Raw genomic sequence first — 72,089 nt, 5'->3', positions numbered from 1 at the left:
TACTTTGCAAATGATCTGCAACTTAAAAATAACAGATTCTGGTTTACAGAGCTTAAGTATACATAAATGGAAATGTCTAGATGTTACTTTGCATAGATCAATAAATGTACAAAATCCAAAACATTTCTCATTCCAGTAAGCAAGCAATGCATTCTTTCAAGTATGGAACTACATAAACATTTTACTTACAATTTTCACAATGTTGTTTTGTTTTTTTTAAGCGTATACTGAGCACTTGCTCCTGGTGTTTTTATCAAATAGGAACAAAATTTTGGTTTGAAACGGGGATTAGTATGTCTGATTTATGTTGGGGAATATAAATTAAGTTACACTTTCTATCTGCAAAGAACAAAGAAATAAAACTTGTGAAAGTGTTCCATTTTTTTCTTAAAGCTTTCCTTAAATACCTAAGTGGGTAATTTATTTAAGTTCATAAATGAGTAAGTAATATAATAGTCCCCAGTTATTTAACCCTCTTCATTCAGCATACCTTAACAAGTTTCATGAGGTGGTAAAGGTCTTCAACTTCATCTTCCTGACATGCGGTATACACTCTTCCAGTATTTATACTGGTACCCTTTATGAAACCACGATAGAGTGGCAAATCTAACGCATCAGCATACAAGTCAATGGCATGGTGTCCTACTGTTTGGTACATATAGCTGTCCAATTCATCAGTCTGCCCTGCAACAGTTAAGAAGCAATCATACTGTGTCCAATATTTCAGCAATTACAGATAATCACAATACTACAAAGCACTGAGAAAACTTAAATGTTCTTATTTTCCAGTTCACAAACAGATATTTGGTTACAATACCTTCATAAACATGGAAAAGAAAATAAAAAAAAAATTCTCCACCCAACAGATGTATGGACAAGAAGACATACGTCACAAATACGTTATCTATTTGGAAATTGTGGTGTCTATTTCGTCTTTAGTATTCATCCCTGTTTCATCCAAAAATCTCAGAATGGTCCAATCCTGCTCCTATTTATATGGTAATTTTAACAGGAACGCAGCTCAGAGCACAAACCCAGATGCATTTCAACATACTTAGAGCAAGAAAGTTGGAATGCACTGCAAAACTGAGAATAAACAATAGGTTGTCAAAATTTACAATAACTTTACTGTTTATCTGGTCTTCAAGAAGAAATTATTTCTGCTTAAGTAGAATAGAAGTAAAATGCTATAATGTTTTGACAGTGCTTAATACACAAAAAGAAAAGGAAATCTGTCATAATATCCAGGTCCTTTCTACCTTCACTCCTTTTAAAAATTAAACTTGAAATTAAATCAACTGTTTGCCATTATTTTCTTAACCAGGAGAAAAATTTAACTGGATTTTCTTACACGCAGTTTGTAGCTAGCAGATAAGAAAAAAAAAAGCTAAAATGCAGACATCACAGAATAGAATTAAATCTCCAACGATATGATAAACTGTTTGCATATAAAATATTTCAAATAATTTTTCAAACATATTGCTAATGCAATACATTATTATTAGTGAAATCACCACTATTCACTATTTTAATGCTAATTTGTAATACTGGAACTTCTCTTAACTTACACAGACACATCAAGCATCTGTCCTGTATACCTATGTCGCACATTTTGCAAAGAAAATGGTCTGCAGCATTAATCAAGATAACTAATTCTTGAAGCAACAATTAGGTCATGTCACATTTGGAGCCATACAACAGATACGCTTTTGCTCAAAAAAGGCAAATCCAAACCCATAATCACAGCTAACAAAAGTAAACCAAAAGAGTTGATTTAAAACAAAACTCAGTAGTTTTCAACATAAATATGACGAGGTCTTTAAAATGATACTCAGTTCAAAATACAGTTTCTTTATTAACTGAGACTCTCCAGGCAACAGTGGTACAAGATAAAATAAAATGAATGGCATAGAATCCGCTATTGCCTGAAGCACCTCAATTAACTTTCCAAAAAATTTCCAACTACATACTTAAAAGAAGCATTTTATTTTAATGACAATATTCTACATTTCTGATGTGGATGTATTAGTTTAAAGATAACATATTTCAACATGATTAGAAATGACTATGTCTTAGCTACCCAGAAAATAAATTGTTCTTGTAGTCCCTAGCATTTGCCAGTTCCACCCATGACTCATTTATGACATTAGTTCCCTTTTTTTTCACTTTCTGTGTATCTTCCTAACATACATACGTGTGTCTATGTGGCAGGAAGTTATATATGGTCATATACATAACTATACAGTTACTAGGTACTGTACTTAATTGTTTAACATATGTTAAACAGTTAACCTATGTTAACACACATTAACGTTCACCCCTAGCAACCAGGAAACAACTCACTTCCTTTTCAAGTCTCACTTCAAGTTCAATTTATGCTCTAGTCAAACACAGAAGTACTCAGCTCACCTTCCCACCTCCCCACTGATAGACTTCCTTTTTTTTTCCACCCATTCTCTTTCATAGAAAGAAGTCTAGGTACAGCCTGTGAAGTGCTATCAGAAAACTGGACCAAACTAAATGGAAGGGAAAACACAGGAAAAAGCACATCAAGGTCCAATCCAACCCAGATCAGTTCCTCTACGCAATCCACAAATGCTGGTTAGAATAACAGAGGAAGAAACATAAGGCTAAAATGCATAAGCAACATCAAAACAGCCTGTTTTGGGCAACTGGAATGGTTTACGCCATTTTAAAGCATTTGTAGAAATAGTTTTTGTTTTGTTTGATGATATCCTCTACCACCTTTTACTATGTGTGCTACTGAATTCACACAATCCCTTTGTCTAGCACCAGGAACAGTATTCTCCCCTTTTCAAATTGTGCAAGCCTTTCTTTGCTGATCTTCATTTTCTTGCATTTTTCCTCCCACCCTGGAGGAAAAAAAAGTTCAACACATTTCCACAGCATTTTATTTTTGATACCTGTTTTAAGATTTCTAGATTGCCCTTTAATATGCAAAACTATATACCATCACATCAGAAAAAAAAACAAACAACAAAACACCACACTTAATTCAGGCACAGCTCTGCCTCCATTGTTTCTAATATATATAAAAAAGTAAAATCTTCTATAAGAAATGTGGCTTCATACCTGTGTTTTCAGCAGGTCTTAAATTGGCCAGAGCAACAATCTGATGCCCAGCAGCAGCACACTGCATCATATTATAACAGCTGTCTTTCCCACCACTGTAGGAAAAGGAAGATAGTAGCAATTAGAAGTACAGATAAAGCTTTGGCTTGAAAATTAAACATCAGAGCTGGTTACAAAGTTTAGGGAAAAAAAAAATGAAAAGTTGCAAACCATTAGGAAAAGGATGACTTTACCATATATTTACTGAATATATTTAGTATATAGTTCCTACACAGAGTATCCATAAAACACACATCCAGTTCAGTATCTCATTACTAATCTGCGTAATTTTGGAACTGAGAGGTTCCATGAAGAACAGTCACATACACTGGAATCCGTTCACAACAAGGACTATCTTCTACTCCAAAGATGAATGACTTTGTACTCATTACTAGATAACTTGGATTAAGAAATAACAATATCTGCTCCAGAGAGTTGCCAGCATTAGCAATCTTTTTAAATGAAAACTTTCATGTTAGGAATTACATTTATCCTTCCTGGGATAGATACCTTGTTTAAGTTTTGACATTTTAAATGTACTTCCCATTTTCAAAAGCTGTAATTATTACAGGCAGTAAGTTCAATTGACACTGCATTGAACATGCAGATTTTTTACTGCATATAACTGCAAATAAAACAACTACTGCTGATTAAAAAAAAAATAGAAAAACAGAACGATATTCTTTTCTGAGGCCAAAAGATAATACTGTAACACAGAAAACATAACTAATTTTGACATTCATGCAAGATCTACTAGAACCTTTCCACTATCAGTGAGGAAAGAATCCTGCTCTCCTGGTGTGACTGAAATACAGTATATTTCATGAATCTTAATCACTATCAAATGTCACAGTCCAACAATAAAACCAAGAGTGCTCTAGAATACACATTGCTTACAAAATCCACATTCAGCCTCACAGCCTTCAAACGACAACTGAAGGTGGAGATTCTGCACAGTTTAAAAACTTGGGTATAAAACCCAAGGCACGGGCTGGCACTAGAACAAAGATCTAGACCATGTCTATAGAAATGCATGCAGCCTTAGAGTCACTGAGACATGGAAAGGAGAACAGATAGTATAATCAATCATGCTACATTAGACCATTGGTTTTCTTGAAACCACACTATTACTAACAAACTTCTTCAGTATTTCCAATGTAAAGTTCCCACTTTTATCTGGCCCACTAGGCAAGAGCTTCAAAGCATGGTACAGGAATGTAACCATATAGCTATTCACCTCAATTTCTGCTTTTATTCATGCTAAAATTCTGTATGCTGACCTTAATTTGCTGTATAACTCAAACCAAAAGTAAAAACAGTATAAATAATATGGTATCCTTTCATACCTAACAGATTTTCATAAAGTAGTTGCTTATGTTTCAGTGCTATAAAAGTAAATATAAATATGACAAGACTTCTAATTCAAGGTTCCATCCCTAGCTGACTTCATCCTCATGCATACCTACAACTTTCTTCTAACCTATATATGAACAAAAAGTAATAATAGAAAAAAAAGTCAGATGTTCATTAATTCTGGATACTGTGCTTGACAGCTTGAAAACCTACTCACTTCATAATATGAAATTTCAGGCTTAACAGAATCATGAGACAAAGGCTCTTTTCTTTCTGAATGACTTCATTTGAAAAATAAAAGCTTCCCACTAGTTCCGGTTTCAACTCCAAACACAACTTCAGACAAATAACTGTATGATAGTAATAAATGCCTATGCTGTTTGCAGCATTTCAATATTATTTTAAAATAAAAAACTAAAAGGACACTAGAATAAATCTCTTTGTTTTATTTACTTGAAAAGATTAATAAAGACCTGTTAAGATGAGGCTATATTCAAATTTCCCACATTGACCACCAATTACTCCATTTAAATTGCTCACTGGATCACATGCTACTGTACTGTTATTTATTTTCTGTGTTAGTGTTACCATGGCCCTAAAAACTGAACATACCAAGAAACAAACTAAAATGGTGCCTGCCTACAAGGCCTCCTAACTTCACTGTAAAACACATGATGGCTAAGACAAATGGAAGCCAGACAGCCCATGCTGTGGAAGGAAGGTGGACTCGGCACAGCCCCTCTTTGGCTGTTATCTAATAGATTGTAACAAAACAAAACAAAAAAAATAGAAGAGAGAAAACGCTCTAAGGAGACGAAACAGGTACTGAGGTAGCTTGGGGACGTGTCTTAATTCTCATCACAGAAAAAAAATCAACAAAGCATTTTTTGTAGAAAACTGTATAAACTCTAGCCACAGTCAAGGTTAGTCTTGACAATGTTGCATGTTAATAGGTAGACATATAAACAAAATACCAGAAGAAAAAAAAAGTACGGTAAACATAAAGATACGGGTCTAAAAAAGACTTCTGAGCAACAGTCCTTTCTATTGACAAGTGTAACCATTTACAGTTAAGAAAATTCTAGAAGAATTAAAGAGTTGAAAACCATGATATTTCAGGTTGAAGACTGGCTTTATAATGGCTGTGATTCAGCACAAAACACAATACAGGGCTTACCTCATAAATACCACCTTAAGGCAAGACAATCAACTTTAAGTGTGGACAACATTTTAGAAGAAAAAGAAACAAGGTAGCTTTTTTCTATAATCCTAACCTTTCCAAAAGTAAGGAGCACTTTTCAACTACTTTTTTTCCCCTCTGATCTTTAAGGCTAGCTCTGTTACAAAGATTTCAGACACTTTTATGTCTCTTTAAAACTTCTTAAAACTACTACTGAAACTAAATCCATCCTTGTAAAATTGCCCATTAAAATAGCAATCGTGTTAGAAACCTGTTTGTAGGATTTTATTTCATCCTGCCTTTTAACACATTCCTCTGCTTAAAGAATATTACAATAAATCTGCATGGCAAAAAATCGTATCTATAAAACAAGAAAAAGCACCAAATCCGATTTTCTTACTCCTCATTTAAGCAAATCTTAAAAAACAGAGATAACATTTGTTGCGTTTTTTCCTGTTTGGATGTTGTTTGGAATGATTTGCAATTGTTGCGGCCAAATCCCCATTTCAACAGGGTTTCATGTTAGACACTGCCTGACAGAATTTAATACATTAAATGGTAAGACTTCAGCAGATAGTTACTGAACCCAAAACTGAAAACATGCTGCTCATGTCCACATAATCCTTTTTACATTTACAAGTTTCCTAGCTTGTTGGAGTTTAAAATATTATTTCAGAAGAAAAGAACACACCTGTCCTAGTGTTGCCCTCTGTCTAAAAAAAAAAAACAACAAATAAACAAAATCCACAGTAGAAAAACTGCAGAAACTGACAAAAAGTGGGGGGGTTGGAGAGGAACAAATACAGCAGCCCCTCACAGATAGGACTATGTCCAACCTCAACAAGGAGCTAAAACAAAAGACACACTAGAAAAATCTTATCGGTAAGAGTTCAAGAGATTTCGCTTATAAACCGGCCCACAGCCCAGTTTCCCTGCGCTACACACGGGAAAGCTCGGAAATCGGGATAACAGGGATCAATAATTCTGCGTGGTGTTTGTTTGTCTGAACAGGGCCTAGTTGCTCCTGAGTGTCCCGGGCACATGGGGAACAGCAGAGGAGAACCTGCGGCAGCGTCACCGTGCGCGCAAGCAGAGGACGCGTCCCCTCGGCACTCACACGCAGCCAACCCTCAGGCAGCAGGCATCGCGGGCAGCCAGCTCAGAGCGAGGCACCGCCAGAGCTCCGCGACCCCGCGCAGCAACGGGCGACGGCAGGAAGCGCACAGGCGGGATGCCCAGAGAGGGGAAGTGTCCCTGCTGGCGTTGGGTGCAGCGCGACCCCTGGGCGGCTCCCCACAGGGGAGGGCTCTCAGCCTCCCCCCGCGCCTTTTGCCGCCGCAGCCTCCGCCTGCGAAACGCCCCTCGCTCACCCACACGGGAGCTCTCTCAGTCCGTTACCTGATTAAAGCCACTACTCTCATGCTGCTCAGGGGCCTCGGGGGCGGTAACGCTACTAGGGAGGTGCGTGAGAGTTGAGGAAGGCGGCGAGGGAACCCTGTCGTCCCGGGCCGAGCACTCCGCCGGCTCCTCTGTTGCTGCCGCTGGCCGCCTCCACTCAATAGGTCCTTCTCCCGGGGCAGGCCAGCGACTGCCTGAGCAACCGGGAGGCACAGCCTGCCACTACCTCTCAGTGCCGAAGGAGGCATGCAGCCGTTACAGTGGCCCTATGAGCCAGCTGAGGCGGCGAAGGCCAGACGCAGCGCCAATAAAAGCAGGGTGGGGGCACAACCGCGGAGGCAGCGTGGAAGACGTCTATGGAGGGCAGGGCGACTGTACTAGGAGGGCCCGGGCTGGTCGCGCGTTGCTGGGGCTGCGGTCCGAAGCAGGCACGGGAGCGGGCTGGCTCGAAGTTCATGCTGTGTCTCCCTGCCCGCCTTTTTCTTTTTTTGCTTGCTGCGACCAGCAACGGACCTGTTCTAAACGATTGCTTTGATTTGTGTGAGGAATGGAGCCGACTGAGTAAGGTGGCCGGCTCGTTCCTTTTCCTTCGGGCTGGCGGGACCGTGGGGTGTTGTCGCAGCCCGGCTTCACCGCGGCCCGGTGGGGGTAGACCGGGGAGAGCCCGCTGTGAGTGGAGGAAGGGCTGCGGGTCTTCAGAAATCGCTATGGGCCGGTCGGAATAGCGTGGAGCCTGGTGTGGGCACTTCTTTAGCCCCTGCCCTCGGCCCTCCTGGGAACTGATGGACCCCTCCCCAGCCGCTGCAGTGTACCTCCACTGTCCGTGTCGATAGGCTGGAGCGGGAGCCGAGCAGGGAGGAAGGAGAGAGCAGACCTGGCTGTCTCGCTGTTTACCTGCAAGCACTAAGCATCCACTTGCACACTTGGGCAGACCAAAAATCTGGTTTTGTTATGTGATCGCTGTATTGGGCCAGCTTTCTGAGCATTCTTGCTGTTACGCGTACAACAGACAGCACTGTGGAGTAGGCTGAACGCTGAAAAACTTGCCCAGGTGCCCAGTCTCTGAATACAGACACAATTTCTCTCATGTCGCAGAAGAACCCTGTGGGTTTGTTCTGCCAGTGAAACTGTATCATGAGACTATATGCCACCAGATAAAGCTGTTTCTAGGGGTGTCATGGTAGTGTTTTGAGCAGAAGTCAGAGCGCCCATCACTTTCCAAACAGGAAAACCGTGTTTCCAAAACACGGTCCCAAACAAGTACAAGAAAACCGGTGTGCTGCTGGTTCTTACCCTCGCTGGAGCCTGATGTGTAGGGTCAGCGGGGACAAGCGCAGTGCCTCAGGGTGAGCCTCCATGCTGCCCTACTCAGTGTCTTCACCTCCAGTGCCACCACTGGTGTCGATCATCCAACCTATAAATTGGCTGTGACTAAGAATGCTGATTCGTGGTTCCCATTGAATTTAGTTGTAGCAAACGGTGCAGCTAACAAAAAAGGCTTTGTTCCTCAGGGCTGGGATGAAGGGTATGCTTTATTCATTGCAAGTGTTGACTTATCAGTCCCCTGTAACATGATATTATACAATGCCATATAACAACCTGTACCAGCTGGGATTTGTCAAGCCTCTGAAAAACAAGTTTCTTGAACACAAATTGTTGGGTCTGAGGTTCCCTGAAAATGAAAAGGAGAAAAGATGAAAGAAAATACAGAAGAAAATATTCTAAGAAAAAACATTTATTCATAGCATTAAATGTGTCAAAATAAATGCCTATTGAGAGAAATATATACGATTTTTTTTATGCATGAAAGTTTGGAAAACCATTTTTTTTTTTTTTTTTTGGAAGATTATTTGAGTCTGCACTGGACCTGTACAGTAGGTCACTGGAAATTGTAAAATAGGTGTGGATAATTATGGGCAGATACAAAGGCGATGCCTTCCTAAATACACTTCGGAAAAGCTAAGAAGTGACAATCAAGTAGTTGTGAAGAGGTAGTAAACACAACATGGATTTTTTCTGCATAGGAATAATTACAAAGAACGCGTGGTTTAAAATATAAATCCTCAGTTCATGCTTTGGCCATCATAGTCCAGCAGTTATGAGGTAAAATATTTGACTTGCATTGGAATTACTTGCAAGACAGTTGGATTTCCTTCTAGTTTAGTGATGATGACATAATACATAATTCTTAGCTTTTTCTGCTCTTCAGAGCATCTTAGATGATCTCAAAAAGGGTTACTTAGATGTGAAATTCTGATTTTAGTAGCAGGGATTTTAGTAGGCGGTTGGGGCACCTTTTTTGGCTCAGAAAGGTGATGGAGGCCTGTTCTGAATTCAAACTGTAAATTCAGTGTACTCAGAGATTTTAGCAGAGTACTAGATTGAATTAAACAGTACCACATAGTACACGAATTAGTAGAAAATAACCACACCTCTGAGGAACTGTAAAAAAGGCAAAAGAAAGGTATTTGATTTGTTGCAAAAAAAAAGGGGGAGGGGGGGATGGGACATCACCTCTATCTTTTCTGGATTTAGATGAAATTATTTTTTATTATCACAAGAAAGAATAATTCATCTAGTAGTTGTGAATACTTAAAAGATGGTCTTTTAAAATAATTAGCAATGATATGTGGGAAGTCCAAAAATCAGGTACATAAGTTATTCTGCTGTTTTGGAAAATAGAGAGGCCATAAAATCAGTAGCTTTAATCACACAGCTTTATAAAAAAATATTCAAAGACTTGTAAAGTGCTCTTCTAAGTAGCATTATTACAAGATCTGGAAAAGAGAGTAATTCTGAACTCCCCTATTTTTTCAAGGATCTATTATTATTAATCTCTTTTGATACAGTGTTGCTGTGTTTTCAGCAGATGGTTCTGTTGCGTTCAGTTTTACAGCTTTTGAAAAACAAATTTCCACTTACAAGTCAGACTCGTTTGAAGTAGAAGTTACATATGACACTGCAGGACCAAAGTCTGCTTCATTCGCTGCTGAGACTGGAATTCTTGCTTCCATTTGATGAAGACATCAGTAGTTTTTTGCACAAATAAAAAAAAAGTGGGATTTGGCTCCCAAAATTTGTGAAATATGTCAAAATTGAATTAGTAGAGTGGGGTTTCAAAACAAATCTGTATTTTACCCAAAAAGATACCCTTTTCAAATTATTTGGAATATATTCAGTGAGAAAATCTGTTCTCTCTCACTCACCTGATGAAATAGCTCTGGTGTAGTATCACTGCTCTTAAAAGGTTTTGCTATATGACACTGGACAAAAGACTACACCATTTCTCGAGCTGATTGCCTCAAGACATTCTGCTATGCTGCTGCAGCAGCTGAAACAATACAATTCACCAAAGCTGCCTTTCTTCTTGGGGAAGTACTGGCTAGTTTGTACAGAAAGCCAGCAATGTCTCAGTGCTTCTTTCTCACCCTTTTCTGCCTAGAAAGTTGAAAATAATTATAATGAATTAATATAACTGGAGGAACCTGTCAGAGGATTAAAAAAATGCAATGCAGTATCCCTAACGATCTGGAATAGTTAATTAAGTTCTCTTATAAATGAGTTCCAAAAATAACTTACTTTCAGTAAGTTATTCTGAGAAACAATCACGTTAGCATACCTGAGCTGCAGTGCCTGTTAGAAAAGGGCCAATTATCCAGTGATTGGCAGTTAAAGGTGAACTAATGACGTTCTTAATTAAAAGATTTCCTATTATAACCACCAGTAAGTAACGACTGCTGCATATATAAATCAAATATAACATTAGAAGAATATTTCGAGTTTGAAACAGAGTTTAAAGATCGTCTCCTGCTTTGCTTAGTCCAGACTTTGCCAAGTCCGAACAGGAATGTTGCGGTTTCTACGGGTTTAGCTGGCAATGTGCCACAATTGCCCCTCACTAGGGCATTCTGCTCTGACTCTCCTGCTGTCAGAGGTGTTTCCCTTGTCTAACAGGTGGCAGAATTTCTGCTACTTTAATACCCAGAGCTCTTTATGTAATACAGAAAAATGATTTTAGATTCTACAGGAGGATGTTTTGGTCTTTTTAAATAAGAAACTGGCTGCAGAGTTCCTTTAGCTGCCTGTCATTTACAACTTCCCTGAATTTTCTTTTACTTCACAGTAAACAGGATATTGTCAACTCTTCCGTGAGATATACTGGAACTAAATTTTTGGAAAAAACTTCTGGTTTGGAAGCATTGAGATGTATTGACATAGTACTGAAATCTGAATGAAAGGAATTTCTCAGGAGGCATATCTCTCCATCCGGGTGTGGAAGGATTCAAGGTCATCCTGTGTACATTTTAAGCTCACCAGATACAAGAAGCATCACTCTGCTGTGAAACCTTGCTAACAGTGCACTATGCCCAAGATATAAGAGCCAACTAAGATTAGCATGAACACCTTGTCATGCTGTTCACCTCTTTTTAAATAGAAATAGGCATACAGTGACTTCAGGTCCATCTCTAGCCACTCCCAGATATGGCTCCGGTGATCAGTGCTGTATGTGAAGGACGACTTACTAGGCCAATGGGCTTCTTGCTTTTAAGTGTTCCATATAAACCCTACTAAATATATATGCAGCTCATCCTATAGTTTCTAGTTCAGATAAGACAAGGTTTTCCATTTTCATAGGTGATTAGACTTGTTGCTGCAGAACTGTGAAATCCAGCAACTTTGCTTTGTCCTCTATATAGCATTGAAGAAGACTCTCAAACCTGTGTTTATTAACTACAGCAACAGAAACAAAATTTTGCCTAAGATAGCATTATATATGTTCTTGACTAAAAGTCAAGTTTTTCTAACCTTTTGATGAACTTAATTTTCATTAATGTACCAATCTTCAATGAGTCAAAAGTCCAAAATTAACCTTATAAGGTTACATCTCTGTCAAAATGTCCATTCTTTTTCCATTTCCAGTAGTCACTAGTGCAAGCTGAACAAATTTTTGACTCTACTAGCTCTATTTTCAGTGCTTGAAATTTTTATTTGTAAAACCACTAACATCAATTACCTCCAAAGGAAACTGTCATGTATGATTGGCAAATTCTTTCATTTAACATTTTTCTCTTCAGCTTAATCCATGGGATTGTAATGTATTTTTCTTCATTTGAAGTCCTTCAGTACTTTCAAGGGGAAAAAGATATATGTGAGCACCACCAGACCAGCAGAAAAGCCTGTAGTACCAAAGGAGTTTCTATGCCACATTGAAATGTAGAGTAGAATTGATTGCACTGGAAATTGATTGCAATTTCCATTGATTGCAATGGAAAAGTTGAGCATGGATGTTGTATTTAGGGGTTAAAGAACTTCTGTATCCTCCTGGTTTTGATTTTGGTTTTGGGTTTTCCTGACTTTCAAAGAGAAAAAAAAATGGATTTTTTGAAACAAATGTTTTGATTTTAAAATTTACATAAGTTTTAAATACAAAACAAATGTGAGAACTATTCTAGTGTTACATTGAAACAAATGTAGATCAGGGGTGAGTTTGTGGTAAAGAAGGACATATAAAAGATTCAAAACCAAGTCCCTATTATCTAACATGGCATGCTTCCTGTGAAGCTATATTAACTGCCAATGAAGCATCTGAAGATGGAAATTTTGGAGATTTTCTATGTTGACCCTGACATATGCTATTCACTCTACCCCTTGACTTTGGACATATAATTCCTGTCATGGTCAATTAATAGGTAATAGAGCCTGCAACCATGCTGACCATTGCTTAAAATCATCCTGCACAGTAAGCCCTGAAGTGACCAAATTCAAATCTAACTGAAGGGGAAGAGGGGATTTAGGCTTTGATAAAACTAATATTCTTTTTACTTCTATATAGAAAAATGTCAGTTTCCATCATGCTATGTATTACTGAGACAAATGGTGATAGTGCTATTTCTGAAACAGGTTAAAGAAAAGTACAAAAGACTTTACCAAACTCGACATACTCTGAAATGGGGAAATTGTCTGTACAAGCATACAGTATGCATAAAAATTAGATTACACTACATTTGAAAGGCAGATGAGAGTTTAAGAGTGACAAGTGGGCAAGCGCTAAAAATAAGGGCATGTTACTTACTTTCCAACAGTGCTTTGTCTCTATGCTTTCTTTGATGTTGTTTAAGCTTTGGAGTAAAAAAATACTTTGCAAGAGTCTGAAAGATACTTCTGATTACTGTATTGCTAAGAACTGGTTTTGAACAAAAATCTCTTCTAGTTGCCCATTGCTTCTATAATGCCTGAGAAATTGGGCAAAGACAAAAACAGGACCCCTGCTTTCTGCTCTTAGTGTAAGCATTATGATTTTCAAAACCAGAGTTTTGCAGTCATTGGGTTACTGCAATAACATTACAGAATTGTTACAACTTCAGGAATAAGGGCTGAGACAAGAGACAAATTTACCATCCATCTGCAGAGATTTCCTTGAAAGGCCAGGTTGTGAACCATGGGTTCATTTTGCAGATTGGCTGGCTGTAGTCATCTGTGCCATTAACCCAGTGGATCAGCTATCCCTGGGATTTTGCTGTGTGGATGTTAATTTTAAGTTGCTAGTTGCCGTTGCCTGGTTTGTGTTGCTTATTTGTTTTCTTGGTATGGTGTTGGTTTGGATTTTTTTTTTGTAAAAGCTGAAGAGAATTTTAATAATCTCTCATCTCTCTTCGGTCACAAATTATTACCTACAGGGATCTTCTACTGATTTGTTTCACCTTTGACAACTTGCATAATTCTCTTATACCTAAGCAACCCAGCTCAGAAATAAGCATTAAAAGACCCTTGCAAATTTGCTGAGTTTTACAGGTAATACAAGATATAATAATCTGAAAAATGTGATTTGGTGATACCATTGTTACATATCTTAGCCTGAATAGACAAAGCCCTAATTAACATTCATACAATTATCTAAGTCTTTTAAAGTCCATCTGTACAGCTAGTCTTAATGATATATACATAGCATAGCAATCCCAATAAATACTAAGCACATACAATGCAAGTGTTTTTAATTTAAACCATGCAATTGATTAAGGATGGAGTGTTCTGAAACCATTGTACATGTCTGTATTTCAGTGTATGGTTATCTTAAGACTTGAACACCTTCCTGCTGAACTAGAGTCCTGCACATGTCCGGGAGCTGTTACTCCAGCAACAGCAGTATCCAAACAAGTCAGCTTTGGAAATGACTAATTTAGCCTGATATGGGTGACTTTACTGGAATATATAACCCAGCTCAGGTGTTGCAGTTACTCAACCTATTAATAAATATAAATACCAAATTTACACATTTTCAGAATTAAAAAAAAAAAGTGCTGCTCCTAACGTGCATAGCATGCATGCTTTTTATCTACCCTGCACAGAAGAGTTAATTCGGCTTTCGGCAGTCTGTAGCCTGTGAAGCAGGGAGAGTAACTCCTGGCTGGTTTATGGTTTAAAGCATGATTGAATATACTAACAGGGCTCCATGAAGTACTCATTTCAATATATGTAATGTATTTTTAAAATATTTCACCTCTATACATGTCTCATCCTCTAAATAAGTGGAGCATCTCTATTGCGCTTAAGCAGAAGCAGTAAAGCCCAAAAATACTGAGACAGCACCAGTGATCTGAATCTTGGAATTTTATTCTCTGGTCAATAACTTGTTGATCGTTGTGTGATCGTTCATGTGACTTCTGTTGCTCTTTGTTTCTGTTTCTGTCAAGTGGGGGTAGCTATTCGTTGCAGAGTAATTTGAGGTTTACAGGGGTTTACAAATGTCTAAGTTACAAAACATCATTGTGATAAGTATAAAAAAAAGTCTTTCCAGGAACATTTTAACTCAGTTGTTCCAATGATCAGTTCCTAACATTTAGATTATGGCAATTAAGGTAAATGCTTTTTGTCTGATCAAGAAGATTATTTATAATCTTAGAAATTTCTAAGACTAGGTTATTTTTGGTGTTTGTATGCAGGTTCTTCTGGGGAAGTATGCAGGGACATCACAAACAGTGTTTAAACCTCACCACGGCAACTGATTTTTCTGTGCTTTATCAATAACATATTTGCAGAACTGCCAGATGGGGAGAGAAGCTGCAGTGAGAAAATAATGGTCAGGTTTGTAGTACAACAAGAAAAAAGTATCAGACATTAGATACATGATTTTAAAAGCATGTTTTGACTAACTTGAAGCATTTCACAAACTTCTTAAATAGAAGCTTTGCATTGATCTCTCTGCAAGAATGACAAAAGGAAAAGGAAGAAAAAAATTATATAGCTAAAGCTGAAACAAAGCCTAACCAAATACAATTAATATGGAATACAAATATAGTAAATATTTGGATAGTAAATCTTGTGGTAGTATTGGAGTCAGAAGGTCACTATGAGCTTCGCAGTAAAGATTTCTAATAGGGTATACACAGTCTCTCCTTCCTCCATTATGGAGAAGATTGGTAAAAAAGCAGAGCTTTGAAAAATGTGATTCTCCCAGGCTCTTCTGTATACAACAGCATTAAAAACAAACATTTAAAGACAGCAAACTTGCAAAACCTCAGCGCATTTTTTAACCCATTTTCAGGCAGCATTAGATCAACAACAGAAATAATTGCTGTCAGTTTGTACTTTTTGACCACTAATTCTCTGTATTTCCTGCAAGAAACTTGAGTGATGCAAATGACCTTATTTTTACAGCATGCTTTTATTAAATAGTTTATTATTTTGGCAGACTAATAAAGATTTTGGTATTTGCTTTTATTTGCAATAATATTACCACCACATAAAAAAGGATTTTATGTTCTTTTTGAGGAACAAGGAGGATAAAAGTGTTGATGGATAGTGCAACTAAGGCATCAGCAATGAGCTGGAAATGAGACACATAAATATGAAAGCAGAGCTAAGAAAATAGAACTGCACCCTTGGCCTTTCTTAAAAGAACACGCACATACCATGGTTCATTCATATAGTTACAGAAACTCCTTTTGTTTTCAGTGAGTCACTGAAAATATGCAAAGACTAAAATATTACCAAGATTCTCAGTTATTTGGGATATTTCTGTAGTTAATGTGGTCATGAAATGTGTCTAAACATGTAGATAAATGTGTGGTGATGATGCTGATTTCTTCGTGGTATATTTTATTTGCAGTATAAATTTGTCCCTCTTTCTAGCTGTATCTTATCCAAAGGTGGTGAAACAATACTGGTTTTAAGTTTTCCCTTTTTTGCCCCTAGACAGAGCTAATTCTTCAAAGATCAAACAGCTGAGACCTAGTAGCCAGGTTAGACAATGACACACAAAATTTAAAAATGAAATTTATCAGTCCTCTAATCAAAAAAGCCAACATAGCATGTAATAGCATTAAACTTACAGTATCTTGAATGACGGGGTCGTTTCAGATTGAAAAAATTGTGACTAATGTATTCAATCTGCAATAATCTGAGCTCCTTGACAACTGGTGTGGTTGGATGCCAGGGGTATTCGATAGGGGTATTCGACAGTGCATAAGAGTTGCTCAGCACCTATTGTAATCTGAACCTCAATTCCTTAAGGTAAGGAACATATTCAAACAAATAGTTGGATATGCTTTAGAAATAATTATGTTCCATTGATCAAAGCTACTTAAGATCTGAATTCTATACCTCCAAAAGACATCTGATACAGAAAAATATGAACAGAGCAAATTCTACACGAAAAAAGGTGAACAGGCAAACAAAACTTCGCCTCACGGAAAATTTTTATGTTCCATTTGCCTTTTCTAAAAGGCAGTAAGTAGGAATCCTAAAGTATGAGTTTCATAGAAGAATAAATCTAACAATTAATTATATGTCAAGGCTTAAGAATCAAAAAACTGCTTATGCCCATTGCCAGTCATTCACTCCCTGTCAGTAGTAGTTCACATCTTTCCTGGGATAGCATCCAACCACAGTGGCATCTAAAATATAGCAGGCTATATTGTTACAGTTGGAGGTGAAATCGAAAGTTGCACCAAACAGAAGTGACAAATTCACATTGCTCTGTGTTGCCTAGCAATAGGAGATGAGTTTATTATGAACACTGGCTCTATCCATTGCAAAGGGGCTTTGTATTCACACCAAAATGCCACTACTTGTACAGGCAAAAGGGGCAAAAATAAAGTGGGCAGAAGGAGGAAACAGCCGTAGTAGTTGTAAACACTTTCTGTATTTCAAGATTCCTCTCTGTCTCTTAGGAACAGCTCAGGAAGGAAAAAGCAGAGCCTACCTCTAGCTGAACTCTTGAGATTGGCCAGGTAGCTTGTTACTGATCTTAATCGTTCTTTCGAATGCCCTTAGTAGTGTCAGAATATTCAAATACATAAAATCTTTAATGAGTATTCTTAAAAGCTACACAGTAGCATTGTTTTAATTGTGCAGAGCTTTCAATTTGCTTCAGCTTCCACCCCCTCCCCCCTTCTTTTTTTAATTATTTTTTTTTTTTTTAAATTTAAGGAAAAGGACAAGACTTCAGGGAGCTTTTACCCCCTCAGACACCTTGCTGTTTTCCTTTTTAACCACTGCTTATATGGGAAAACATTTATTTCTATCTTGGACATTGGACTATGTCTCTCAACATATTAAGTACCTAACTGTTCAAATAAAAAGGATTTTCAAGAAGTATTTAGGTATCATAGAAAACCTTACCTGGGTACCCACGCACATTTTTAGGCATCTAATAAATTTTAACACTCCACTCAATAGCTCTTATTAGAAAAAAAATCTCAAACGACTGATCTGTTTCTGTGCTTTTATGCCATCTGCATTTTTGACAACTGAATATTTTTGACAGCATGGTCCATTGTGCCCAAGTTCACATCATTTTCTTCCCCTTTCTCTTTTTTAAACATCACATGACTACATATATGATAAGAAAATGGTTTATATCACACATTTTGCTTTACAGACTTGGGTTCACAGCAGATTTTTTGAAGTGACAAAAGTATACAAGAAGTGTTTCTTTTATCAGGATGCACATTTATATTATAAAAACAATAGATTCATAAAATGCTGTGTAAGTCAAGTACATTGAAGTTACAAAACAGTTGTGATTTTAAGAGGCTTTTCAAACAAATACAAAAATTCAGGATGAAGTTTAGAGATGATATAATTTAGGTAAAATAGGATGAAGTCTAGATAAAAAAATTATCTCTTATATTTATGAAATAATTAACTAAAAATGCTAAGTAGAAGTCTCTCCTTAGCTTACGTGTTCACCTAGACCAATTAACTGAACCTGTGAAAGAATGAGAATTTAATTTTTATATTTTCTGTGCAAAATGCAGCTATTGTCTCAGATTCTCATTTATGCAGTAAGCTTTGCAGGTACAAAACTGAGGTACTTAACAATTTGTAAATGTTTTTGTAACTTTGGTCCTTTCTTTATTTCAGATTCAACGTGTTACAAACAAACATATTCCACCTGTTACAACAATCTGGCATATTACTTTCTTGATACGTGATGATACAATACCTCTCAGGTTTGCTGAGTAGCAAAGAGAAATGTAAGCAAATGAAAAGGTTTTCCACTTTCACAGTTTTTTTTTCTGCTTGGGGTTCTGTTTGTCTGAGAACTGTATGAATAGAAGCCATATTTTATAGTATTTCTTTAACCTCTGCCATCTGGTGTAGGTTAGTTTTTCCACTGCCAACATATCCTAGAGGCCCCAGTACCAAAATGTTTAATTTCTAAGTAAACATTTGGACTTTATAAATCCAGCTTAAAAAAATAGAGCATTATTTTTTAAAACTATATATTGTATTTGCCACTACGGATGACATTAATAACACATAGACAAATGTGTGGGTTTAAGTGCTTCTGGCCGTGACTGTTTTCTGTAGCAGAGCTCCAGAGATGTCAGGTCACCCAACATCTTTAATCACTGAGTCATGCTCAGTTATCATGAAGAAACTTGAATATACCCTATTGACATACAGTCTGAAGTTGTGTCAAGGGATTTGCACCACCATAGCCAAAACCTTCCAAATCAAGCATGGTTTCACACAGATACTACTTACCCATGCCAAAGCTTTAGCTGTTCTATTTTTCTCAATATAAACTGGCGTTACTTCACTGCAACAAGCAAGGATTGTTACTACAAAGCAATTTGGGAAAGCAGGCAACCACTTAAAAAACCAAGGAATACAATAGCAGTATCTCCAGCAACTTCCTTATGTTTGAGGGGGAAAAGAGCACCACAAAAACCAACAAAAAAAACCAAAAAACTGTGTGTCAGAATTGTACTATCAAGAAGACAAAGTCCTTTCTAAATTTACAAAAGCATAATGTTGGATTTTGGACTAGCCAGTAAATTCCCTGATCTCAATTTGAAAGCATGCAGTAGCATTGATTGTCCCAAGCTGATTTTTAGTTGGAGAGAAAAACTGAAAAAAAAAAAACCAAAACAACCAACCTTGCTTCTGCTGAGAATGGGCAGGCATTCAGAGTTCATCTTAATCAGTATTCTTCAGAAGCAGACAGTCACTGGGGAAGAAAATAAATAGATAATAAAGATGCATAAGTAATAAAGGAGAACATTTAAAGCTGTGTATAAGCAAGATCTGAAGGGTAAACAAAAGGAAAATAACTATCTTGTTACTTAATTCTGATTTAGAAAAAGGTCTGGAAAAAAACTCAGAAACTCCCACTTCTTTCCATCTCCACCTGGTCAATTTTTTTTTTTTATTTTATTTTTTTATCTCTAAATTCCAAAATAACAGTGATAGCTTGGTTTGCCACCTTCTCCTGAAGATTTTCCTACTCCTGAAGAGTATTCAGAAACATGTTTTTGGCACACAGTGATTCCTTCAATGAAAATTTACAAAAGGTCCTTACTTCTTACTGTTTATTCATTTTCTAATTAAACAAGTGTTAAAAACAAAGAACAGTAAATAATCTAATTAACAAGTGGCTCTTTTCTGAGGACTGAGCTGTAGTACAAAAGTTACGCCCATTTAATTGAATTAATTTAGAATCTGACTAGTTTAATCAGTGCAATCTGGTAATGAAGATTCATGATATTTGTTGAATTTAAATGATAATTCTCTTGAGGCATCTGCTGAACAGTAGGGATGAGGAGGTGACGTATCAATTTTCAGCCAATCTGGGATGTGAAATTCTACATTACTTTGCAAGACCACTAATTGCATTTGTTTTAAAATGCTTAATTATAAACAGCAGCATCAGGGGAATGAAGGTCCTGTTCCTACCATGGGAATAGTGACTTCTCCTACCTGGATGGACACTTGGTTAAATTGTCTCAGAACGAGTCATCAGAATTTACAAATCAGAGCCCACACTGCAGTTGTCTTAGTCATCAGTGAAACTGATCACTGGTTTAATTTAGTCATTTTCTTATACTAGCTTACTTGGAGGCCATACATGTTTTCACTGTGCTCATTAAGCCTTCTTGTTGTGCTACTCTAGTGGCATAATAGAGTAGGTTTAGCCTTAAGAAATCAGACATGTACCACCAGTCCCTCTTTTTACCTGCCCTCTTCTACAGTTTTTCCTGCAAACATTTGGTCAGTGTATCTGAGTTTTTTTAAGGACTGATGATGCTAACATTCCTGAAGGTTGCATGAACATAACACCTCTGTGAGAAGAAAAATAAAAATCAGTCAGAGCTTCAGCAAAGACTAGAGTCAGTAGTTACGTATTTGGCCATTCATTAAATATGCCTGCCACAACGCTGTCCTGCTGTTTGCCACATTAATAGTGAAAGAATATAGAAAGAATCTGGGAATGTTTTTCATGAAATTACAGGATTTGCCATTACTATCTTAAATCTGGCTGCTAACTCACAACCTCCCCCAGAAGAGACTCTAAGGAGGAGCCTCAGACTTAACTCTAGCATACAAACTGAACTGATAGACCTAACTCCTTCTGAGGGACAGGTTCTGGGCTCTGAATTTCTTCTCTGTATTTCCTACTTAATTACAACCTTCTCAGTTTTTCAGTATAATCCTATTCAGATTTGTCTGCAACCAGTCTGCCTGCCAAGTATGGGCTAAGGGTTTCACTTGGCAGCAGAGTGCCACGTTAGGTACTGAAGTGCTTGGCTTTGTGATGCCATTGTGAGGCCTTAGGTGTTTTCAAAAGCATGGTAGTGGTTCACATATACACCATAATTGGCCCCATTAAGACCAAAACTCTACCTTTAAATTCTATATAGAAATTAATTTACCTACCAATGCCAAGTGGTGTTGAAGTAACCAGATTTATATCAGGAGTGAATTGGTTCCATGATTTAGATTGTTATATTTGCTGAGTACCGAAATCTTACCTAACAATTACAGTTATTTTATAAATGTGATAAGCATACAGGGGACACATGATCATATATCATGTATATGTTTCTTATTTTTATTAAGTGACATACATGGAGAACAAGAACAGCTACTCTAAAGATCATATATAACATATAACTATCCAGGGACAGTGAATATTAAACAATATGTGGATCTTGATAGAATTTTCATTCACAGAACATTATGGACTTCACATAGGTTTGTTTATTGTACAGTGAGTAGTCAAGTAAATTTTCAGACATTGAAAGTGTATTTTTCTATAATAGAAAATTTTAAGCAGGTTTCTTGGCATGCATTTTGTTTGTACTGTGCTTGAGGTTTTTTATGGCATTAGTGGTTTGTGTGTTTGTGCATGTTTGCATTCTGTCTGTTTATGAAGTGTTTCACTGGTACCCTTACACAGCATGTGGTTGGTCGAAGATTATTTTTCATAGCATGTGTAGTCATCACGCATTTTGCTGAAAGGCTTTTAAACTAAAGTGGGTTAAACACTGCTTATCTGGACTTGCATAAAGACACACATGTAGGTTGTACTCCTCTTCACAAATTTGATACAAAATATACCTGCACCACTTCAGAGTTGAGAGTGTGAGTTGGTTCCAGTTTTTCCAACAATCATGGCAGTTTGGTATATTTGAGGTTCGTAATTCAATAGAATAACAATTCTAATAATAACTGGAACATTTGTATGTTTTCTTATCCTAGATGTTAAAAATAATTAACAGATTATACATTATATTATAATAATACCATGCATGTAAATATTTTTAAGTGAACTACAGAAACAAAAACAAACCTTTGACAAGGATAATTTAAATCACTTCAGTCTGTATTTGACAGATAAATATAGGCAATATTTTCAGGACCCACAGGCAGGTTTGTGAAATTAATCAGTGAATTACACTGGGTTTAGGGTGTTAGTTGATACTTTCCCTCGTGTTTTGAAAGTATAGATTGGTCAGCATGTGTCTAACAAGACATTACAGGAATACTATTTGTAAAAAAAATAGATACTAAGTAGCTCTAGACACATACATCAGTTCAGTAAGGATTTTATGAATGCTACAGAATAAAATACTGTTGCTTTGTTTAGATGCCTCACTGCTACTTCAAGAACATAATTCTCCCCACCAATCTTGTCCTACAGTTCAAGAAACTCTGCAGAAATTACTGAGAATGTGCATGAAACTTAAAAGAAACAGAGCTGACCAATAATAAATATTTATGAAAATTGCACTTGTATGTACAATTTCATTGCTATTTTTACTAAGGTTCTTCACAGCTAATAAACTCCATGTATCAGTTCCGATTTTTTTTTGAGAATAATTTTATACATGTATACCTCTCCTCTTCCTACCAGAATAATATTAAATACTTTAATATTTCTTTTACATTGCTCAAGTATTCATTCATGAGAGCTTAAAATACATTTCATTATCTGTCTTTGAATATGTGAATAAATTCAGTTAATGTCAGTGAAAACATTTCATTTATGCTGTGCACCTTTTTTATCTACTTTCTGAATGTAAAATATTGTACTGCTGTATCATGTATAAGACCATGCTGTGCTGCACAGCTATAGTTGCTTTTTATGTATCCTGCTATAGGATACAGTGAGATAGTTGCTTTTTATGTATACTGCTATAGGATACAGTGAGACCTTTGCTTAAGAATAATTATTTAAGAGACTTTAAGTGAATTAGAAAGAAGATAGCTAGAGGTAGAATTCAGACCCTCCAGCTAATCTTTCTGCTTGTAACATGCCATACCTACGCTATTCCTGAGAAACCTAAATTCAATCCATAGAAAATAACATTTCTATGCCTCAAGACATAGGAGCCATTCATACAAAATGAGAAGTAAAATGTGTACAGAAACTTTACATCTTACGACAGTAGCAGCAGGTTCATAGTGTCAGGAAGAAAAAAAAATGATGAAAGGAAGCCAAGCCTGACAAACTGAATTGTGGCTCATCTGAGTGTTGTTGAACTTTGTTTCACTAACAAATCAGTGGTATTTTTTCCTTCTAATGAAATAATAATTTATAGTTAAATAAAGGGAAAATCATTAAAGTCCATTCCTATCACCGTAATATACTGAAGTAAATGTCTACGCACTATATAAATTCCTAGATCTTGGAAACTGTATAGGTATTCCTTAATATTTTAAATTCAGAGTAGAGAAGGGATTTTAGTAAAAGCAAAAGTTGATACAGTGGACTGAATTTTGCAATAATTTGTATGGAAATATGTATCCATGCAGAATTGATGTAAAAATCCAAATAATGACTATATAAGAAGTACCATATTTCTATGTAATAATATACAATATTTTATAGAATGGAGAACATGTATTCTATATTATTAAGTAGAGAGAGTATACATAGCATATCCATTGTATATAGTACATTCATAATAACATAATGAATATAATAACATAATGAACATAATAACAAGAGATAAGCCAAGACAGAACTATTCATCTGGGGCTTTGTTCAAATACTGGCTCATATGCTAACTGTTTACGTGTATCATATTTTGATAATATTCTTAAAAGAATATTTTTATACTGTAAAGAAGATCTATGTAATCTGGGTGTTCTTGAAAATAAAACTTAACTTTTATGTTTGTTATGGTTTAAGCCCAGCCAGTAACTCAGAACCATGCAGCCACTCACTCACTCCTCCCCTTCTTTCCCCCCCGGCTCCTGGAGGAATAGGGATGAGAATCGAAAGAATGTAAATCCCATGGGTTAAGAACAGTCCAGTAACTAAGGTATAACACAAAACTACTATTGCTACCAGCAGTAATAATAATGATAAGGAAAATAACAAGGGGCAATTTAAGTGTTTTCAATATTTTAGACTGGATATCTTTCATTCTGTGCAGTGAGAGTACTACTGGAACAACAATTTAACTTCCAGGAAAAGTTCAGCAGATCTTTTGGGGCTTAAAGCATGTAAGAAGCCAGGCACTATCCAAGTGAGCATGATGTTTACAACTCTCCAGAAAGCATTTTTAAACCCTGAGATAGTGTTTTTGATTTTGCAAACAATATTACAATTACTGTCTAAAATTTTGCTTTTAATATATGAAAACATCCAAGGGATTGAAAATGTGTTCTGCTTCATTATGTGTATTGTCTTCAGACATCATTAACCACTAAAAGTTACTTCAGTTTCAGGTGTGACTATATGCTATATAAGGAATCAAGCAGCTAGTTAATTATTCACTAAAAAAAAAACCCAAACCAACCGAATCACCCAAACAAACAAACAATTCAAAACCCACCAAAAACTGTCCTTCACACAAGAGGACACTTTTCATGATATTTCAAATGAACTGGAATTTCTGGCTTCAAATGATAATCCAAAACCTTGCGTTTTCTCTTGGAACTGGGTCAGTTTTTCTAGCCTTGATAGACTTGGCATCCTTTCTCCAAACTGAAATATGCCAGCCATAGTGCTTTTTCAGCAATATAGTTATACAGAAAATCTTTGATAAGGCCACATATGCAACATTTGCGTTAGACATCCATTAACCTGCAAGGTTATGTGGCTGTGAGTAACCCCTTCTGCCATTTGATGTTACTGAGACTTTGAAAATCTTGACCGTGAGACAGACTTCTTTTTCCCCCAGAGGCTCAACATTCTTTTTGTGCTACATTTTTCAGAAGAACTCTTTGTTTGAAGAAGCTGGGCAGGGTAAAGCTGGCAGACTGGAACACTGCCCTGATGTGTTGTGACAGACATGTAATCTGCCATTTGACCACTGGTTCACACATCAGTGTTAATGTGAATGTGACACCTCTCAGCATACTGTTAATCAGGCATTACTCTTCTGTCTAAAATGTGGAGATGTGGAGTAGACTTTTATTCTTTTTAGAAGACTATGCAAAAAAAATCTAGTGAAATGAAAATTTACAGCCATAAAGGCAAACTGATTGACAGCTGCAAATCATAGTCACAGCAACATAGATATATACATATTTATAGATCCCTAGATTTCAAAACTAAAAAGGATCATTAGAACATTCTGCTTAATCTAACACATTCTTATGCAAAACGTGCAAGGAGTCAAACATACAGTCCCATGTCAAGTGTAAGGAAACCTAGAAGATGGTCTTCCATATTCCAGAAATTAGATCAATTCAGCTTCTTTTCCTCACTAACACTTTTTTTGTCTTCTGGGTTTTGTTTTCTTTTCTCCTGGTGTTTCATCACCAAAGTGCCCAGGAGTTCATCTGCTTTCATTCAACTGAAATGCATGTACCAGATGGTGCAAATAGCCCAGTATATTTCAATCCTGTATCCATGTCAAAAAAACAGGCAGACAGCTGCAATTCTTGGTTGCTGTACCTCATGGTATCAAAGGCTGGCTAAGAAGAGTGACACTACTTGACAATGAATAAGATTTTTCAGGTCTGGCAGGGAAGTTGCTTTGGAAGCTAAAATCCCTCTTCTTCTCTGTAGGAGTTGCTTTTCATGATTAATTAATTGTGTTTACGCTAACCTACAAAGGATGTAAAGATATAAAAATAGAGTTACAGAAATGAGTCTTGTTAGGATAATTTATAGTAACCATTTCATCACCTGTCTTCAGAGTATATTACATACTTGCTTGTTAGAATTATAATAGAAATTGACCTACATTATAAAGTTCTATACAACACTCTTCAGCATACTTTTACAAGAGAACTGTTGCAATCTATTTTTGCTGTGTGAACAGACTAGACCACTGGTCTTATGTCCTGAAATTTGAATGTATCTTAAGTACTAGGGAGTGCAGTGAAGGTAACTAGCTGCTTTCATCTGGTAACAGCTGCTTAGAATTTGACCACAAGACTTTCAAAATATCTCTGTAATATAGCCTTACACCTCAAAAACCATAGCTCTAGAAAAATGATTATATGAGGTTTAGAAGAGTGGAGGGTTACATTTGTCTTGGAAAACAGAAACTGGAGTTAGTAGTTGAAAGCTGTTTGCGGCAAGGGTTAATATTCACTCTGTTGGTTTTCTTACTCCTAGGTGCTATAACTAGCACAGAGTACAAGAAGAGTTATATCTTTGTATTCATTCTTCTGTCATGTTACTGAAATAACAGAAAACTCGTGTGATACCTTTGGACAGCAATGCAGTGCTTTCTCACCCTGTCCTCTGTCATATCTACAAGAACATGTGTCCTTTCAAGACCTAGGCAAAATATTCTCCTGCTTGCTTCAGAGTTACCTGTGCATTTTTTATCTTCCCCTTGTTTACAAGCTGGGATATAAGAATTTTAAAACCTACTGGAACATTCTGGTTTCACTAATGTTAGTGTTCTGTGGGGCGATTTATAAGTGGTCCAGGAAGGGACATATAGAACTCATTTACCTGTTTAACCTCCCCATCAAGGTTTAAAGCTTTTCTCTGTATTTTTTATTTTATTGAAAATTTGTCATTGTTCATCCCCAAACAATTTAATTTTTTTTTTTTTTTTTTACCACTGAAGAGACAGAGACCTGATTTGGAAAGCTATCTTCCTTCCTGATCAAAGAATTGCAGGGCAGAACAGAGTACCACAGAAACATTCGCATAGCTGAAAGGGCTGTCTTATAAAGAATGATAACAGTTAGTCGCACATTCATTTTGCATAGGTGTAAGTGTATCACATATATGAATATTCTTGTTGACAAATCTATTTATGTGTATGTGTATATGTATTCAGAAGCTCTGGTTTGCCTCCAGTCATTGTAGGTGACTCTTCTCATGTGCATTATAGTTACAAAAGTATAATTTTAAGCAGAGATAATACTGAAAACAATTGTTTGTTTAGCTAAAGGCAAGTAATAGGTTAGGTAAGAATCATTAAACAGGCCATAACAGCAATTTATATTCACTAGAAAGGTGTAAAAAATAGGGCAGGTGATAAATGTTATTTAATGTGATAGAAAGGAGTGATATTAAGACTAGTTGAATAAAAGTAGTGAAAGAAAGTTTAGGCTGTCTACCTGAAAAAATCTGGGGAGCAAACTAGTTGCACTAAATGACTGTATAATCTCTACGGGGAAGCATTAATAATCCAATTGCTTGAGATTTTTGAGAGGTCAAAGGATCAGCAAAATACGTGGTGGGGAAGAAGCTTGAATTGGCAGGTAGATGGATCACCTGACCTATTAGTTCTTTCCTATTGCAAACTTCTATGACTTTATGTGGGGAAAATTCCTTTTCAACCCACGCTGGCAATCTGTTTATGTTCTGAAGTATGATGATTGACATCCCTTTTAACTTTTAACCTAGAGAATGTCTCTGCAAGTGTTATTCCTACATATAAATGTCTAATGCTTTTAATAAAAAAAAAAGTCTCTCAATTAGGGGACTGTATCCATGTGCAAATGCAGAATGGAGATCACAACAGAGTCTGAGGTGTTATAGCGGCATGGGCAGAACTCCCACTCAGGAAGGATGGGACGTTGAGAAGGAAAAGGGAGCATTTGGGGCTTAAAGACTAGAGAGACAGTGGAGGCAAACAAGTGAAAATTGGATTAAAACAGTCAGAAAGAAAGGTATCATTTTTGTTGAAAGGGGGAATAAGAAAATAAGAGAAATGTGGTGGTAAAAAAATATAAGAACAGAGAAGTGAGATAGGAAGGGAGAACTAATTTATGGAGTAGAAGAACAAGAAGAACAAATAACGATGTGCTCCTTTTAATATGGTGACAGAGTACTTCCTATCTGTAAGTGTTTACACTTGGTTCATCCACATGAAAGCTTACTTTTTTTTTTTTTCAAACAGTGTAATACTTAGTAAGCATCTCTGAAGTACAGTGTGTGTATTTTTGTAACAAACAGTGTATTTCACAACTAAAACCCAGCCTATCCACCTTTCTTGTTAAAGCCCATCAAGAGATAAGAACGTGTATAAAACTATAGCACCCTAGTAGAAAGAAATGTCATATTCTGCCAGTCTTTACTTCATTTTGCCCTGAATTGATGAACTGGTGATGGATGGGAAAACATCACGAAAGAAATACTTAAGAAATGCTAAACTAGCAAAACTTAATATATTTAAATAATATTACCAAAAACGTTCTTCAAATTTTATGGCATTAAACTAAAGCCCAGACTATAAAAAGACAAAATTATTACAGAGATTTCCAGTTACTCAAAAATATCTTTGTGATGTTACTTGTTCTGACTTAAAGAACTTTGTTGAAGCATCAACTTCACTTCTGTTGAGGGCTGTAAAAAAGATTGAAGCCGGGGCCTGGAATATGAACAAACAATGCTTCTAAGTTAGTGCCCCACAGAATATTTTAAAATTATTTAACACAAATCATCTCAGTGTCAACAACTCATCACAGATAAACTATCTAATTAACAGAAGCCATCATAGTATTTGAGAACTCAGTCTTGGCTCAGTTGATATACCAGAAGGGCACTCCTTGATAAGCAAAAATTATAAAGGAAGGTTTAAAAAACATTACTGCCTGAAAGTAGCTTCGTCTTAGTTTTAAATTAACCCTCTGCTAGGTTGGGGTTTTTAGTTTGTTTGGCATTTTTTTTTAATCTCTATGAGATAACAAGCACAGGTTGACCTCATATTCTTAGGTATATTCCATGCTAAGATCCTGTGAAATTGGCTATTTTGTGATGCAATATTTTTTTAGTGTCATAGACTTGAAACCATGCCAAAATGACAGCTCAGTTAACAAAAGTGTCCCCAGCTTTCGTAACCACTTCTGAGATAGTTTTATCCCACTTCCTTAAAATTGTAAAGGTTGTCAAAATCTTGAGGTTATAAAACTTTACTGCAAAACATTTTTAGGCATCAAAATGTTGACTGGTTCTTGCAGCACCAAACCTGCCACTGACTGGAATCCAGGTGCTTCATTTCCCTATATGAAGTCTGTGGGGAGAGAAAGCTGACAATGGGGTCCATAAAACCATAACATAGACTAAATGTTATCAAAATAGCTCGTGGAAAATAGCTGCAAAGAGAGATTTCTCCTAAGTCTCTGGGGGGTAATATTTACATGGTTAGATTTCAGGGAGACAATGTAGGACAATAAAATTCATTATCGTAAAACTGCTCCTGAAAGCAGTCTTTTTCACAGAGGAAATGTGCAGTAACAGTAGGTAAGAGTGAAAGATCATTTTCTTTCCATCCCACCCCAGGTAGATTGTTTACCATTCATCCAGGGTATGGCAGGCATGGGTCCAATCACCTCTTCTGCCTAATGGCTATCTGAACATGTTCCTTCCAGATAAATGATGTGGATGCTCAGCTGTAGGACAATCTGAAGTAGTCCCTCATGCTTGCTTGTAAAACAGTACTCCTGGTATGGAGTGATTGAACTCATTATGCCAGAGTGAAAAGGGAAGACATTGTGTCTTCAAAATGCCACTGATAAAATGCCAGTGTACAAAAAGCAGTGCAAGGACATTCTACTCACATCAAATAGAAGGTTTTATTTGTTAGGTTTTGAATGATGCATATATTTTTGCTGGTCTTTTTACTCCATGAAACAATGAGAGATGTAGCCTGTGTCTCATAGTAATAGTTTTAGTTTCCTCACAAATGTTATACTATCTCTCCAGTGAATAATTTAAATTTCCCTCCCTCTTGGCTGTGATCTTTCCCCACAGTGCATATTATCCAAGAAGAACTGATATAAATTAGAAATTTTTTTCAGCTGGTTCCACAACTATCAGGTGATAGTCTCAGAGGATTTTGGTTCTTCCAGGAAACTTGCAGGACAACTGCAAAAGGGAAAGTCTTGAGTAGCATGGTAAGAAACATTAATGTATAACAGTCTGGTAATTATAGGAATTATATTTCATGTCTGAGCAAAAAAGGCTACCAGTATGAACTCTGTAATATGGAGGGGGTAAATAAGGGACACTAAACTGAAGGGTTTTCCTGAGTAACACTGCAGAACTATTTTGGGTTTTTTTGGAACTGAAATAGATCACACTCCTGACATCAAGTGTTGCAAGAGAACAGTTTATCCTTAGTTATTAGTTCATTCCTAGAGCATTCCCATGTCTGAACAAAGCATGTTATCCACCATCTTAGCAAATAGAAATGCTGAGTTTCCAAAGTCTTTTAAAAAGAGTAAAAAATGTGATGAAAACTGAATAACCTACAAGTGTTATTCCCAATATATTATTCAGGTTTTAAACCTTGATCTGACTGAGACGTAGTGTCACATATATGGGATTATTTAGGCATCTAACTCAACTAGCTACCTTTGGAAATTTGAGCTCTAGTCTTAAAAATAAATGAACAGGAAAGTAAACAGTAATATACATATGCATTATAATAATAATAATAAAACCTGTCTTAATTTTTTCATCAAAACACTGTATAACCCAAAATTTTTAGTGGAATAATGAGAATATGAGTTGTTTTCAACTGAAAATGCTTGGAAATAAATGTTTCTATCTTTCTTTGAAAATTTTGAATGCTATGAATTTTGAAAAGATTTCTTACAGTCAATTAAATAAAAATTATTGCTTGGTTTCAATTCTGTCTAACTTGCCAGAGTTATTGAGGAAGGCTATGATAAGGAAAACAGTAAGTCATAATGATCAATTTAATGGTGTCAACATGTCATACAAAGAATCAAATGTAGAGAAATTAATTTATTGATCTTGGCTTTCACCTGGCATTACAGTAGAGGTGATGTTACTCTAGGAAAGTTTTGGTAAGGAACGTAGGAGTACTGACTTGAAAGAATCTACAGAGATCACTGAGCCTTAAATGCAGGCAGCTTTCTAATAGATCTGGAATACATGCCAGTGTAACCCTATCACCTCTAGTAAAATAGACTGAAAAAATCACAAAAGCTGTCAGCTGCTGAGGGAACATAGCTGGCAAGACCAAAACAATTGGCAGTGTGTTTGGTCTGCTCCATATACAAAGTTTTGTTAGACATTTATCATTACACAGGTTTACACAACTTGATGTATAGTTTCCTTTATGTTGTTAGAAGACTATTTTACTCAGTAATACTCCAGAGAGGCTTCTTCTTGTACTGCATTCACCACATACAGAGAAGGAGCGTAAACAGATATGGTTGTATTACCAAAGTCTCTTCTGAGTAGAGAGGCACCCTATCTTCAGTACTTTCTTTCATATTTAATGAATGTAAGTTCTGTTGAAGTTAGCAGCAGTAATGATAGTGACATTCTTGTACATTCCAGAAAAGGTACATATTATCTCAGATAAGACTTGTGGAAATAATTTTTTCAGTTTCCTGGCAGTTCCAGATAATGATTTCAGATCAATTCAAATTAATGGCAGCTCTTGGACTATTTTCAATGTTTAACTTGCACAAATATTGTTTCACCAGACATAGATATGCACAAAGTTGAAGTTTTCAGAGGTCTTCTCCAAGTCTAAGGAAGCTACTACATATATATCCTGCTGTCTTGAACAGTTCAAACAAGATGTAACAACCCTCATAATTTCACAACAATGTTATAATTATTAATAAATTCTAACTGACCTCAATGAATTTGTTTCTATAAAAAGAATAGCAAAATCCTAATAAAAAACCAAATAATTATACCACCACCAAGCCACAGGAACATTAGGTTTGCCTTTAATCCACCTTTGTGATGTGACAAGCTAGGTAAATCTAGTTTAAGTGAAAAGACTAATTTTATTGAAAGATTATTCATTAAAAATGGACTTTACATTATATATTAAATGTTGATTTGGATTTACACATACTTTGCATCTACAATGAACACATGAAACAGAATGGCTGGAGTCCAAAACTGCTCTAGACCATCATTGTATTTTCCTGAATCAGACACTAGCAGCATGCTGAAACAGTCTTTCATAAAGGTTTAAAAATGGGTTGGTTTGAACCTGATAAATGTTAGAAAAAGGGCTAGCTTTCTGGGGATGGTTCTATCAAATTGGGATTAACATTTTCGACTTAGTCCCTTATGCTTCTGAAGAGGCTGACATAATTTAGTGGCTGTGAAAGTAACACCTTTGTCAGTTTCATTGTACTTCATTTCACCTTCTCATTTGCGTCTTTTAAGAATAAGATGGCTAACTGAATACAGTAATCAATGTGCCATCGATTTATATAATGCAATTGTAATCTTCTCTTTTCTATTCCGTTCTTAACACAATTTAACATCTTATTTGAACAAGTCTCTTCATTGAGCTGTCTAAAGTAATGCCTAGATGTTTTTTTCCTGGGAGGTTACAACTAATTCAGGAGACATTGTTATGTATAAATACTTTAGACTATTTCCACTAATGACTTTTAGGGAGGTCTTATCTTTGTTGAGGCTTATCTGCTACTAAGTTGTTCAACCAGTTATTTTTGCAAAATTCACCTAAAGCTCTTTATAGTTCCTTAATTTAAATGATTCAAATGAGTTTACAATTTCAGCTGCTTTTCTACATTTAGTCTTTAACCTGTTTTCAATTTCAACATACAGAGTAAATAGTACTTTTGCCAAAACTGCTTTTATGTAGTTAACTCTGTGTTTCTTATACTGGAAATAAGAATTCTGTTGCTGTTCTGTTAGCCTATGATGATCTAGTCACAATACAAACAACCATCAAATAGGATAAATACCTAAGAAATACCTAAAAAGTACTTATTATAAACCTCTGCAAACCTGACATACATAGCAGTCTAGCCATAGCTGCATGTCACAGCATTGATTTATCCTCTTAAAATTGGTCTTAATCCTAGCATACTTGCCTTAGTGTCATTACGCCTGTATTTCTGATATTATTAAATTTTTAATAGAAAAGATTTCAATAACCTTATCTGACTTTTGTTTTACTGTAGACATTTCTGCTGGTATACGTGAATTAGTTTACAACTAAGTCACCCATGTCAAAACTACACAGTAGTGACTGAAATTGTGCTGGCAATGTAGAATATCTTGAAAGGGGGTTTTATATTTTTGGCAAGCAATGTTTCACCTCATTGTCTCCTGCGAAGAACTGCTTGAACATCTCTGTAAAATTTGAAATAGTTGGAAAGATTTACAGAATTATGTTCCATGATATCTCTTCTTAAAACAAAGAACTTAAATAATAATAATACTGCAGGACAGCATTCTGATTTCTGCCATTTTCACTCCCTTTTTTTCTGTATTTTTCTAGGGCATGTACAGAGGAGTCCTAATCCATGAGCCTGTCTCTTCGGTGCAATCACAATACAAGTAAGCAGTAAACACAAGAGATGTATCTGTTACTATACCACTTTTAGGTTGCATTCTGTTTCTGTGTTTAAGAGTGTTAACTGTTACTGCGAAGCAGGTCATTGTTAAATGATTTTCAGGACAACCTAACTACCTGTAAATATATGTAGAAGCAAGTTCAATTATTTTAATTTTCTGTTTCTTCAGAATCTGGAGACAGGTGCAGTTACATATACACATGTAACTGCATTACATTGCTGGATTTCCTAGAATTTCCCTCATTAAGTATTTTTTTTTCATTAAATCTGTCCATTCAACCTTTGGATAATAGCTAACGGTAAAGAATCTTCAGCCTTTTCAAAAGACAAATTTTCTGCTATAAACAGCATGCCATTACAACTCAACTGATTGCAAAGAATTTGGATTGCTGTGTGATTCAAGTCTTTCATTGAACTGATATCATCCACTCAACCTCAGCAATACCTTAGAGAAATACAAAGCAGAGTAACTGTCTTTTATATTATACTCACTCAGTACAAGAATAATAGAGTTGCCATGAACATTGCAGAGGTGTCACATTAGCTGCTCTGTGCTAGAGCTGAACTTAATAAAGGAAAGAGAACTTATTGTTAATTTTTTTTTTTAGAAGTATGGAATACATGAACACTGCTTACAAATGAGCCTTTTTTTAGTTTTAAACACATTTCCTGAAGTAAATAGTATATTTCCCTAATTTTCATGTCTTTTGGTATGCTTCCAAAAAACTTGGAAGTGAATTAGTGTGCAATTTGCATCCAAATCTCAGCCAAGGGGATGTGGTTTATTATAATACATGGCCCTCCTAATTATTGAACAGCCCGAGAAAACTAGGCACAATGTGCATCTGTTATTGCTTGACCACACTGCCAAACATAATTTGGCAAGCACAGAAATGTACATTGAGCAGACCTACAGTCTAATTTGCATTAGTTTGTAGTAATTATATGAAAGCTATAACTGAACCAAGCTTGTCCTCTCTTTTTAGATCACACCATTCTTTTTGAAAAGAAAAGAAATCTCAAGCAAATATCCAAAATAGTTAAATAGCACACACATACACAACCCTGAGAAATTCCTTGTTTGCACAGTAGACTCTTTCAGTATTACTTAATCATCATCCAAATGTTATTTCTGTGCATTCTGTAAAATAGAAAAGCTTCCCCCCCCCCCCCTCCACATTTTTATATAGGCTTTTCTGTGTTTTCCTTTCCTTTATCTCCATTCAGAAATTTTTCATCTTTTCTGCCAGATTCTAAAACCCTGTACAATTCACCCTGTAACTGGTGATTAAAGTCAATGACATTTTTTAATTCAGTTGCAAAGGAGGAAGGGGAGGAAAGTCCTGCCTTTCATAATTTGCCTTTGTCCCTTTCCATAGTCATTTAATCCAAACTTTACTCTGACAAAAAGGAAGCATTTCATGATAAGTCATCTTGTGTCACGTTAATGCTGGACAGCAGTGGCCAAAGCCTGGGGGAGCCTGAATGTTATGGTAAAAATACCAGTAGATTTTGGCCTACAGAAGTTCCAACAGAAAATTCTTGCTTCTTCCCTTATTTTTCTAGTTAAATTACATTTTTGGATATACAGAAATATACATCCTGGCTCTATATAAGAGGTGATAGGAAATCTAAACTAAGTAGATGAGGAAATAGAGCAGAATCTCATCTACAGAAATTATAGTTTTATGACAACGGTTGTGTAAATAAAGTATTTTCATTAAGTGCAAGAGGATAGGGCATAAAAGGGATGAGAAAGAGAGCCAGATTCTATTCCCATTAATATGAATGACAAAAACTACTATTCACTCCAACAGCCAGGACCAAGCATAGAGGAAGGAGAGTTTTTTCTCCCCTTCTTTAAGTAAACACTGGCATTTTCTGCTTCAGCTGCAGGGGCTGAGAAGCAGAGGCACAGTCTTTGTTGTTGGTAAACAGCTTGACATTTCATAACATTGGACCAGTCATAGAGCTTTCAATCTAGAGTCTGAGTATGAAGAAATAACTGTATAGTAGCTATGGAGTTAGGTATTCTCAGATAATTTAGAGTAATTATTAGCTGGCGTATCCAGAGTCACATACAGTTACTGTGAAATGACCATACGGAGATTATGTAAATGAGTTTCCAAGAGTGAAAATGCAATCAAGAATAAAAGTGAATAAAACCTGTGGAACATCGCTGAATGAGTGAAAACTACTTCTACACTCTGATTACCTGCTCAAATCTATTTTCATAAGCAAAAGCAAGCCTGAAATGAATTAGAGGGGAAAAGAAACCCTAATGAATCGAAGTTACTTCCAGTTACAAATGGCATTTCACAGTTGACCAAAAGACACCTAATCTGCTTTTATATAGTATGCAGAAAATAACAGTACATTTGCTTATACAATACCTGCTGCAAAACTTCATTTTCAATTTTATTTTTTAATGTAGTTCTACAATAAAATACTAACTGCATAAGAAAACAGCAAGGAATGAAAACAGAGCAAGTCTTTTTCCACGTATTTCAGTGGCTGAAATAAAGCAATGGAGGAAAGAGCTGGGGGAGGGTGCTGTAAAGTAAAACTGCACTGTTTTATTAGCACCAGAAACTGCTCCATAATGAGCAGTCTATCTTTATCTAGTTTGATGGTATTTGGGGTTTTTGTTTGCTAATGGAATGATTAACTAACTAAAACCCAATTTTTTAATAGTTATTGCTGCTAATAAAAAACAAGAAGTAGATTTCGTTAAAAATGCAGGGTTGTTTTATCTTTGTTTCTTGTTTTGTTCTTTCATCGATATGAGAATACTACTCATCTTTGCACAGGCAGGGCCAGCAATAAAATTCCTCTTCTCACTGATCCCTACTGTTATTGAAACATTTTCTTGTAGATATCAGTTTTACTATAGTTCAGATATTTTGCCAGAAGACATTCTTGCACTTTACATATTACTCCTTTAATACACATAACGCAAAGTTTTCTATGCTGCAGGCTCCTTATGAAAAGGGATTTGACATGCCTGGTTTTAAGCTTCTTCTTCTAATAGTCATATTCAAGATAACTACCTGTCCTGGGTTCAGCAGTAGCAGTCATTTTTCTCCTTCTTGGTGGCTGGTGTAGTGCAGTGTTTTGACTTTCAGCTCGGGAACAGAGCTGATAACAATGATGTTTTGGTTTGGCCAAGGACTTTGTGAGCCTCATGCTCTGCCAGGGGGGAGGGGAAGCCGGGAGGAAGCAGAGACAGGACACCTGACCCAAACTGACCAAAGAGGTATTCCATACCACAGCACGTCATGCCCAGCATGTAACTGGGAGTTAGCCGGAAGGGCTGGGAGACTGCAGGGTTGGAGGAGGTATCGGTCGGAGCTTGGTCGGGCTGAGGGGGGGCAAGTTATCGGTCAGCTGGTGCTGAGGTGTTGTATTCTCTTCCCTTGTTATTTCCTTTATCATTATTATTATTGGTGGTAGCAGTAGTGATCTGTGTTATACCTTAGTTACTAAACTGTTCTTATCTCAACCCGTGGGAGTTGCATTCTTTCTGATTCTCCTCTCCGTCCCTCTGGGAGCAGGGGGAGGGAAAGAAGGGGGGGAGTGAGTGAACGAGTTACCTGACTGGGTTTAAACCACGACACTACCAAATAAAAATCACTTGGTTTTTTGGAGCAAGAAACAAAAAGACTTCAATACACAGAAGATAGCATGAAATTAATAATTTTGAAATTAAAATCTTTTTCTCCCATTGTCTTCATTGGTTTTCCCTTATCAAAAGGCTACCAAAAGGTAGCCATATTCATCCAACTTCAGATATATCTAGAAATATGTGCTGTTTCAGAGAATGTTAGGTTTCTACTCTGAATTGCAAAGAACAGCCACTGAACTACATTCAGTTCTTACTTTGTAGGTAAACACCTTAAAATACCATGTTAAAACCACTGTTTTGGAGATACATATGCAAACCACTTCCTGTTAGTGAAAGCCTGAAGAGATATATGTGCTACACAGTACATATATGCATTTCCCTTCAAGAAACTGATGGGCTTGTAGTGGCGCATGAACTGTGTCTGTGTATTACTGGGAAACAGATGTCATGTGAACTTCCTGCAACATGAATTCCTAGGAAGTACTCATTCTCAACTTTTGCAAGTTGCTGCACCACAGTTCTACAGTCATTTCTGGCTGCACAGTTAGACCTGGTATCATTACTTAGAAAGAGCCTTTTGAGTGAATAGGCTGGTTTAATGACATGTAGAAGACCTATTGGAACCTCCCAAAATTTTGAGCAAGGATGGCTAAGTCTAACCTCAGTTAGGGAAATCACAGCCTTGAAATGAACAGTTTGGCATGAGTGAAGGTTATCTGGCTGGGAACTGTTTTAGAAAATACGTTTCCAAACATCCTGCTGTAACAAGGGTGGCACACAGAGTGGTAGGAAAGACATGGAAAAGAGGGACTTGCATTTTAGTTTTCTTCTAGGATAGCTCCTATTGTCTATCTTTTCTCTTGAAAATAATTTATTTTCAAGATTCCCAAGCAGGAGAAAACTTTCTCTTTAAACTACAACCAGTCTCTAAGGAGTAGAGCTCGTAGTCAGTAGTCACACTTGATAAGAGTATTTTTACACTGAAGGTTTATACTGAAAATGTGTATCATTGCCTACTATTACATTAGTGTCTTTATTTAACTTCTCCTGTTTACAAGCCCAGCATCAATTCTCTTAGTTACATAAGTGTAAATCCTACTTTGTTTTTTTAATGCCATCATGTAGCCTTTTTGCCATCAGCAGTAAATATTACATGTGTCAGTGAGGTTTTTGGTATACCTGTTTAGCTAAGTCTTCTTCAGAATGTGTTTAGCTGTGTCTGTGAAAGCTCAGTGACTCTACTGAGCTGTGGAAGGAGTAGCAGGCTGGAATTCACTAAGTGATTCAGCTGAAGCTAGGTAAATGCAATCAAGTATGGTGCAATCAGGCTTAGCTGTGTGGAATGTAAATAAACAGATTGTGGACGTGAAGTGATGCAAATGGAATTATTTTCACTACAGTATTGCAGATAAGTATGAATATGTGGAGGGGCTAAAAATCTAAAGAACCACTTTCAGAATAGATCAGAGGAATATATTCACTCCTGCAGAGTTTCATTCTGTTCCTGATGTGTATGTCTATGTCCTAGAGATACTAATGGAAACTTGTTAATTTTAAGTCTAAAGGCATCTCTAGGTTATCCAGACTATTAGATCTTCATATAACAAAAGCACATAAAATTTTATCTTATGTTTTTTTTCTGAGCCAACTTACTTTTATCAGGTACCACACAGGCACCATCTATCTAAACTATCCAAACCCTACTGGCAAGGAAGTGCTATGCAAAATAACAAAGTATAAGTTATCAGAAAAGGGGAGTTCCCACACCTTTATCTTTAGCATTTTTTTATAGGAAAGAAAAAAAAGGTAGTTTTGGATTAAGCATGTATTTCAGGGGGAATAAAAAAAGCCATCCATTTCTGCTGAAGATATTACAGGCAATGGAGAAATTGCTGAGTTAATTTGTTCCAGGAGTTAGTCACTGTCAGTGTCAGGAAAACAAAATAAAACTAAAATCTTTATTTCTTAGGCTATTTTTAATTTTAGTGACTTGGTCTGCTCTTTCTGCTAGATGAAACAGCTTTTTTCATACCTGGCAATCACATATGCAAATCCGGTGTCCTTGATGCTTTTGAAGAACTAAGCAGGACCAGCTGCTTAAGTCTACTACATGAAAACAGTTTCAGCTTTGACTGTAATTAACATATTAATAGTTCATAATATAATTCATTGTAATTTCTATGAATTTTTTTTTTTTTGTGTATACATGCAAAAGTTTATACATTGTGCATACTTCCTTTGGGTTTCTCTTTTCCGGAAGCATTTCTTATAAAAACTATCGCTTTTCACAGATATGGAAGGAGATATAAAGATGTTTTCAGACTTTGTGAGTGTAGAACTGTAGAGGGAAGATTCTAATTTGGGTAGCAGGTAATTAATACAATGTTCTCTTGCAAAGGCTGTATTATCATTGTTAACCGTGTTATTTCTTTTTATGTTTTGTCAATATAATGGCAGATGTAGGCCTGAGGTTAACCTTGACTAGCTACATTAAACTGAAATTTGTCTCTTCTTGTTTTCACTAATTTATAAAAGTTTACATTGGTTGATGTAAAATACATCATTTCTCAGCAGTGAAAGACATAGCCTGAATCTTCAGACAGTGTGAAACAATAGCTCTAAGGGAAATGTAAATTGCTTGCATTCACTTCTGTGATGCTACAGTTCTGACACTGAATCCTAAAAGGTAACATTTTAAATGTTTTATCAAAATTTGGTAGGAATGCATTTCTTCAGTCTTCAGTAACACATTTCCTGTTTACTTTTTCTACAACAGGATTATCCATGAGAATGCTCTTACAGCCTAAGAAAAGTGAAATCCACTTGTTGAACGGCTTATCATGCATTTAAATATTTAATTTAATAGAATTAAATATCATGTCTGCAGGACTTCAGACTGACTACTAAACCAATGAGTATTAGACACAGAGCAACCCCATTTCTCCTGCAAGCTAAAGTACAGGCTGTAGTAGAATACATATGGCCTTGAATTGCTAGGTACGATTATAAAGTGAATTTAGAAACCTATCTTGTAGTATTCAAAACTTGTAATTTATTCCAGTGTGTCTTATAATTCTCCTAAATATGACTAAAGAAACTCAATCATATGATTTACAACATAAAGCTGACATAGCAGGGATTACATATGCACACATAATTAATAATCAGTGTACGCTGTCTTTGTATGTCACAGAATACAATATTTAATACAGATGTAATGTTGTCTTCTGTGAATATTTAAACATTATGAACTACTTGATCTATTTGCTTAACTGCTAATAAACTCACAGATTAAATTATTTACAGGAAACAGAAAGAAGGTTCACAAAAAAAAAAAACAACCCAAAAAACAAACTAATTTTATTTTTAATGTGAATGAAAGAAAACGGTTTATCTATTCTCTTAGACTTCCATGTATCTTTTCTCTTCCTGTTTTTTGTTTATGCCATCCATTTGATACTTGGTCACCCTTTTTGCATTATGAAGCCACAATAGATACCATATGTAAAATGTCATTAAGGACTTCCCAATTTAAGATCATTGTGTATTTGTATTCCAGTGAGTCTTTAGAGAACTGAGACCCAGGAGGCTGAAATTCCTGAATTTTTCCTCAAGAAAGAAATTTATTTTCTAGTGAAATCTAAACAGAAACATTAGGATCAGATTTTAATATCAATATTGTGATATCTAGATTGAGCTCATAGCTAGAAGGCAGAAAGAGACTGCTTTCTACACATCTCTTTTCCTGTACAAAGCTATAGCATCTCACGGTTTTTTTGAAAGCTTATTTAATTCATGTTGGCATTCACCAACATTTGCTAAACATGTCACTCCTCACCAGGTGTTCTAACTGAAAGCAGAGATGGACAAAATATATTCTGCAGTCTACTAATGACAGAAGACCACTATTTTGATGAAAATGTAAAAATTATAATTGTAAAAATATTTACAAAGTTACCTATGAAAATGAGGATGGTGAATGGAAGGGGTACCCACACTAATTTACATGATTTTGTGCAAAGTTCTTTTTCACAAACAGAATAATTTTCATGTACTGGAAGCTACATTTGCATGTTATATAATTGTTTTATCTTCTATGGTTTTTATTCAGTTTATTTAGTTTGATGATCAGTACCCATCATAGGGTAAGTATTGTGGTTACGTCTGCCTAGGAGAAATCAGCCAAGAATTCTAACAATGTACTAAATCCTCTTCTCAAAGATATAATCTGTAGAGAGCATCTACTTCATCTGACAAACATGATTTCAATTCAGGAAATAGCTCACAATCACTCTATTGCATCTGACATCAGCGGTACCCATGCACCCATTCTGTGCAAACTCCCTGCTTTTAAAGGTCTTCCCATCACTGTTATTGGTCTCACAGATGATGAAGTATGACACTCCATAAACAATGAGCTGGGCCTTTTGTAGGCTGCTTTGCTTTTTTTGGCTTCAAACTGCCACTGAATGTCAAATCAATTTGGCTCTCATTAGAACAGCTTTATATGTGCAAATGTATTTGTGTCTGGTTGCCACTTTTTTTCTATTTTTGCCTTCCTTTCCCTTTGCTTTTTTTTCCTCCTCTCTCTTGGATGATGTCATTTTTCTCTAATCAAAGCTAACACCTGTTTCTCTAAAATAGGAATCTCTGTGTAGAGCTCTTTATCACAATCTGAGTACACCCTAAATGGGCTCATTATGAATCAAGTTCCCCCAGAACAAAGAGGAAGTGCTCTGTTACAGTGACATTGTACATCATAGAGCCTGGACAAAGTCAAAAGCTGATGTAACCTTGACTTTTGACATCCCAAGAGACTGCTGTCTAGATAGTGCAAGGTGTTTAAGCCACTGTCTTTGATAAGTAGTGAAACAATAAATCTGACCCTGTGTTTAAGAACAGCTCAACTGTTACACAATGCTGTATTGTGCTTGTGGGGTTCTGGGTTTGGGGATATTATTGTTGTGTTGTTTTTCTCCTAACCAATTAAAGGGAATACAGAATTGCGATTTTGAGGATTTCTGGTTTCATAAACACAAACCTGCTTCGGCAAGCTAAATGAAGAATGCCACGCAATGAAGGGAATATGACAAAATAGGGGTGACGTAGACCTCCCAGTTATGAGTCAGTAAAGATCGGGTCTAAAAGAACACATTGCAAGTAGTCTGAAAGGCTGGAGATTAGAAGGGGAATTAGTGTGGAAAGCGGGGGATATGCTGAAAGGCTGCCATAAACCCTGTGTGGTGACGTGTGAAAGAAACATAGGCTCATTTTTCTTGCACTTAGGACCACTTTGCCTTTTATGACACTTGTCTTCTTCAAATGGAAAGATACACATTTTAGAAGGTGGGGAACCTACAGATAGAGAATAAGAGAGAGACTGGAGAGAATGCTGCTAACTATACCCCAGCTCCCTCTAAATGTGAACATTTGGCACTTGCAAAGGAAGAAGTTTTCTCTGGACACTGAAGGAGAGAAACAAAGGAGAAAGAAACAGCCTGTTCTCATCACTTGCAATAATGGGCTAAAACATCTTCAGAGGACCTCAAGCTGTCCAAGGAGGGTCCTTGCTCAGTTTGTGAGTGGACGAACTCTCCTGTATAAGGGGACTTTGAGTCAGACACTCTCCAAGGAAAATGCCTATTTTCAGAGCTGAAGAAAAGGTTTGCTTGGCTGAGATACTCAATGATTTCAACACTAATTGAAATACACTGGTAATCTGCCATCTGTGGTTTTCTTGAGTAGAAAATTTTGACTGAAGTCCAGGTCTTAGTAGATATGAGGCCACATTATAAAATCTATTCTCCTACTCGACATCATCTTTCATAGTGTCTTACTCTGTCACTGCCTTTGGATTAAGGACCACAGCAAAGTATGGAAAATGTGGGTACTTCAGTTGCCAAGTCATTTCTTGGTCTCTATTGAATCTATCTATAGTGAATATTTCATTACTGACATCTATTCTAGCCATGGGATTGTCAAAGCATTTTTTCGTGTGTAATAAATTTACATAAACACCCCACCCCAAATATAATGAAACAGAAAGGATAACAAGGACCTAAATTATATTTTAAAAAAAATTAAAAGACTTCTTGATTGATTTGCAGAGGCATAGCAAAATTCCTTCATATAGTGGCCTCATGAATGAGATGATAATATGCAAGTAAAGCATAATGATTGGCATATTAAATACAAGATCTTTGTCACCATCTGTTTCCTGATTGTGTCAGCAAGTTGGTTTTTTTTTCATAGAAGTGTGAGAATACACCATGGCCTCGAAGTATCAAAATGTCAATTATACATCACATTTTAAAGTTGGAAGCCCAGATCACAAAAAACATTTTGAAATGTCCCTGAATTCTGCTTGAAACACTGATAAATTATTACCTATCCTTCACATTTAGCCTTAGAGTACATTAGCATGATTATTGTGCTGGAAAATAAAACATTGTAGAGGCCAGGTTTACAACTTCATAGTAAATATTTAAAAAAAAAAAATGATACAGAAGGAGACAGGGAGAGAACTAAGAATTCAAAATGACGTGAATAGTTTCAGAACAGCTCTATCAAATACTTGCTATGTCAAGCTCAAGTACTTTAAAAAAACAGTTTTCCATTTCTGATATTTTCCATTAAAATAATATTCACTTATAAGAAAGATAGTATTCCTTTTTCTATGTTTTCACCAGTACTGACAGGAAAGAACAAATACATCCTGTTTAGTGCAATGACTCATTAGAAACTGCAGTAGAAAACCTCTGTCAAAGCCAGCTAAAATGCAGGATACTTTCCTTTAATACAACAGGTCTTGGTTTACACCCTCAGTGGTCTTATATGAGAATTCGTGGGAGATAATGTTTTTATGTCCCACATAGGATGAGGTCTACTTAGCACCATCAGCTACGAGTATCAGCAGCCCAGAGGTGAAGGCTTCTGATTCTGTTTTTTAAATATAAATACAAGTCCCTTCCAAAGCTGAAAAGGCCACTATTGTCTGAAGGTATTATTTCTACTAAGGGGAGGAAACAGAGGGAATATGTATCATGTAAACTGATTGTTCACTCACTGAAGATACTGATAACATCACCAAATAAATGCAGTGGCCTTTAGATTTCCTTCTAGATCAATTATTATGCTAGTGAAAATAAATTAGCTATGTGTAAAATGTGATGAAGAACATAATCATGTCCAACCAATCTAGCATGAGATAAGTTGGAAGAACTGTAAGAGGCCTAAATTAAAAAGTGGCCTTCCAAACTTGTATCTAATTGGACTTTTGATGGGGCATAATGAACATATTTCTTCTACCTTATAATGCCTGATTACACTAATACTAATACATGATAAGATATAAAATGCACTCTTTAATACAGGCTGCTTACATGGTATTTGCAGATAAGTTATAAATTTTTACTGTCATAAGGCAGCAATTTATAACATTCAGAACTGGTTCCAAGTGAGACTAATTCCCAAATATGGAGACTTCAAGTAACATGGCATATTACATGTTTGGGATCATTCTCTGTGCCTGTGAAACAGGAGTGCATTTCAACTCTAACTAATAATGTGAGTTCTAGTATGTATGTGTATATTAAGCATGCATGTACATGTATATTAATTAAAAAATTTGGGAAGATTCAATTTGGCTTTTCTCACTTCAGCAGTTCTCCACGAGCAATTGTGTATAGGCATCTCTTCACCTGTAATATAAACCTTCTTCCTACTTCAAAAGTTCATGTAAATGATCTGTAAAGTTTCAGCAGAGATTTGTGTATTCCTAGTGGAGCAGCATGCCTTGCCAGATACCAGTCTCTCCATTCATCAGCAAATCTTCATCATAAGCTACTGGAAAGCAGGAAAGAGTAAGAGTCAGTGTTGAAGCTGTGCAGCTATAGTTTGATTGATAAAGTTTGTAGCCTCACTTCTTCTCAGTGAGGGTGACGGAACACTGGAACAGGCTGCCCAGGGAGGTTGTGGACTCTCCTTCCCTGGAGACATTCAAAACCCGCCTGGACACATTCCTGTGTAACATTATCTAGGTGTTCCTGCTCCGGCAGGGGGATTGGTCTAGATGATCTTTTGAGGTCCCTTTCAATCTCTAGCATACTGTGACTGTGACTGTGACTGTGAACCTACATATGCATATGAACCAGCACAGAGCAGAAAAAAATAATAAGTGAGAAAAAAGCTCTTCTGAGAGCTTTCACGTGTGTCTGTTACCAAGGTAACCCCTTCATGTATGTTTTCTGAACAGGTACCTTTTGGGGGTCTGACTCTCAGCTTGTACAGCTCACACTGAGATGTCAACTGAAGGCAGGCAGTAGGAGTCCAACAGTAGAAACACACTATGAAAAATAACTGGTATATTACTAACAGATATCTCTGTGTATGTCTATGCTGGCGTCACTGTCTTTTCTGAAAGTGAGGTCTGAATTTGTGTGTAGTAATTAAATATTTCTGAAATTTGCCTGTGAACATCAGTCTATGTCTCAGATTCTCATAGCAGGGACCTAATGAAGTTATCAACATCCCTTTACTGTTTTTCTTTCTGTAAGTCCATTATACAATTTCTCCCTTCATCCTCTATAACATCTGTTCTAAAAACAATCTGTTTACTAACACATGAGAAATAGTTTGACTTTTTTTTTTCTTCTGGATGCCACTTTTTTTCTTCTTGACTGGTCTGTCAGGCATCCCAAATGAAACAAAAACCCCGCTTGCACCTTTTTTTTTAATTAAAATTTTGCTATTTAGGACTTGATCCTGAAACAAGTGACCCTAATAGAAGTCTTGTTACCAATATCCATGTATTTTTCTTTTCCCTCACATCAGGAATATGTCATAGGAAATCATATACTGTGTCCACACTTGGTGTTGAGCATAGGGTTAGGGCTATGTGGAGAACAAAAGATATGAGACCCATGAAAAGAGTGGGGCTGCAGGGAAGTTGACAAGTCATAGCAGCACTGTGGGCTAAAATGGGAATCTCTTCCCCTTGGTATTTCCACTGTGGCTTCCGTATGTTACTTGACAGAAATCACTGCTAAGGTTTAGGATTCAGGCTTGATTTATGGTTTCTGTTCCTGCATCATGTAGAGGTTGGCATTCATGGCTTGGAAAAAAGTTTTCTCATATTTAAGCCACTGTACAGAATTATGAGAATTATGTGAATGTACTGTAAGTAAATGATAAATTTGTCTCCTGGCAGAAAAAGAAAATAACTTACTGTACAAATCCAAGAGCATTAAAGGACTTAGAGATCAAACAGTATAATATAATATTCTCCCGTTATGATTTCCAGGAGAAAGATACTACTGAGCTAGATAGGCTTGCATACAATACTACTGCAAAAGAAAGACTGACGTCTGATACAATATTGACACTATAATTTTGAGAAACCCATTCCGTAGTAATTTCAAGACTGAATACATGCCTTCCCTGCTGTTCTTTTTTGCTGTGATTATTTGTTTGGTTTCATTTGCTTTGTCTAGTTAGAATTTTTAGAATGGCAATGAGATGAGGTCTAAACTGAATGTAGGCATTAGGCAAGAAACCTTGTAGTATATTTCAACAACCCATATTGGATGTCATTGTTTATTTTAAACTTGAACTTAATTACTGTGAGATCCCAGGCTCTATAAAGACAATGAGTGGCATCTATAAATGCTAATATAAATCAATAAAGAGGGGGAGGTTAAGTGATTTATGTTGGAGCTGAGCCACCGTGTAATAGCTGGTGCTCATTACAGCTTCAGCAATGAATGGGAAATCAAAACATTAAAGAGTACAAACAAGAAGACTATCGTATTTTGGAGGAAGTTTGAGATACTCCATTCGTCCAGGTCACCCATTTTTATCCTTTTAAAAGGTAGGTTAAATCTTGTATTTAATAGACATCTTGCCTAAGAAAAGGCTGCTGGAGTTTTCCAATGTTCCCATGACTTTGAGTTGTTGCCAGCTTTGCCTGACAAATAACAAGCATAGCTGCCAAAACTAAACTATAATATTGCTTTAAAGAGAGTATTATAGGTACAAGTTTTAGGTATGCACTGCTTTTCATACCTATAATACAGTTGACCATATTATGAATATTTCATTTTCATTACCATATATTAGTAAAATAGGACTTCAGAATTGTTTTGTATATCTCTCTTCAAGAATATAAACAAATAATTGTACTTTTGAACATGGATTGGCACATTATGGAAGCATCAAAAGAGTCTCTGTAAGTAAGGCTGTATTGGCACTTACACTGAAGGCAGGACTAACATTTCTCTATTCAAGGTTTAATTTATTCTCTAAATTTGTCAGAACACATTTTCAGATGACAATTGCACTTTTCATATAATTTTCTTAATAACTTTGTTTTAATTAGAAGAAAAAAAGATTTTAAGTGCACTTTTCTGAACACATTTTTACTCAAAGAAAAAAAAAAAAGGTAAGGAAAAAACCTGTCTCCCTTAATTTCACACAGAGAAAGTCTTAGAGAGACCTGTTCTTTGCTTACAATTTGGAGGAGGCCAGTTTTGAAGCTTTTTCTGTATAAGTGAGAGAAATTTCATTAAGACTAACCAACTGACCTGGTAGAGCTTGACTGAAAATATTGTCCTAATGTCCTTATGGCAGCTCGTGTCTGAGGACTGCTTCAATCCATTCTCTAGGTGAAGCAAGTCAATTTTTTAAACTTTAATTTGGGTCATTTCCTAGGCTGTGAGGCTTTTATCCTTTTTTTTTTTTTTTTTCCTCCCACAATTTGGAGTTCATCCTTTTTCTCTCCAGTGACTCTTCCTCCATGACCAGTGTTTGGACCTATTTTGATATCCTTCTGGGGAAAGAATCTTTATTAAGATGGGAGTGAAAATAACTCCTGACTCGCTGAAGTAACCTTTTTGAGGAAGAGAACCTCAATGCCATGAGTTCAGACCTTCTTCTTTTTAGGTGAGAATGCAAGCTGCTTGCCAGCTCTGTTGCATTTGTTCAGTAATGTCCAGGGGGAGTTTCAGAAGTTTGTCAGCATGTTTACAGAAATCCTTATTTTTGTCTTTTTCATCAGTTTCTGTAATTCTGCTGCAAATGTTGACTCCATTCGTCAAGGGTGGTAGGCTTTCAGTTATGTCTATAGGTGTTGATACTGCATCTGGAGTTGTGCAGGAGTCAGCTGTAGAAAAAATAACTTTGAAGACACACAAAGGGTCAGGCAACTATTTTCATTAACCTGAGACTAATTGTTCTAGTCTGAAGTAGGATTTGAAGCCACAAGGTCTGTACAAACACTCCCACTCTCCCACCTATCACTCTTCAAGTTGTCTGCATAGTTCCTGAGCTTTGAGGAGCATTTTGACTAATAGTGCTTTACACAAATGAAGTGATCTCTCACTTGAAGGAATTTAAGTAACAGGCTGCTTTCCTGCTTCTAGCAACATTTTTTTTCTCATTTTAGCATCCATTTAACAACATTCTATTCTTTGCATGAAAGGATAGCTGTTTGGATATATGCAAAGATGATTTATTGTCAGGATCATTACAGTAGTGTTAAAACCAAATAAAATTCACCAACTGGCTGTTGTCTTAAACATGTGGTATCTGAGCAATATTCTGTTCAAAGCAGAGACTTTATCTTTGTTCATATAATAAAGAAATCCTCTTTACAAATTAGTTTAGCTTGGTGTATTTCAAACTGTCATGAGCATGTCAGAAATCCAAGATTAAAACATTATATTTTACTGTCCAAACCAAGAAATAAAAGAATGAAGGGGAAATATTCTAGGAATTAAAAATATTTGACTTGTTTGAATGTACTGCCCTATGCAGTTTTTTGAAACCAACAAAAAGGCAAAAACTTTTGTGGAAGAATGTAGCAAAAATGACACAGTATTTGCATTTCTGAGTTTAGACTCATTTTATTTAACCCACCTTTTCTCTCTTGATCTGCATGGGATATTTTCCAGATATTAGCTGATGATATCCAAAGGATCTTGTTCTCTTGCTATAGAATGTGGATGACTTTCAAATAAACTCCTGGAAGTGCTAACATTGTGTGGTGAAAGAACAATGCTGGAATAGAAGGGTGAAGAAGTTCGATATCCTGGCAGTTCTGCAGTCCACCAAGTCTGTTATTTCTGTTCTGTCTTTATAATGGCTATAAAATATGATCTGGGAGTATGATGTCAATGCATCCACTTTCGATAATTGATATGATGAATAATCTCAACCTTCTGACACCTTCTGTATCTCCTTACATCTCAGGAAATTTCATTCATCAACCACATTTGAAATGTTTAAGTAATCTCAGTGATGTATGGAGCACTGAAACTCCCTTGTTAGAAATCTATGCTACTAACATTCTATCAAATTAAAAAGCCACTGAGCTCTTGTGCATAAAATTATCATAAATTATCTCTGAAGGTTCATTGCTGTTTGGAATGTTTAATTGCTCACTCAGCTGAACTTCAGCAGCTCAAGATTATTAATCAATTTGTCAGAAGGTTTCTCATAATGTCGTCTTTTATGCTGCAGTTATATGCACGGAAAACCGATGTGCAAGACAATTTTATGCAGCAAGTCAACAGTAGCCATTCATACCTTTCATAATATCCCTTTTGCTTCTGATTTCTCACAGAATACTGGGAACTTGTAATTACCTAAGCCTAATTTATTTGGATGGAAAACTAGATTCTCCAAAACAATATTTATAAGAATGGAGACAGATAGTAAGAATAGGACTTTTGAAGCCTTTAATCCTGGCTTAATGTTGATTTTTCTCATCAAAGTAAATATTTCTACTAACTGCAGTAATAGTAAAGACCTTTTGAAAATGCCATAACTGAAGTGTATGCGAACAATTATTTTTCTTAACAAAAAAATACATTTTTGCTTTAAAATAGTTTTTAATGAGAAAATTTGACTTTTAGGACATACTAAACCACTGTATTTAATGTTAATTGAAATACTTTTCATTATTTGTTTTGAAAATGTCTTTATAAATTCGTCCTTTTTATACTGTTTTCTTTATTTTGTTTTACAAGTGCAGCTGTGTATGAGACCTTACAAGAGCGGTGATGATAGTATTTCTGTTTATAAATTTTTAATTGATTAAATCTTTTAGTAGTTTTATGCTGCAGCCCTACAGAAACAGAGGATTCTGCCTTTCCCGCTCTAAAGAACTGAAAAGAGTTTGGAATGTTTTGGAGTAATATATTTCAGGATTCTTTAAGCAACTCCAGATATTTTCTCAAGACGAAAAAGCTTCCAAATAGATAGATTGGAAATATTATAAACATTATCCACTTTCTTTTACTATATGCATTTTCATCATATTATTTCCTATGCAGGTAGGTAGAGGATGAATGCTAGCATGTAGTTTCAAGTATCTATTTGATATTAGGCATCTATGCAGTATATCACACCATGGTATAACTACCAAAAACTGAAAATTAAAGAGAGTATCAGGTTTCTTGTTTGTCAAAGTTCTCTCATAAATAATATGGAATAATAAATATATTTCTGTGTCTAAGAAATGGTTCAGGTGTTAGAAATATGCTGAGAGCTACCATTATTGTTTTTTTTTACAAGTCTCTTTACTGTTATCCTTCAAAGTCTTTCTTAAAACAGATTATGTCCATTAGCAGATGATAAAATGGGAAACAAAACACCAGTACAAATACATTATATCTCTATACTTTCTGACATCTGGGGATATCAAAGCACATCACAGCAAATGCATAACAACTCCTTAGTACAGTTTCATCACCATTACCAATCTCCATTACCCATCTTCATTACACAGAATTTCTAGCACCAAGAAATAAAGATTGTCATTACCTTTGGCATTGAGTCAAACCCCAAATGATATATGGAAGATTGAGCATGAAATCTTTTGAAGAAATAGGAAGAGAAGCCAGATCCTCAGGTTCCCAATAACATGTCTTAACACATGAACTATTCCTTCATCACCCTGCTCAGCAGTGATACCTTACAGATGAACAACTGAGCTGTGATTAGATAGATCACAGACTCTTCAGTATTTGTATCTTTTTTTGTTCTTTGCACTATACAAGTCTGCCATGGCATATATTAGCACTGGGAAAATATAGCTTTGAGAAATATGGAGATGAAAATGTTTAAAGTGCACTATGAATGTGGCAGATCACAACAATTCCTAGAAATTTTCAGTTCTGTAAGGTAAGAATATATACATTTTGTGTATTTTTGCTCTTCCTTCATTATCCATTCATTGATTACTTCAAATCAACGTGGAAGTGAATGTACTATTATGGATGATCCCAGACCTGCACATACCTGGATCTTGTTAACTCATGACCTTAGTGAAAATGAACTCATCAGTAAGTATCAAGACTGTTGTAACTGTTTCCATAAATAAGTTTGAGGATCAGACACCAGTTCTGTATATTACAAAGCATCTCTGGCTTTATACAGAGAAAATGAAAGTAGTGCTGTAATTAGCTCACAAATCAATGGAAACGAATGATAACTAACATAGTCTGGATGTCATGAAAAAACAAGGATGAATAGTAAAGGATAGCCTAGTAAAATAAAGAATAAGAAACATAATAAGATAGAGTCCTCAGCTTTACTTATCTTTATAATCTTCCTGTTAGTTTTTTCTGCTATCACAGCTCCATCCCTCTTCTCATTTAACCATGAAAGCTAGAATAACTTCTATTGTAATTCAAATATTTAGACTGACTCCCTGGTGATTAAGTTTATCATTTATATCAACTTTGAGCCTAAACCATATATTTATGTAGGTGTCAGTCTTTCCATGCCCGGAGACGTGTATGTTACAAGTAAATATTGTTGGTGCAGATGATGTTTTTCCATGTGTCAGAGCATCTAAAGTAACACACTAATGCATACTTGCATATCAGAAAGTGTTAGCCTTTGATGTACATCTTCTCAGTACATGACTCATTAATTTAATAGCTCCATTATGTTAGTCCAGGTGTGACATATACCTTAGTGTATGCATGAAAGTTTGCTATGAAAAGTTTACTTGATGTATTTAAAATCTTAAAATTTTATTGGTCATCAATTCATATATAGTTTTAGACATTAATGAGATTATTTATTTATTCTAGAAACTGAAATCTTGAACACCATATTTTAACTTAGGACAATCATTTATTTCACTGTCCATTTGAGTCAATCTCATTATTATGTACTTGTCCATGTGTATACCAATGAGCAATGACTTTCATTGAGAAAGAATAAGTAGTGACCACACAAAAATCAGTTCCAAAGAATTCGGTTCTCGGTGTCTTTTGAAACACTGTATCTCTATGCACCCTCAGAAGGCTCAGAAGAAATTGTCTATGCAGTTGATTTCTGAAGCTTGAACTTGCATGGTCCCAGACTCTCTTTGAAACTCTTACACTTGCCTTATAGTAGTACTGCATGATGGCTAAAAGGTAGCAGCTGCCTCACTGGCAGCTAAACAAAGCTAACAGAGTAGATCAGTTTCCAGCAGTAGTTATTTTAGATTTCTACGTTTAAGAGAATTAGCAAAAATAATTTGCATCTCCTATCATGGTGAAAGAGACCAGATTAATTCAGATCTCTCTGGATGATCCATGAAAAGACATAAATCAAACATTGCATTTTTTTTCTGGGACATGGCAAACATTACCCTTCTAAAAGCTGCAGGGATGTTATAGCGGTTTTCCATTGACACATCTTTTCTCTTTCATTCCTTTAAAATGCCTATAGCAGATAAAAATGGTCATTCCTTCATCAGATGTCCTTGGGAGGGAGTGTAGGTGAAAGAAAACTTTGCATATAGAAGAATTCTACTGGGTAATAAATCTCATGTCTGAAAGTATGGTTCTAAGAATCCTCCCGGTGATTTACAAACCCCTTCAGAAGGATGCTGATGTGAAGGGTGAGCAGGCACAGGTTATTTCTGACTGCATTCATCCCTATATCCAAAAACATTTCAACAAGCCATATTAACTTACGTGCTTAAGAACACAGAATTTTTCTTGGGTTTCTATAATGGTACTGCAGGCTACCCCTGCTAATCTTGACAGGTAGAATAGCGGTCAGTCATGAATGGTTAGCATCAGGCTGTTTAGACAGCTGGGGACATTTTCATCAAAAACTAAACCAAATATAATTGGTGGGTGAGATTCTTTCCAGAGCTTATGCTTCTTGCAAATAACATGTCTTAACAGCTAGGGATGAAGTGACAGATGGAAGTGCAGATCTTCTCACACTGATGAGGTTCCACTGTATTCATACCACCAAATTAGCAGGAACTGCATGGATGGATGAATGTGTCGCCTTTGTGGCTTCTACCACTTCTCTTCTACATATCTTATAATAGGTCATACAAAGGTGGTCCATGCCACTAGAAGTGAAAGTTAATCATATCCTTTGAGATTCCAAACCAACTCTTCTCACTGCCAGAAAGTACAACAGTGATCTCTGTGCAAAACTGATCCTGATAAGAGGCCAACCAATTGAAAATCATGCTTTAAAGCTGATTATGCCTGTTTAAGAGATACAAATAGCATGCCGGATGAACAGAAAAGCAGACAGGCTGTACCTATCTTTGTTTCCAGCTTCCACAGCTGGACAGAAACAATATGGTGCCAGTACCATTTCCTGCAGAGCTACCAACAGCACACCTTCAAGCCCTGTAGCATTCATAATGTACCTTATAGGTCTGCTGTTCTTTTCTGGCACTTCAGTATGTTGTATCAGTATATAATACTCTGCTGATAATGACTATATGGAATTTTCTGTCATCTCTGATACTCTCTAAAAGCTCTCTAAACTCTGCAATGAATAAAGGACTCAATCCTATAAAAGGATGAATTTTCTTAAACATAATTCCATTTACATTTTTTGAAAGAAGAAAATTGGCCAGAAGCACTAGTTGGACAAGTGCTCTATTGAGATCTTGATATTGTTCCACATAATAAGACATTAGTGTGGAAAGACTCCAAGCTTTCTTCTGCTGCTTATGTTATTTCAGTGGTACTTCCTTTGATTTACCCAAGGAATGTTTTGTTTCAGTTAATGTTTATGATTGGCTTCATGACCTAAGCAGCACAGAGAATGTATTGAAATATATTCTCATTGTTTGTGGGTGTTCAGTCTAATTATGTCATCCATAAAAATAAACAGTTTTGCATGTGTGCCAGAAATCAAGTTTTTATCGCTGCAATTCAGAACTACATTTTCTTTCAGTTCAAGATCATTAGAAACCAAACCGAGGCAAAAATTGTTTATAAAATTTCATTAAGCCGAATTAAAAATTCTTATATGTATTGTACATATTTTAATAATATAAAAAAATTTCTTTCCTTTTCCCTAAAAAAGGGGATATATTTTTTAAAGAAATCAGATTAATACACCTAATAAAATAAATGGATCCTTTACAGGGCAGAATTGAACAAGCTTCTCTTTCTTACAAATAAGTGCTCATGCTTAATACCTCTGTCATTCTGGGAGAGGTGTCTTTTTACCATAGAATCCTGGAATAGTTAGTGTTGGAAAGGACCTTAAGATCATCGAGTTCCAACCCCCCTGCAATGGGCAGGGACACCTCACACTAAAGCATGTCACCCAAGGCTCTCTCCAACCTGGCATTGGACGCCACCAGAGATGGAGATTTCACAGCTTCCTTGGGCAACCCATTCCAGTGCCTCACCACCCTTACAGTAAAGAACTTCTTCCTTATATCCAATCTAAACTTCCCCTGTTTAAGTTTTAACCTGTTACCCCTTGTCCTGTCACTACAGTCCCTAACTAAGAGTCCCTCCCCAGCATCCTTGTAGGCCCCCTTCAGATGCTGGAAGGCTGCTACAGTCTGAGCAGTCTCAACTTTCTCAGCCTGTCTTCATACGGGAGGTGCTCCAGTCCCCAATCATCCTTGTGGCCCTTCTCTGAACTTGTTCCAACAGTTCCATGTTCTTTTTATGTTGAGGACACCAGAACTGTACACAATACTTCAAGTGAGGTCTCACAACAGCAGAGTAGAGGGGCAGGATTTTATGCTGGTACAGGGAGACCTCTCTGTATTGATGGTCTCACTCAAGTACAAAGTACAGGATTAATGTTATGTGATGACTTGGATATAAGATATGTATTTTTTGGTTCTCAAAACTTTTTTAACATAAAAATAGGAGATGGGTGTGGGAAGTCCCACCACTGACATGCTTGATCACTGACACACTTGACTAATATGGAGCAAAATAAACTTCTAGAAGTATAAAAATAGCTATCTTCACTGCTAAATAGTTTTGGGAATTTTTTAAGAGACTGGAAGGTATGATTACATTTATAAACCTCAACATTTCTTATATCTGGTTGGTTGTGTTAATGTCATTTTTCATACCCAAGAAATATACCCAACTGAAGATGAATGTTAAACAAAGAAGAGGAAAAAGAAAATAATTTTATTCAGTGTAAGATTCTTCTGCTGCTAGCTAAGTAAATAATTTCTTTACACAATTTATTTCCAGCTTCTATTCAGTCTGTCTATATCACATGGCCAATTTCTTAAATTTGTATTAAGAAAAACATCCTAGGGAAAGAACTGCAGAAGTACAGTAACAGTCTTGGGCATCTGCAGTGAACAAAAGAAGAGAGGTGTTGAAGCTTGAAAATCCTTGAAAACAAGAAAGCTTTTAGCCTAATACAACATAATGTGGCATTCTGCAGATGGATTAATATTAGCGAGGTAGCCAGAATAAGTAAAATGTTAAAGAGTTCTCTGTTAATACATGAGACAAGTATGGTTGTCAAGAAGGACAGAAAGAGGAAATTATTTAAAATGAAATAATCTGAATTAAGAAATTATATTTTCAAAATGTGTAGACAATATGTAGGCAAGGGTAGAATTCTGATGACAACTGTGACTGATTATATAGAAAGACAGCAAACTTCAGTAAATGTACTCTCCTAACCTGGTGTGTATGCCAATGTGAAATATATTAAAACCAACAGCAATAACAGAATCAGAAAGACAAAATGAAATTGTGACTTGTCAATCTCCAGTTCTAGGAAAGCTTTAAAACACAACATTGCAAAGGCAATTTTATTTTAGCAATATTTTTACTTATGTATGGATTCATCCTTATATGGAACTTGATTTACAATTTTGTTTTCAAAGATCAGAATAACAGAATTGCAACATAATATAGACAACAGAAAACAATCTTTCATCTATCTTCTTCATTGAAAGATATTTATGTAACATTTAGTGATGTTGTAGGTGCAAATTTAAGTCTAAATTAAAAAATGGGGCTTATTCTTTGTTTGTTTCATTGGCTGGTTGGTTGTTTTTTTTTTTACCTTGAGCACAAATAAAACCTACTGCGAAAAAATCACAGGTTTTCTCCTGAACACCACTAAATCCCAAAGTATGTTGCCTTTTGACAATTGTGAACATGCTCTTAAACTTGACAGAAGAGATAATTACATCTCTGTTTTATCCACTGAAGCACTTTACTTTAAAAATAGCAAAATATATGTTAATTCTGTTCTTTTACTGTCACAAAGTGCATGAAGGTATCATGAAAACAACATATTTCTGAATGTTATCTGAGTTGCACTTTGAGTAACAGCTATATACTTACTATCTATGCCATTTTACTGTTGCCTTCATCCAACTGGTTCCTCCAGGCACAATCACAACACAAATATTATCTGTTATTAATGTACATAAGTGATAAAGTGATAGTAATGAGCAGTGATACATATACATGCATACTATGCATATGCACATCGCATTCTATTTGGAAAGCTCCAATTTAATGCTAAAATGCAACCACCTCAGTGGTGAAAGTCAACAGCTATTTAAATACAAAAACAATTTAAACAGGAATTGAAGATTATTATATGCAACTGAAAGAGTAGGTGGAACTACAGTTCAATCAATGGCACAGTTCTGTTCTAGGAAAAAAAAGCTAACTCTTAGGTTATATTGCCATTGCGCTTTTCCCTTTGTAGATATACAATGAAAAATGCCCTTGGCAATAATTAAGTATCTTTATATCAGTCTGACTCAGAGACAGGACAGTATTTTTAAATAGCTGTGTCTCTGTTCATAAATTACACTTTATACATACTGTCTCACCATAAAAATTACAAAAATTTCATTGCTTGATAATTTGGTTTTTACATATATTTGGGTAAGAAGGTATTTGTTTTTATTGAAGGTTTTTGTTTGTTTGTTTATTACCATTGCTTTTTGAAAAAGACCGTAACAAATGTCAGTCTGAATTCTCTCTGAAATGGTTTTCATTTTTTGGCTTACACAAGCAGAAAAAAAAAAAAAAGGAAGCTTTTGTTGAACAGATATAACTGAAAAAAGATTAACATGTTAGATTCCTTTTAATCAAAAATAATTTTTATTTCATAATTTTAATTCCAACAGGTCTGACTGTGGCCAGTAGTTTGGCAGTTGCAAAAAGTTACAAATCATCAGTAACAATAGTTGTTCAAAGTACACTAAGTGATTAGAAAATGAAAAACAGGTATAGAAGATTAAGTCCTGTTAAGTAATGTATGGGAAGTGTTGCTTTTTGGAGCCTTGTTTTAATGATTTCAAAGGAATATTTTGGAGGGCAATCCAGCTTGCCTAAGAAGTGTTAATTAGTTTTGAAGTTAAACTCCACAGCCACATGGCTTTTGTTAATTTATTTTATGTATTTTGATGAAAAACAACAACATAAAACCCCCACGATTTAAATGTGGCCAGCCTGTCTTTTGGTGAGATTCACATAAGTGTAACACATAAAGAATTCAGGAGAAATCCTAACCCCACTGGTGAAAATGTTTCCACTGTGTTCAACAGTGTCAGGATTTCATCCCTGATACTTGCAATATGACGATTAGCAGATTTTTGTGATACATAGGTAGATGTGCCCTTAGCCTGTTTTTCAGTTGTAATTCTGTCTAGTTTGTTACTTACAATTATATGGCAACACAGTAACTTCTGAGACACTCAGGGTATAATTAAGCACAGGAAGAAGGGAGGAGCTGTTAAAGTCTTCTCTCAGCAGCCAGTATAGCTTGCAAACTTGAATTAATCTCAGTCTCTTTAAGAAGATGTTGATCCAGGGTGTTCATTCGGAACTTCTTTGTAGATACATGAGCATGTTTGAAATAAGAACTTGACACTTCAGAAATTATTTCTTTTTCTTTGCATTTTAGAGCTTTCAAAATCCAGACTTACTTGCAATGCTGCTTAAAGAACAAGGCTGAAGAGATAATCCAATGCTTGAAAATGCTACTTGCTTCCACTCCGTATCAGAATTAAAAAGAATGGCTTTTTTCTCACAACTTTTACATAGATGAAAGGAACAAGACAGATTTCCTTTAGCTTCAGGAAAATTTGATCCTAGAAAGCAACTCCAAACAAAATCTAAGTTCTCAGGTTCAACAATAATTCTACCATGAACTGTTAAAATTACTTTACTTGTAATACTAGTGTACATGGCACAGAATTTGACACCATAGCTGTTGTGCTAAGGAATACAGGTTAACCTGATGTAAGGGTAGTATTTTAACCTGGGAGGTTATTTCAAATTATTCAGCCATAACTGAAAAAGCAATTTAGTCTTCATTATGTTCTTGTTAGGAAAGCAACTACCGGAAAACATTAGACACAGTAATTGCTAACCCGGCTCAGACTTGGAGCCTGTTTGGTCTGAGAAGCTATTTGCACTGTTTTATCAGTCATATGAAAGAAGAACTTTATGCAGGTGGAGGACTTAAGATCTTGTACAGAAGCTGTTTTAAACCCTGAAAAATTGCTTAAAATGCCTTTTTTTTGTTGTTGTTTGTTTTTTTTTTTTTTTTTACATTATACAGCCATTTGTTCTTATTGTCTGTAAAAATGCCCTCTCCTTTTTTAAATCAAGTTTCTTCTGGTAGTGGTTTCCCTAACCTACCTATAGATATACCAGTCAAGAGTACTGGTTTTCAGGTTTGCCATGTTAGTTCTGGTGAATGGTATCACTCACTAAATTACATTGTTTTTCAAATTCTTGACTCCATTCATTTGCAAGCTGAACCACTTAGTTTGAAAGTGTCAGTGAGTGGTAAGAGATATGGAACCATAAGTGACCCCAGGGTGACTATGCCCTTGCCTATTGGCTCTGTGCCACAGGGTCTGGACACAGTGGGGCCCCTTAGCAGACCCCAGCACTGGGGGTCCTGCTCGTGCACTCCAGGACATGACCAACCACTGCTTGTTCACTTTCTGTGAAAAGTAAAACATTTGAATGCTTGCCATGTTAGGAAAAGTCAGGTCTTATGCATTGCTAACACAGTCCATCTGATCTTCGGTATAGGTATGTAGATGCAAGAACAGAAACCATTTGAAGTATGTAGTTGTCAGGTACCTGCAATATTAAACATTGGTAAAGTAAAAGTATAAGCAAAAAATCCTTTCTCAGGATAACTCCAGTATGTAAAACTGCTCATCTGGTTAACTTCAAAATTTCTGAGACTACTGAGACTTTGCAATAATAATTGATACTGAAGCAACTGAAATAAAATACTTTTGAGATTGCATTTCTAATACTAATTGGATGTCTTACGGATAACTGATTTTTGAATGTCAGTATATGTTGTCTGATTTTTTTTTAATCTGATTATTTGGTCATAATTCAATATAGAATAAGGTCTTCTAAATTTGGATGAAACTACGGAAGACACTGACAGTGAGTACCAGAAGGATAAGCTTATAAAAGTTTTCTGCTATACTTTAAAATGGAGACCATACTAAGGTTACATTTGTAAATATTTTAGAAGAGGAAGTATGATTAATCTGAATGATATAATTAAAATCATTGTAAATGCTTGTCAGATCCAACTAAATGAAATGTTTCTAATAATTATAATAATTTAAAATATACTCATTTGTATTGTTTTAAACATCTATGTTGTATACCATTCACATTTGTAATATAGTAGTGGTAACTTTCAATATGAATCAGTGGCCTTCATTTTTGTATACAGCATTTCCGTATCTCTTTTGCTCTTTCTCTCTCCTTTGCTTCCTCCCCCCTCACCCATCGCAGCTCTTGTGATATTTGTTGGTGATGATATGAGTTTCTTTCAAACTGGTTGTCCTGGGTTAGGCTGTAACAGTGGTTCTGAGTTGCCAGCAGGTGTTAAACCACAACACCTGTGGTTCTATGCTCCTACCAAATGAGGACATATTCTCAGAGACCCCAGGCACACCACAGAAATTCCTTGTGGTAGAGACTGCTCACAGCTACTCTGCAGTATGTTGCAATGCTGCAGCACAGTGAGGGATCCCACTATCTGTTTTCTCATGCAAGAAGGGGCCCAGTTCCCACCATACACAGAAGTTTGTAACTCTGCTGACTACTGCTTAGTTACTCTTAATCTGTAGATGGGAATACATAAGAAGTTGGTTCCATCTTTGAAGGCCACTTCCAACCCAAGCCATTCTAGAATTACATGATCTTCTGATGAGATGAATACAAGCACAGAAGTGTAGCGATTCCACTAAAAGGTAGTTTCTGATGGGGATATAGCAATACAGCATGTTGTAGTGTAACAGTGAGCAATAATGAACAATTCTGAAGGTATATGGACTAACTTTAGAGTGAAAAGAGTGAAAAGTAGCCTGGTCAGGGGCACACAAAGTGCTAATGAACTGCCTGAGGGAGAACTTCTTGAGAACTTAACTACTGACTTCTGAAGTTCTTCCAACAGCACAGAACAAGTCTGGGTACTGCCAGAGAATGTTTCCCAGGTAATTGAACAACAGGAATAAGACAGAGCATGGCCTGGGCTTTCCTTTTACATTCTGAAATCAAGATTTCACTCAAAGAATAAATAACAAAGGTGATCCCAGAAAAAGAGATACAGCCCTACAAAACTGGCTGTCTGCTACCAGATGTCAGCTGTTGTCTGTTTTGTTGCTTGTTATTTGATCAGCAACATCATTCAGGAGAGAGTTTATGCCTTAGTGACTACCTTTAGGGAAGTCATGCAGAGATAAAACCTCTATTCTTCATGTCCAGAAAACGTCTTTCTTGTTAAAGCAGAGAAATGCTGTGGAAAGTTTCAGTAAGATTCATCTTACCTAAGTTTAGCCTTCACAAATGTCAGAAATGAAAATATTTCTTTGTTAAGGTAAGGCCAGACAATTCAGTAAACTCTTTATGTTAGTCCCTGGCACAGAGCATTTAGTGACTCAGCTGTAGCAACACTATAGTTAAAAGAAGCAAACAGTTCTCTACTGTAAATTTGGGCCTGTCTGCCCCATGTATCCAGCTGCTAAATGAAGTTTACATTAATAAAATGTTTGCCCCTACCCAAGGGCTTCCTGAGTAGCCTGTATAAAGAACTCCGGAAAAATGAAGAGTAGATTTGTTCCTAGCAGGCAGGAAGGAAGTTGTCAGGCGGAAAGAGGATATGGACCTGTTTGCATGCAAGGGTCAGTATTTGGTTGCTGGATATTTCCTCTGTGTCCACACGACAAGAAAACCCTTAGTTTCCTGCACTGGACAAATAGCAGGAAAGGGTGTGAGAGTTATTGAATGACATTGTCATCTTATAGTCTCATCAGTGAGGAAGGCTGCTTATCAAAACTGCTAGCAAAGAACTGAATTTCTGGACTAGACATAAGCAGCTGAAATTGCTAAGGGCTTCTTACTTAATTTCTTTAGCTCAATTCAGTTAGCATGCTGTGCCATTCTTTTCTATAAATTCATTAGTTTCTGACATCTTTTTATTCATCAAATTACTTAAACTGGGTATGGAAAATACCTACGGAATTGTAAAATATCTACAGAATCAAACCTTAATAATTGTGTTCTAAACAGGGATGTGAAAGACTTCAAAGGCCAAAAGTTTTAAGAATCAGTCTCTTTGGAGTTTTTCTTCTGTTGATGTTTGGGCTTTTTTTTTTTTAAATTAAAACTGTTAAGACATTGAAGACTGGCAGTAATCTACCCATTTGCTTGTTTGTGTTGAAAAGATGAGTGTACTGATCACCAGCCAATAAACAAAACATATCTGGAAATGTTCAGTCTCATGTTAAATACTTAAAAACTTGACTTATTCCACTCAGGTCAGAGAGGTTATTTGTGCTAGTCCAAATTTTTCTGTGCTTGTAGTAAAGATCATATGATTAAACCTGCAAAAAAAGTGGTTAAACTGTCTCTCAATATTAATTTAACTGTGCAAATGATTTTCTGCAGAATTTCATTCACAATCCTTCTGTCTGCCCTGTTCAAACCCTTCAGTTTTGTTTGGGTTGGTTTTGGTTATTTTTTTTACATACCTATTTATAAAAGACGTTCAACTGTAAAATACAAAGACTTGGAACAGTACAGAATTTGCTTCTGAGGCAAATCATCAAAGAAGAGATCCAAAGCTGTCTGGATCTGCTACATTTTTTATTTCAGACTTTCTAACCTCATCAAGTAAGAATGGTGGGAATATGTGTGTAACATGAAGCTATAATTCTGATTTGAGTTGTTGCACACAATAGACAGGGCAAGCTAATATCAATTTTATATCATTTAAATAAAAAATTGATATAACTCTTAATAGAGCACAAACACAACATTTCCTTGTGGTATTGGACAGTCATTTGTATTTGCTGAATGCTAACTTACAGAGCTGGGATGGAGGTGGCTGTGGAACATAACACAATGTACTCCTTAAATGTGTTTTCACACACATACATGTACACACATATGCGTATTTATAGCATTAATCTACATAATGGCAAACAGACTTCAGAAAGTTGCAGGAGGGTCATTCATTTACAGCAGATGAGGCAAGGCAGGAACATGATGAATTGGTTTGTAGGCCCTGAACTGCAGGGAACTCTGGGCTACACAGGGGATCTAGTTCAAAAGAAAAAAAAAAAAAGGAGAAAAGGATGATGGAACAAAATATATTCCTTTCTTTGTTGTCTGATGCAGTGTTTTCTCTGACACATACCATTTAACTGAGAAATGTTCCTGCACAATCATAACTTTTAATGTGCATGGTATGATAAACATTGCATTTGCACCACTTCATCACTTCCACCACTACTGCAATAATAAACAAGTTTTCTTCAGTTATTTTGTGTTAACTAATCTGACATCACATGTACTTTACAATTACATATATGGCCAGCATCATTTGTACCTTAGACAGTCTTAAATATTGATAGCATGGTATGTGACGGAATTATTTCACTAAGTAATATTAAGAAGACATGTTGTTTTGTTTTATCATTTATACCATAAGATGTCCTGTTCCTTTCTGCCACAAAGATACTAGGCAAGCTAGTTAATAAGGATTTAATTCATAGCTAAATATAAGGATTTCATTTACAGAACAAATCTTTCACAGCATAGAATTTCCCTAAACCTCATCATGTTTAACTGCCATTCAGGGCAAATAAATTAACTTTTATCTTAGATTAATAAAAAGAAAAAGCTGTACTGAGTAAAGTAGATGTACAGTACTTTCTATGAGAACGCCATAGCACAGGTGGTGATTCATTCAAGTGTAAATCTCCACAGAGAGAATGAGTTCTGAAGTCTTTTAGAAAAGAGGAAGAACTTGAGAATGCAGGGGGAAATATCTTACTCTTTTATATCTACCATCTTGAATCATATCAGTGTGTTTCCTCCCTACCTTCACAAAGTCAGTGGCGAAACAGAAGACCTATATCTGGTATATCAAAGAGTCATTGCAACTTTAAAATTGCACATGCTTCCTTTCCAAGCTGATAGCCTCCAAAGCATCAGAGACAGGCACAATGTTATCTTCACTGCTACTCTGAAAATTTAATGTGGCTTTTTCATAATGGCTGGATAGGAAAAAATGTATTGGCTAAGGGAGAGATTCTTCCAGCTCTGTTTTGAAAAAAATTGCAACAGATCAAAATCAAGGTAACCCCTGCAGCTAGCCCTGATCCTTTGGAAACCGACATAAATCACACCAATTTTGTTGTGTTATGATTTATCTTAAGTAGAAAGGCAACTGTGTCACTGTGTCTTTCCAGACTAAGTTGTGATTATAAGAACTCTTCCCAGGGCTTCAAGAAAATGACTTGAAGGGGGGGGGGAGGGCATTGAGGGAAAAAAGGGGAAAGGGGAGAGGAAAGATAAAAAAAAAAGAAAAAGGAAGAAAGAAAAAAAAGAAAGAAAGAAAAAGAAAGAAAAGAAAGGAAGAAAGAAAAGAAAAAGAAGGAAAGAAAGAAAGAAAGAAAGAAAGAAAGAAAGAAAGAAAGAAAGAGAAAGAAAAGAAAGAATTAACCATCTTAAAAGCAGAAAAGATCTGCGCATAAATGCCACAAGCTGATAAGAACAGCAACTTGACAAAGAAGAAAATCAGCCACATTACAGAAATAATTTTTGCAGACCAAAAATATGTAAAGAGGAAAAGCTTGGCCTGCTGGAAAAAAATATAAAGCTCTCCCCAGGAAATGAGTAACAGCTCATGGACTGTTCTTGTTCCAGGGCTGTACCTTGAACTTTATGAATCTCATTTGCTTGGAATGGTGAGTAGAGTCTTAGCATTATTAACAGTATTACAACATACTAATTCTGATAACCAAAAAGAAAATTCTAGACCAGTGAAAGAGCTCAGTTTTCTTAACATAAGCACTGTGACTACTCATTAGTTAAGTAAAATAATTTGTGTTTTCAATGGACCTTCCCAGAAAAATTAAGTTCTCCCAATTTCTCTGTCATTTTCCTCATACAATAAAACATCTAATTGTTCCTATTCTACAGATGAAGAAACTGAGGCACAGAGACTTGTTTTACAAAAATGCAGGCATTTGGGAATTGGAAACCAGGCTTAGAACCTGAGTTCCCTTGTTTCTAGTAAAAAAGTCTATCCAGTGGGCCACACTTCTTCCTATAGTTGACACTCTACACAGCTGCTATACAATGTCAGTTGGGGTTTTATTTTTCATTAGTTTGCATGCCATCTGTCCTGTGAGTGAAAAACAAGAAGCTATTTAAACATTCCTCTCCACTGATCTCTTTCCTTCCTTCCGTCCACCAATGGGCTGCGGAACAGAGTGGTTTTTAAAATTACAGTTTACATAGATGCATGGATATGCACACAACTTAGGACAATGTCCCTTAAGAATCATGTGAGCACTTTGAAAAAATGCCTTTTTCAAGTAAAATATGGTCAGGTTAGGAAACCAATCACATTATACAGTATTGCATTACTCTATATACTCATGCAATATGCCACTCACTCTTTTTCTGCCTGCTCCCTTACTTTCTTTTTCTCCCTCTCTCCCTCACTGTCTGTATATCTCTCTCTCTCTCCATTCCGGCTCCTCTCACTCTCAGTAAGCATATTTGCTTTATTGAGTCAATGAATGTGGCAAAAGACATGCAAAACAACTATTGGATCACAGAATCCTGTCCCCTTGCCACTGCAGGATATACCTGTAATCCCTACACAGCAACAGGATCTGATATACTTAACCTCGGAGTTTGTCAGACAAGCTGTGGCCATTATTGCTATGAAAATTTGTGTATCATTTCCTTGCTGCTTATCTTTTATTTCTGTAGTAGGTTAGGGACTGAAGATGTTAAGAAAAGGAGATACATATCCATGCCTTATCATGGCCACCAGACAAAATAGGTAAGGTGAATACAGCTGAGCTGTGAATATATACTGCTTTTTTGCTGACTTTTCTATAGCGGCTGTAAGCTGTAGCAAAGAATAGAATAGTGAGCTATGGGTAAAATCTGTAAAAACTCTTCCTCATACGCTTTGGGCCTTTTTCTCCTGCTGTACACAGGCAGCCCTAAGTGTATTGAGGAAAGGTGAGTAATTTTCCAGTGGAGACCAAAGACAAACATAAGGCAGGTGCAAAGTACAAACCTTGATGCATACTGAATGTGGATGGAGTGCAACCCAATGTGTCTTGGGAGAGGGTTTACAAAACTTTCAAGTACTCAGAGAGACAGGTAAATGGGTGCAGCCAAAAGGAAAAGCTGTTGTAGCTGTGTATTCTTAAAGAGGGTATAAGGGTGCACATTGATCCTGGTATATCACTTAGGAGCTACTGACGGAAGAGACTGCCTTTTGTTTAATCAAGATAGTATGTTTTCAGTACAGCCTTGTCCAAGACCTGTCTTCTACTTTGAAAGCTGTTTTCTGCTTTTTGGAAATACCTGGCTTTTGCTGGATACTTGGCAAAATCTGACTTTCTACAGGCATTTGGCTAAAAATGTACATTAAAAAAAATCTACATTTAAAGGGGAAAAAAAGGGTCCTACATGTCCTGGGTTTGTTTAAATTCATGATCTTCTGAGAGTTTCTTTTCAATGCCTGACGAGCTGTTATCGATATATGACTGATAGAGGTTTATGTTATCAGTGACTGATTCTCAGGGAGCTGAACCTCTGCAGCTCATACTGACTTTCATGCTGCTTGGGACATATCAAATCCTTATGAATCTTGATTTACCTTTAGAATCATGTAATTCGTGTTAACAGTTCTCGCATATTCTGTAGCAGTGGGATATGGAGTGACTCTCTGGACTTCCAACTTCTAAATTTGTTTCAGTAAGAACTTCTGGTTTCATTAAGATCTTTTGATTTCTTTCAAATATAGCATGATAACCAAATATATTTTTCAGCTATTGGTATAAATAAACAATACTAAGAAGCCATGTAATTAGTATTGTTCCCAATTATCAGAAGACATTGTGTACTCCAGTTTACCATATTCCCTTTAGCTGGCTCTGTGATCTGCCAGATCTCATAGAAATACCTGTTGTTAGCTGTGATGTAAGTTTTTTTATTATATTCTAAGCATATATTTTACTGTAATGTCCTGTATTATGAGTTCGGATTGCTTCTGGAAGTAATTACAGTTTATTTATTATATCCTTGGTTCCAAACAGAAATATTACATATGATGAGAACTTTTCAGAGCTTGTGAACCAATTTGATTCTGTTCTGGCTTTTCAAATACTGTTAGTTGTGAGGAGCAACCCCTACGGCCATTTAAAGGGAAGGTGAAACGGAAATAATTTTAGGGTTTTTTGTAGGACATTTTTCACAGTGGGGTCTCCAACAATTTCATTTTCTTAAGTTTATGCCAATACCTTCAGCCAAACCATAAAGCTTTTGTCTGACTTTAGTGCTGATCTCTGAAGAGAAAATTTTTGGCTGACAAGGAAGACAATTTAAAACTTCACAAAATTTGCTTGTCTGGAAGGTTGCACTAGGGGGAAACAGTCTAGACATCAAACCCATCTTGTCGGGACTGGTTTTTCTTCCCAGGCTCTACTTGTGGCCTTTTTTCTACTTCCCATTTTTTGAGGCTTTAATCTTCCTTTCAGGTCAAGTGACCATGCATTATCCTGTGTCTTTCCCAGTCTTCTTCTAAGTGTGGCATCTATGAGACTACGCCTTACTCACACTTATTTTTGAGAGCTTTTTACAATATACTTAATCCTCTTCTTCCATTTCTAGTTTACATAAGCAAATTTATGTGTTTCCTTTATCTCCTTCAAGGGTGAATATATTGCAGAGGAAACCTCCCAAAATAAATCATAACTGAATCATTTCAGTTTAGCTGCTAGAATCTTGGGTGGCCCTGTGGTTTGCATGTCAAGATATTCGCACATCCTTAGTATGATAAGAGATGTACAAACAGCTACACCCACACTACCCAGGGATGATTCACTTTACGGAAAGGAGGGGACGTTCCCGCAGCTGTCCTCCTGAGGGGGATGTACAACAGAAAAACACATTTAATCACCACAGAAGTTCTGCTAGTGGAAGTTGCAAGAGGGCATCTGGATTGGTGTGTCCCCTGGCTGCCCTGACCACATCCCATTACACACAGTACTGTGCTCTTTAAGCGGCTGTCCTAGCAGTTTCTGTTGCCTCAGTATTATTGGTTGTAAGGTATTTCTGCTGCTGAAGGCCATCTCAAGGAAAGCTCCTTTCACTTCCCGCTCTCAGATGTTTGGCACAGACCCAAAAAGTATATGGTTGCCCTGCTAATTAGAAGATGCTCAGATGTGACTAGTGCTGTTTACTGTGCATCCAGTTCTTGATGAACCAATGAATGCAAATGATAGCAAAAACACAGTAAAGATGTGACAGGGATAATTCCCTTGATGAAGACTTGACAGATATGTAAAGAACTCTAAAACATTAAATTTAAAATAATTAGGCTCTTTGATTAAACAAACAATCAATCAAATTGCTCTTTTATTTTATACTTTCTTTCAAAAATAGCACTTTTAAACAGCAGATTATTTGGGGTTTTGTAGCCTTACCAATAACATATATTGAAGAGTGTTTTAACTCAGTTAATTCTGACAAATAGTACAACTGGGAGGCAAGTTTTAAAGATGGAAAAATAAATCCTCATTAAAAACCAAAATGGCACTTAGACTCCCAACCGATTTCAAGGTGACAGTGCCAAATCTTTTACCTTCTTCCAGCTCTTTGTTTTTCTGTTCATTCCACATCACAGAGCAACTATAGCAATGTTAAATGGATAAGGCCAGAGCCCATTTAGGAGTGAATGAGCTACAATTTACAGCTTGTGGGTCATCTCCCCTATAAATCCCAAGATCTGCTTTTGAATATAGAGAAATAGAGGAGAGAAAACTGAGGAACATTCTCTCATAACAGCATTCTTTCTGTTACAAAGGTAAAAATATAGATGCAACCCACACTGCTTTGGTGTGGATTTGAAGTCATGGAATTGAATTAATAACATTTATTGTTAACTTTTTTTGCCATTGCTGGGAAAAAAGTAGTGACTAGGTGATGAACCTATAATTTTGGCAGAGACTTGTGGGGTTATTGTCTGTGTTCACTATAAACTGTGGCTTCTGTTCTCTTCGCAGTGCCTCTCCTACTAAAGGAACTGTGTAACTGTAAGGAATCTGCCTAGGAGCCATAAGTCTTTAGAGGCAAGTCTTCTATTGTGTACTTTTATAAGCAAAGTAGAGAGTTTGGTCTCTTAACAAAAGCTCCGTCGTACTCTGAAGAAATTTCTCAGGCACACAGACTGCATGGGAATCTGGCTCTAGTTTCAGTTAGGTTTTTCTATTGCTTAAACTTAAGCAAATCCTAGGATCAGGTTACTGATTTTTTTTTCTTTTAAAAAATACTGTATTTTACTTCACTAAATTTTGCACCTGAAATGCTTGTGCAACTGATCTCTGAAAGAAAATAAAAAATCACAACTTCTGTGATCACAGAAAGCATGAAGAGTTTGGAATAAAAATGCTATTCAAAATGAGAGGAATACCTTGACTCAGAGAGCCAATTCACCAACCGCATAGTACTCAATAAAGCCAAATTTATCAATGGAAAATTATACTAATGTTATGAGCCATGAACTTTCATATTTAACACAACATCAAATTGTGTCACTCTTTTCATGCTGTGTGAACTGAATGGAAAAATATAGTAAAGGGTTACAGTTATTATAATAATTATGTGTATAGCAGACAATATTTGCAACTGCATGCTCAGAAAAGCAGGTAGCAACCATAACCCACAATTAGGTGTTTAGATGTGAACTTTAACTAAGGCTTGTGTGATCAGAGTTAGAATTTGAATTATGCTACTGAGTGTATGCAGACAAGACACAATCTATATTTATTCTCTTAAACATTGCTGATGAGATCAGATGAGATTAGATTATGGACATCCCTGAAGCACCAAGTTTTAAAAATGTTGTTTTCATACACAGCCAGATCTGGCAGTCTCCCAAACAGACCCCATCCCTCTCAAGATAAAGAGAGCCTTGAGGCTCTGACAAAGTCCTACTGTCCTGGGAGAAGATCTGCAGATCCAGAGATGGTCAGCAAGAGATATAAAAGTTCAGAAATAGGATTAAAGTGCATATTGCTTAGTGCAAGTCTGTGGGAAATACTAATTTACAGTTGGAGATCTAGCAATCCTCTGGTGTGTACCCTCTTCTCTTGAGCCATTTTTCAGTTTGGGGAGCTTGGTTGCTTTGGCCCCTTTTTGGTCAAAGCAGCAGCAAATGTTAGGACAAGAAAATTTTGCCTTTCTTCTGTCCCCCCACTGTCAGCAGGGGTGGTGATTAGAGCATCTTCTCCCTTTTTCTTATGTACATTTAGGATTTTATTGCCACTAGGTAGAAAAACTGAAAATAAAACATTAAGGTAAACACCAAACATAAGAAGAAATCCTTATTCCTGTAAAGGAATGAAGGAGTGAAAAATTGATCGCCTTCCCATTTTGACCACTTTTCCCCTTGGAAGCTCTAGGGATTTGTTCAGAAACCTGTGATTTTGGGTACACTGACCTTTCTCAGTTAACTTGGATTGGTGAAATGCTATTAAAGAAAAAAATAAAAAATCCCAGGTAGTTATAAAAATGTGACTGTGCTGTAGCACTAAGACTTTCTAAACAAATAAGCACTAGGAGTTCTGATGCAGCAATTTCATCTTGTAATGCTGGGTGTGCTTTCAGGGCAAAGGAGAGTAAGCAAGGCTATAGCCTGCAGGGGCTGCTGTCATGCAAGAATAATTACACTAGGATGGAGCAAACAATCAAACTGTAAGGACAGATGTTGTTTGGCTTTGTTTCATGTTAAGGGCTAAGTTTATGTTCCACATTAATAGAAACAGTATCTTTTTGTGGAAGTCTTGGGATGCTTTCCAGAACTGAGTAAGAACTAAGGCATATACTTTTCAACATGTTGGGATCTCCTATCTGAGAGGATGTCCTGTTTACATTTTGTGCTCTAGCTAAGTGATTACGCTGCAGAAGTGCTCCAGAAATGAGGTGAAATATAAGAGGGGAAGATGGCTTGAAATGGATTTTCACACAAGTTTGAAAAATGACACTTTACATGACCCCTGTCATCAAAACATTTGGGATTAGTCCTACAAAGGTATATATTTAACAAGAATAAGCACTCAGAAGGGAGAGGCCTTGGCACCTATGGAATGTATTTTGGATGGTTTGAAACTTTTTTCTTATCTTCTTTTCAGAAAGAAAATAGGGAGCGGCTGATAATGTGGCTCACAGCTAGTCTCATTTATTAAAATGACCTGTGTGGGTAATCAAACACTGATGAATCAAATCTAGCATAAACCAATAGTTAGGAATAACAAAGTTAATAAAGCAAGAGGGACAGATTCTCATTTATATCATCCCTTTGTGACTTAAAGGCTTTCTATATCAGAATGGCAATATATTACACAGATTTACACAGAATTTACATTATATGATATGAAAGGCAACAGAAAATCAAGTTTACAGTTTTATGGTTGTAATTAATTTTTGCATGAAGATGGCAATTATTTTTTTTTTTTGTAGGAGGCAGAAATAATTTGTAATCAAATGGGGAGACACAGTGGCAAGTTCAGATTATTTTAAATTGATTTTAAAATTAGCAGGATTCTAAAGAAATGTTCTTTTTCTAAATATCAGTGTGTTGTGCTTTCTCTAGCTGAGGTGTAGATCAGGGGTGTTGTAATATTATATAGTTGTGACTCTGTGATGTCTCTTAAAGTTCACAATTCTCTTTTGCCTGGTAAACAGGTCTTCAAACAGTGACTATTATGTTTTGTGATGGAAAAACTGAGATATAAATCACAGAAAGGCTAAAAAACCCCATGTTGATTTAACACACCTTATTAATTTATTTTTATATTCAACTATATTACTAGAAAGTGGAAACCCTTTTCATGAGCCCAGTCAAATTGCTTGGTTTTTAGGTAATGCATAAATGGAAAGAAAAGAATGCTTCCTGCTATCCACCCCCAAACAAAAAGAAATTCAATTCTGAACGCAGGCAAAACATAGTAGACTAATGGAAAACTACCTAATAGATGATAATAGGAAATATGGTATGTAGTGCTTCTGCACACCCACAGCTTAAATGCTGTCAAGATTTGGTAGACTTCCAGGA

The 72,089-nt window shown here is 36.2% G+C and overlaps 1 protein-coding gene and 3 long non-coding RNA genes across 5 annotated transcripts in view; 3 read left to right on the top strand and 1 right to left on the bottom strand.

Annotated features, from left to right (window-relative positions):
• Positions 1-7,193, bottom strand: part of DPH6 (diphthamine biosynthesis 6) — a 209,978-nt gene extending 202,785 nt beyond the window's left edge. For both annotated transcript variants that reach the window (XM_057420207.1, XM_057420208.1), the window contains exons 1-3: positions 7,064-7,193; positions 3,094-3,188; positions 491-684 (exon numbers count right to left, since the gene is read on the bottom strand). In XM_057420207.1, the coding sequence (XP_057276190.1) occupies positions 491-684; positions 3,094-3,188; positions 7,064-7,086 (312 nt within the window). In that variant the 5' untranslated portion in view covers positions 7,087-7,193. The remainder of the gene's footprint in view (positions 1-490; positions 685-3,093; positions 3,189-7,063) is intronic.
• Positions 7,194-17,510: 10,317 nt separating this feature from the next.
• On the top strand, positions 17,511-30,010 carry LOC130605035 (uncharacterized). Its single transcript, XR_008973596.1, has 3 exons — positions 17,511-18,540; positions 26,373-26,568; positions 26,838-30,010. It is a non-coding gene; the product is annotated as an uncharacterized LOC130605035 (long non-coding RNA).
• A 9,470-nt stretch (positions 30,011-39,480) lies between these two features.
• On the top strand, positions 39,481-42,179 carry LOC130605034 (uncharacterized). The gene is made up of 2 exons (XR_008973595.1): positions 39,481-39,542; positions 41,014-42,179. It is a non-coding gene; the product is annotated as an uncharacterized LOC130605034 (long non-coding RNA).
• Positions 42,180-48,046: 5,867 nt separating this feature from the next.
• Positions 48,047-49,337, top strand: LOC130605033 (uncharacterized). The gene is made up of 2 exons (XR_008973594.1): positions 48,047-48,110; positions 49,121-49,337. It is a non-coding gene; the product is annotated as an uncharacterized LOC130605033 (long non-coding RNA).
• The last annotated feature ends 22,752 nt before the right edge of the window (positions 49,338-72,089 follow it).

The sequence above is a fragment of the Pezoporus wallicus genome, unplaced genomic scaffold (assembly GCF_028554395.1).
Source record: "Pezoporus wallicus isolate ANWC-B61680 ecotype Strahan unplaced genomic scaffold, APGP_CSIRO_Pwel_v1 contig_5418, whole genome shotgun sequence".
Classification (NCBI taxonomy): Eukaryota; Metazoa; Chordata; class Aves; order Psittaciformes; family Psittacidae; genus Pezoporus; species Pezoporus wallicus.
Note: the sequence above shows the minus strand (reverse complement) of the source record. Positions and strands in the feature narration are given on the sequence as shown.